The sequence below is a fragment of the Gambusia affinis genome, linkage group LG11 (genome assembly GCF_019740435.1).
Source record: "Gambusia affinis linkage group LG11, SWU_Gaff_1.0, whole genome shotgun sequence".
In the NCBI taxonomy this organism is placed as follows: domain Eukaryota; kingdom Metazoa; phylum Chordata; class Actinopteri; order Cyprinodontiformes; family Poeciliidae; genus Gambusia; species Gambusia affinis.
Window position 1 is genome coordinate 22,222,366 of NC_057878.1, and position 68,414 is coordinate 22,290,779.

At 36.3% G+C, this 68,414-nt stretch overlaps 1 protein-coding gene across 1 annotated transcript; it reads left to right on the forward strand.

Moving 5' to 3' along the window:
* The first annotated feature begins 10,082 nt into the window (after window positions 1–10,082).
* Window positions 10,083–52,166, forward strand: LOC122840344 (syntaxin-binding protein 5-like). Its single transcript, XM_044132658.1, has 5 exons — window positions 10,083–10,186; window positions 15,644–16,193; window positions 43,052–43,136; window positions 49,783–49,883; window positions 52,155–52,166. Exons 2-5 carry the CDS (start codon window positions 16,026–16,028, stop codon window positions 52,164–52,166), a joined length of 366 nt encoding a protein of 121 aa, XP_043988593.1. The 5' UTR covers window positions 10,083–10,186; window positions 15,644–16,025.
* The last annotated feature ends 16,248 nt before the right edge of the window (window positions 52,167–68,414 follow it).

Sequence of the window (68,414 nt, forward strand, 5' to 3'; positions counted from 1 at the left end):
ATAACTAAAATGAAACAAAATGTTCCAATCTATTGAACTGACAGGCGCTGAGACAGAATTTCACTGCAAATTCAATTCATTGTGTTCTAACACGTAAAATGGATCCTGACAACAGGCTGAACAAAAATAAAAATCATAGGCAACATTCTGAAAACAGGAGCTGCCTGATTAGTGTGTACATGTATTCATGATAATGAAATCTCACAAGTGTTTACAGCCTGATGAATGCAAGGGCACATAATCAATCAACATGTGCTGATGAGACAGCTTCATGTAAAACCATCCGCATGTCTCTGCTTGTCCCTGTGTATTACAGCTCTGTGAAATGATAATTGACACAGTTTTTTTAATCATAACTTTCTTCATGAGGAACCTGAGGTATCTTGTGACAACGTTCTTGTGATCCACCATTTTTTATTTTCAATATCTCGAATTGTCTTAATTAAAAGAAAAATACAGTAGATGACATCAACAGGAAAACGATAACATAAGAGGAAAGGGTAGCACAGGATTTTGTCAAAGCAGCTGGTGGGCAGTGTTTTTAATAGGCTCTACAGTCAAACATTGGCGTCATTTGTGTTGACACGTCACCCCTTCCCCTCTATTCAGCCTCCAACTGTCTCTACACATCAGCCCTTTAATGACCGTGGAAAGCTGCAGACCTTGTCATCCTGTGCGTCCCCACTAGTTGCCCTCCCTGAGCTTTGCGCTGCATCCAGTCATGTGATCCAATCATCCACTTCTGCTGTCCCTTATCAACCTCCCAGTATGTGGTATATGGAGGACAGGTTTCAGTATGTGTTTGCCAGATTGTCTGTGGTGCCACAGCCTGTTATCTGTCTGACTCCTGCCTGTCGCCGGCGTCTTTCCCATCCTGTCTGCCCTGCTTTTTCACCTTCCCGTTACGCCAGATGAGTCTTGGTTTAGCAAACTGCTTCCATCCTGACTGTCAGGCCTCAGCCTTTACTTTTGTTCACACTTCACAGAATGAACATGTTGCAGTATCTGCATTCAGTGCCTTTGTTGTGTGAAATTGAAATATCCAGACAGGAGTGTTTTATGTTTAAATATGTAGTAGTAGAGCTGCAGAGGTAATTTATGTCATCTTTGGTTGACTCGAAAGATGACATAAATCTTTCGATTTAAGTATTGAAGAGGAAGTCAATATTATCCATCCATACACACATGATTGCTGTGCCACTCTATTTTAAGTAAAGATTGTGATAAAATGTCTCCACATGTATCTAAGTTACTATGAAACAGGAAAATTAAGAAAATAAATTCTCATTTTAAATAGTGAACTCCACAGTCTTGCAGTTGAAATCACTGTTGCCTTGCAGCAACAAGGTTCTGGGTTCGAATCCCAGTGTCAGGTCTTTCTGAATGGAGTTTGCTAAGTTGGCTAAGAGTTTACCTTCTCACTTTATATGCGATTTACTAAGTTGCACAAAAAGTGTGAGGCTTTAATAATTGATATTTGTAAACTATATTGGCTTTTTGTATGTTTGCTATATTATTTAAAATGTAAAAAGAAGTACCCTTCCTTTAATTTATGGTATTTTAAGTATTACAAATATCTTAGGGATAGATGTTTTCTGTGTTTCCTACATGGCTTGTTGTAAACTGCTTCTACTAACTTCTACTTTCTTTCAGCAATGGCTTTCTTCTCTTTCTTCCATGATGACAAGCCTAAGAGATTATCAGTTTAATTAACATAATGTTACAAAATGTTGAAAGCCTGAGGTTTTATTTTTTAACCAATCCAACCCATGTTTACTTAATATGGTCTCCAAAAAAACCAAAATACAAACAAAAAAGTGTACTATTGAATATTTGCACTCAATTTACTATATTCTCATGGCTGCTTGTTACACTGGATTTATCTATGGGTATTAAGATAAAGAGGACTGAAATCAAATGCAGATTCCACTTTTGGGATTTAATTTGCAAAAGCTTTAAGAACTAACCAGCTTTGTTTTCTCACTTATCAATTATGTAACAAATGGGATCTATCATATAACATCTCAGAAGAATAAAGTACAGTTTGTGATTGCAACCAGAAAAAATGTAAATGACTTCAATGTGAATCAGTGATTTTGTATGACACTGTATCCCGAACAGTTATTATACATTGAATATCAAATGCAGAAATGATTTCCTTTGCAATGCATTTGGATCGTCCTTCCTATGCATCCTTATTCCAGCTTAATTGTTTTTTGCCACTCCTGGTTTCACACTTCCTTCTCCACCCACCTCTTTGTCCTGTGGGAAAAGTCCCAGGAGATCGCAGTGTTGACGTCACCTTTCATTAGTTGACCAACATTAGAACTTGTTGCTATGCCAGCAAACAAAAGCCTTGCTTCTGTCTCCTGGCAAAACGCAACTTTCAGGCCCCGCAGGAAAACAATTATCCACTAATGTGTGACTCAGTCATATCTGTAACATGCTCTCATTAACCCAGAGATTCATTCTGGTTTCCTCAGCCTGTTAGGAAACAAGCAGTCACTCAAGTTATTATTGATATGATTTATATATCCATCCATGCATCCATCCATTTTCTTTTCACCCTTGTCCCTAATGGGGTCGGGAGGGTTGCTGGTGCCTATCTCCAGCTACGTTCCAGCGAGAGGCGGGGTACACCCTGGACAGGTCACCAGTCTGTTGCAGGGCAATGATTTATATATTTCAAACATTATTTTACCTGTATCACCCCTCAAAGTCACTGGGCACAGCTACCACTGGGTTTCTCAAGGTTTCTAAGAGGATTGCTCAGTATTTACATCCATACTTCTTATCTTTATGAGTGAAACCACCTTTCCTGTCCTGCTGAAATAAGTATGATACTGCCTCTACCATGATTCCCTTTAGTGATGGTATATTCAGCGACAACATAGTGTTGTACGATAAATCGATGACAAATGCTTTGCTGGGTTGAAACTGGTTGTAATGCAGTGCCAGTCTGACTCGAGGCCATTCTGCCATGTGTCTTCACCAGCAGATCTGCTGATGACAACATTCACAGCTGTTCATCCAGTCATCAGCATTCAGCATACAAGAAACACACATCACTCCAACAAAACATTAAAGATACATCCATCCATCCATTTTCTGTACACCGTTGTCCCTAGTGTACCGAGAGGAGTGCTGGTGCCTATCTCCAGCGAACGTTTTGGGCGAGAGGCGGAGTCACCCTGGACAGGTCACCAGACTGTCGCAGCATTAAAGATACAGTAGGATTTAAAATGGAGGAGCTCAACAAAAAGGCAGTCTATCCTTTAACTATATATATATATATATATATATATATATATATATATATATATATATATATATATACATATATATATGTTTAACAGCAATTCTATACTCGACATGATTATGTAGAATGAATTAATGTTTCCCTGGTGCTCCGACCATGTTGAGTTTAATCACTTGCTTATTATGTGAAATGAAAAGTGCCCTGGACCTCTTCATGCATTGTACATGAGGTTAATAGCTCAGCAGCCCAGCTCAGCTGAGTTATCAAATTATGACTCTTTCTGTGGAGGTTGCACTCCTGCTCAAATTTACATCTCTGTCCCTCAGAAAAGCCTAAAATTAAACAAGTCAGTCATTTCCGACACATCCAGCCAGTGATTGAAACTGCTGAAAAAACAACACAAAAAATACTTTTTCCATGACATTCCTCAGAACAATGACTCATACTGGTGGACCACAACATGAAATCTACCCCCTATAGTTATGCAGGTTCCCCTGCAAGAGTAGTTCTCATCTGTTACATATGAAAAGGCCTCTGCTTTAAACTGGCTTGTTGACTCAACATCTTTGAGTCCTGAGGATGGATAAACGAGTAGATCCCCAGCTTGATTTATTATAGTTAAAAATGGTAAAATGAAAAATGTTTATTTTCCGCCTGCAATATTTGATTTTTGCAACATCAGAGACTTATTTGTTGTTATTTACTCATGTAATAGCATCACTCATGGTTTTCTATCCTGAGTGAGCAAGACTTTTTGACAACAGAGCATATCCATGCAGATGCTTTGTGAAGTGGACTGACGACATGTAAGCTGTAGTCCTTTTTGTATCTAATATTTGAGAGACAGACCAGCAGTAGCTAATCAAGAGAATTGCAACAATTCTCAATGGACTGGTGGATTTCATGTGCTATAAAGATTGGTGTAAAGCCAAGTCACTGACTGGATTAAATTAAAACAAGCAGGCCATTTTTCTTCACCTTGTACTGCACTACTCTACTGTGAAGGTAAGAATAAAAAAACAAACGAATGAAAAATGTATTGTCCAACTGTGACAAATATTGTGAAATAAAAGACCTAGTTGTGAGAGTTAAATGGCAAACAGTGTATGTTGTCTCATTTTAAGTGCAATCAAACAACGGTTGGCATACTGTATGTCTGCTTGACACTTAAAGCTACCTTTGTGCCAGCATTAGCACATAATGATAGGAGATAGCAATGTTGAACTAACTACAACATCATTGTTGCTGTTCAATTTTATAAATATAATTGGTTACTTGCCCCAAATGGCATGTACCGGTAATCTCTCTGTATGATACCAACAACTACTTTCTTTAGCATGTTGTGGCGATAACTTGATGAGACACCTCTCTGTTTTTTTCTTATGACCAAAATTTTAAACAGACAGAAAACAGCTGACTTCCAAAAAGGAAATTGATAGCAGAATATAAAGTAAAGCAGGAGTGCTGACACACATCATTTCCTGTGTTGTCACACCACTTAACCATTTTTGAACAGATAGCTGTTTTTACTATTAATAGACAATAGTGATTAACATAGAAATTATTCCACAATTGCACATGTGGCAGGGTTGACCATGCAGTGACATTGCAGTTCCTTTGTGGGCTGACAGTCTAAAACAATAAATATAATTTTAGGTAAAAATAAATCACACAGCTGACAAACAGGGGAGCCAAGTCATAAGTGATACACCCAAAAAAGATTTTACTCAAGGTAAGTTATTATGTTTAGCTATAATTTATAATGGTGAATGTAACTATTTTTTCCAGTATTTTTTTAATCTTGCCTGCAAATTCTTTCCAACCTGATGGCCATTGCAGATTACTAATCATTTGACCCCTAGGTTAATTTGCCGTTCTAGAGAGTACATGGAGTATTTTGAAATCAGTATGAAATATGTAGAAAAGTAGAATAAGATACTGTTTATTTTCATTGGTATTCAATTAGTCAGTTTATTTGTTAATTCTGCAGTGGTAGCTATTTATTCTATTATTTTCTGGAAATGCCTTTTTAACCCTGTTTGCTATGGTCAGTAACATTTTATTTATGTAACAGGACAAGACAAAGTTCTTAGAAAAAGTAGAACCTGTGTTTGGATTTTGTTTTAAATATTGACGTACGTATATTCCATGACGTATCTCTAATCTTTTTATGCCAGGTATTGGCAACATGGTGTAAAGCACTGAGCATTTCAAGTTATTTTTACTTCATTCCAAATTACCTTCCAGTCTTTTGCTTCCTGGTGGTGACTGTATTTTATATTTTGATTAGCGAGCAGCAGGGTGCAGTTCAGCTGCTCCGGTTGGCAGTGACACCTGTGCTGAGTAATCAGCTGATCATTTCCATTTTTTGTTACACAGGAACCCAAATTAAAGAGGAAAAAGTATTAAATAAAGTGAATATTAAGAAACAGGAAGAATAGGGCCTAATGACATCTGCTGCTTTTAACCTTTTAACAGAAAATAAATCTGAGCTAACACTTTACTTTTGCTGTACTGAGACAGACGGTTTAAGATTGTGGGATTGAAGGAGCAAGGAGACATCAATGGACTGAAGTTACTCCATGTGACAAGAACAATGACGAGAAATAAAATACATTTGGCTAAGCTCACTTTAATTTAGAAATCAATGACCCTGAAGGATTTAGTCTTTTTCAAACTGGAAGCAGAAGTGAGGGAGGAAGAAGTTAGAGAGCTCTCCTGTTGTGTTTGATTGGCTGCACTCAAACACAGAACTTTAGAGGCAATTGGAAGCAACAGAAAAGGGGATTCTTGCCATAGCAACCAAAAAAGAACTGAACTGTTGTCATTTTGTCAAAAATATTCCTTTTTTAAAATTATTCCTGTACATATACTAAAATAAATACACAATTGAAAGGTGTGGTTGTTACCTTTGTTGGCTGTCACCTAAAAATATTTATAAAGTGCATCAATAAAATACTGAAAGAGAAGAAATATGACTTTTAAAATACAAATAAAAAACATTGTGAATTTTTTTTCTGTGTATTCAATTATGGGGGTTTTGTAAATCAGAGAACAATGACAGACATCAACATTGAAGCAAATATTTGGCAAGTATTCTGTATTGTAGATGTGAGATTTCATGACGTGATGATCATTGATTATCAAACCTACTGATGTTCTCAGTAGGATTGTGGCTGCTGCTGTTTTCCATAAAGGTTTTTATTTGCCTAAGGGTGAATGTCCAGTCCATACTTGTGTGTTTGCTTGTCAGAAACTAACCATCTACACTCTGCACAAGAAAAGCACATCAAGCATGGTTTCAGCAAGTCTGGAATAAAATAAGTTCTAAGTGAAAATGGGAAGCAGTCATTATCGTTGTCTTTTGGCCAATAATGAATCTTGAAAATCAGGTGTGCATTTATCAGCTCATTTATATGGAAATTAATATTCCCTACAGGATCTTCTGTACCTCATGGGCTTTAGCTCCCTCTACTTTAACTCAATTACAAGTAGTCTTACTGATAAGGAAGCATTCTTAATTGGAAATTGATTTAAAGGGAAACTTCACATGGCTTCACTTTGCTTCTGAACTGTGTTCTTCTGCTCCTTTATCAAATAACCCGGTGGGCATTTGAAAGGCAGTGGTAGCTTAAATAAGAGGTAGTTTTAGCAGGAAAGTAGGAAAGTAGTAGACAAGCAGACATAAATAGATTCAGCAACAGAGGAGGAGCTTAGCAGTAATTGAAAAAGACAAAGCTGGACATTAATGTTAGGTCAAAAAATGTGATAACATTGAGCTTAAGATGGATTTAAGGTGAGAATTATTAGCCCTTAATGAAATCCCACAAACTCTTACTATTACCATGAAAATGACAATAGTAAAAACTGTTCATACTTGTAGTGCTTTAAAAAAATACAAAGGCATAATCTTAATAAAGTCTGATAAGTATATTTTAGTGATGTACTGAATTGTGAGAAAATTGAAACGGCCAAAATTATTAGTTTTCCTGTGTTTTCTATATCTCCAAGACAAATCTGACCATAGCTGACCATAGCTCAGCATTTAATCCTTTCACAGTACACCTGAGTAATCACTCAGCATTGAACCTTACATAAGGAAGTCTGGTTAGCAGGGTCTGTGATACCTGAACACGTAGACTACTCTGACACTTTTGATAAGAAGCAACTTCATCACGGCAAAAATAAATTAGTATAAAACCTTTCCCAAATGTTTTGTGATATCTAGAACAGCTGTATGATGCTTCATTGCTTATTTTTATTTGTGCAGAAAGATAATCAGATGTCAAGAAAGAGTCCCATGTGGTTGTTAATCAGCTTTCCTCTTCTGGAGTTCATGTGTAAAGGAAGACAGGTGTGTGAACTCTTCACCATGGAGGACTTTAAAGTCACGCCATTGCTGAAACAATAGCACATCAATGCCCAACAATTGCCCATGAACATTTGAAACATGGTGATGTGCTTTGGAAGTTGGTTATTTGTTGAGACTAAACTCAAGCTCCTTTTTTGGACAGGCAAGCGAGAGTCTTTCAACTCCTTGTATTTAGACCAATGTGTAAGCCTTTTTCTCCAGATTAAAATAATAATGAGGAAAATGTACATGTTAGCAAACAAGATGTGAAGCAAAGCAAATGAAACAAATATCTCAGATTTAACATATAGTATTTTTTTAAATTAAATGAAACAAAGACGAAAATTCAGAACAATCACGTTCACAAATGACCAAGAACAACAAGAATAGGATACAAAGAAAAGTCCCAATGGAGCAGGTTTAAAAACATTACCCGATTTAATAATGCCTTAGAAAAACACAAATAAATCTGAATGTGTGAAAATTATGAATATTTGTAACAAATATAGTTGAAGGTGAGTGAACCACCATAATTATATTTGCATGATTTATGGTTGCATTGTGTTTTTCTTTCAGGGCATTTGAGGATTATTACACAGCGGTTGTTTTTTTCTTGTTTCTTTTTGATAAATCAAATAGCTGTTTCAGATTTTGCTGTGAGAGCAGTCTAAAATTTTTAAAATGCTATTACTATTTCCCCCACTAAGTCCTATTCAAAGTTTCTCCATAAAGCAAGCTTTCACATCCATTGGCAAAGTTTTGTGTTTTTTCGGTAAGATTTCAATATGACACAGGATGTTCAGAATTACGTACCATAGACTTCCAATGTACTCAGTATTTCTGACATGATAGCTTCCACAAAACCTTGTTTGCAAAAGAACCCATGAGGTGAGTCATGGTGAGTCAAAGAGCAATAGCCTCCTAATACAAACATGAGTGTGCAGCATATGGAAGGTTGCGTCAACAGTGAGGCAATCAGAAAACATCCTGTCAGTGGAGGAAGAGATGTATTACTGTTCAGTTCCATACTGATGAGAATGGTTTTCTAGCAGGGCTTTTGATCCCAAAGGCCTGACTTTTAGAATCATCACTATGGTATTCTAAAAAAATCAGACCTTGGTAAAAGATTTTCCAAACAGATATACATAATGTAACATTGCGAAAACAATACAAAAACTCTGTATAACTAATTCACCAACACTTTATGTGGTAGTCTTGCTTCAGCATCCATGCAACATTTAAATGCTGCATACTGGCTAAGACATAAATAATTGAAAAGCCAAATCTGTGATCTAAATGTAAACCAAAGGTCAGAACTGCCTACCTTTTAAAAATTTAAATGGCATTGAAAAAGGCTGTTTCCAACAAAAATATTTTTTTTAATCCATCAATAATATTCTCAATGGTCATCAGATTTATTAATTATCTCAGTTTTAGAAAAACGTTTGACAGATATGTGCCTTAAGCAAATATCTGAGCAGCAGTAATATTAATGCCCCATCCCATTTATTTACTCAATAAAGAGGCTTATTTGATCTGGAGAGCTTGCAGCAGTGGGACATTCACAATAGGTTGAGTAAACAAATCTGTGAAGAGGATAAATAAGCATACCCAGATAAATAAATAAACATCCTTTGACCTTTTCTTTTGAGGCTGCATTGCTCGCTATTAAAATTCTCACATGAATTGTTAGCCCCACCCTGACTGATAGCATTGGTCCTACCAGCTGTTCCTAGGTTCCAGTGTGGGACACAGTGATGCCAACCTTCTTCCTTTGAAACACCAATTTATCTGATTATCTGCTGACTGACATAAGATGAATTACTAAATTAAAAATCCACTGTAAGAGGGTTTTCTTTGTAAAACAAGTTGGCAGGGCTGCATGATATCAGATAATAACAGGATTCTGATGGTAATGTCAATCCAATATATATCTTGGTCAATCATCTCTTTCTCTTTTGTCATTGATTTGAACACTTGCTGTGACCTCTAGCACAGCAGGTGAGAGAGATTCTATCAACTTTGAGAAATATATTTGAATTATTTAGTGTTAATTTAATCAGTTTGAAATATAAAACTCAAAGTATGACTATTGCATTCCAAAAAAAACAAAAATAAACTTATTGCAAGTTTTAGATGTATTTTACTTTTTTTGCTGTATATTTCTTGACTTTTTTGCACTTGCCATATTAGTTACAAATGGAATTTTACTGGAAAAAAATGTCCAGATTCTTCTGGTGAATTTTATTGTCTAGCATTTTTAGTTTCTGACATCCATCTCAAGTATCTGAAATCTTACTGGTCTTATACCAAACTGGCAACACATCTGAATGTGATTTAACCAAACGACAAGGAATACGATTATTAATCTAATTCACAAATTCATGTAAATGGCCTGCAAAATAAAACATGTAATACAGGGCAACTCAAAAAATTACGTAAAAAAAAAACAAAACACCTCCATTTGGTAGAATCCAGTGATGTAATCAGTGATATCAATCAGCCGTTTAAGCAGGAAATGCTGGGCCGGCCCCTCCCATACACCTACTCAGGCTGTCTAAAAGAGACAAACAATGGTAAGTAAAATGAAAAAACTGATACTTTACCAGAAATGTACCTTGAAACAAACAAAATATTTATGTTCATCTAATTTAGAAGTTTAGAAGGGTTAGCTTTAACTGAAACAAATGCAGAGATGTAGACTGCAATTTACTGCTACCACAAATAAACTCAGGGTAGTGAGTAAAGCAAAGTTTCAGCAGCACTTTTTAAAGAATTATGACCAACTAAAAAAACAATTCAATAAATCAGAAATGTATTTAAGGGACAAGTGGTAAAAACAAACTAAACCTTTTGGTTTTAATGATTATGCTTTTTGGTCATTATTGTCGTAGTTTGTAAAATTATGTAGTCTTGAACTTCACATTTTATGTCACAAACTATTTCAAATGTTTTAGTGAAGTCACAAACAGTTTCATCTGTTCAGATTTACTTCTAGCAGAAATCTCACTCGAAGACTGCCTAAAACTGAGAATACTTTGTGGCAGAATAGAAAATGATGCCAGAATGATTTATTCCTAGATACTGTGATACTTAACCCCAGTCAAGTGTCCTTATTCTATCCTTGGCCTTGCAGCATTTGTGCACTTGCTTGTTTTTGAGAATTTCTGTTTAAGATGACATTTCTTGGACAGACTTTTAATTACACCAGCTTCTCAAAATTAATCAACCTTGACAAATCATCTCTGAGGTGAAGCTGACTGAACACAGGGGCAATATTCCCTGTAATGGAGAAGTCAAGCATATAATCATTGTTCGGAGTTTCTCCTTTTTCCCCTCAATGGATGGTGAGCTATAATTATCCTAAAGGGTTTCAAGACATCCTTTGATGGGTCTTGATAGCAGCCAAACATCAAGCTGAAAATGGAAAGCACGGTGTAATGAGTCTGTTTGTGACTGCCATTTTAAACAGAGATCACATCAGCACAGCAAGCTTCAGTTGCAGACATGTGATTTAGTACACAAAATATCCCCACCCAAAAAAATTACAAAATTGTTTTGTGTTTTTAAATCTTGACGAAGGCTGTTTCTGACCTGCGATTAGCAAGCAGCCTGATTACCATGCAACTCCCAAAACAAATCCGTATGTGGGTGCTTGTTCGTGTACTAATCGTCTTTGAACCGAACACACATAATGACATTGTTGTGATGTCCTGAACATTATGCACTTGTGCTGCAAACAGACACAGTGAGAACATCTTTAAGCAACATGATAATCAGAATTCTAGTGTCTGGATCTCAATTGGACATGTTTCAAACTATCACAATATAGTAATACTTATACTTTCTGCAACATTTGGTTTATTTTCCAACTCATCCTACTGATGGTAATACATAATACTTAAGCAATAAAATAATTACCATTTAATGATCCAAGAGCAAGGGTTTGTGGGTTTGAGACATCTTACACTATCAAACCTATGTCTTCTTAAATGCCATGCTTTATTATATTACTCTGTTGCATACAATTTGAGTAAGACTCAACCTCGTAATGGATGTAATAGCAAATCTCCAACAATGAAGGACCATAGACAGAAAAAGGGGAAATTAAATAATATACAGTAGCAATGACTTAAAATAGAATGTGAAAAGCAAAGACAGGTTAGTTCTTATGTTTTTAAAAACCAAAGTCCATGATAGTATAATAAATAAATCAAGCTAAGTATACACTCCTATTCTAAAAGCAGTATCAATGCAGTTACAGCCTTTCTTCAAACCACCACAGACACACAGCCCTTCCACCAACAAGACCCAACACTGAGCCAGAACTGGTTTTTAAGGTCCAGAAATCACTCTCAGAATCATGCTGTCAGTAAGGTGGTTTCTCTCTCATGTTCTTAACCTGCAGATTCATCAGCTACAAAACAAATAACACAAACTGAGCATATACTCCTTCATGTAGCATCTCATCTTTTCAGAATTTTCTTATTTTAATAATCAGATCTTTTTTCACATACTGAGCATATGTGAAAATATGCCAGATATGACATATGAATTATTTTATTATAATTAAATCATAAAGTTTAACTATGATATATATATATATATTTTTTGCAAAATACTTTAAGTTGTAAAACTTCTCAAAACCGATATTTAATGTGCTGATGGTACCTGTAATATGGTTCAAGAAATAAATTATTTTTCCAACATCACCTATCAGTTTCATAAGGTATGAAGAGCAGAGACTGAAATGTTTTTGTGGCTATAGTGACATGCAGAGTCTGCAAAAAATGCTACTTTAGTTTTTTTTCTGTTTTTCTATTTAATTAGAGAAGGAAAAATAGCAACCACGTGTGTTGGATATTATTAAGGAGGGCCAGGAGGCAGAGGCTGGTGATGTAAGTGATTATGCAACATCACTGGTCTTCATCATCTAAGTGAGGTGAAGATGCTTTATATTTTGTTTATCCTTCAATGCATATTAGGATGGCCCTAAATCTGCAAGGGGTATTAATAATTGTGGGTTTAAATTTACATTCAAAAATGAGATGTTGTTTTTTTTTAAATCTAATTCTATTATCGTTCTAATTTATACTGTTCTATGAAATATTTATAATTCAATGTCAGACCTAAGTCACAGTATTTAATTATACTGCGCAGAGTATACAGAATCAGGTAATACATCTTTTTATATATAATCAGCTGTGGAATAACGTGTTGTAATTTCACATTCTGTGAGAAGGAAATGTGAGGGAAACAGATATGAGGAGGCTTAAAGAAGTAATTCCTGCTCAACACAATCAAAAAGAATCTACAGCCTGCTTGATATTTCCATTCTACAGCTTTATTAAAATACTATATTCTCAGCAGTGCTGATTTTAATAGTCATGACATTTTTGCGAGGCGTGAAACAAATGTGGTTCAGACTCTGATGTTGCGGAGAAGAGAAATCTTTCAAAATTGGGGACACCAGCCATCCAAGTGACCTCTAATGTGAAGCTGCATTTATTTTCCGGCAGTACGCCTGCCGGGTTTAAAACAAGGTGGCCAGATAGCTGCTGGAAAAAGTCAATATCCATAATTGGATCCGAGTGTAAAAATTCCTTAAAATGAGACATTCATGACTTTTTGAAGAACTGTGAATAAATTAATAAAATCTGTAAATGTGAGAAACAGAGCAAAGTGAGTGCTGTAACACACACAAATGATCCTTTTATTGATAATATGTATGCCTCTTTCTTTGTTTTAGACTTAATATTATCTCAGCAGTCCAGCTCTAACCATCAAAACTCAGATTAATCTGAATTGTGTTTAATCCAGAATTTTATTGTTGCTGTGCAGGAGCCTGCTGCAGGCAAGAAGTCACTGAGTTCAGCTGTGGGTTTGCAGGTACAGCAGAGGCTAACAGAGGAATAAACCGACATGTATCCTGTCACACAGCTTCTCTGCTTTACTTTTCAGTCAATCAATCAATCAAACTTTATTTGTATAGCACATTTCAGCAGCAAGGCATTTCAAAGTGCTTTACATCAAATCAAACACAAAAATACAATGCAACATAGAATCAACAATAAAAACACAACATAGTCAGATTCCGTCAATAAATTTGCAATTGATTACGTTTCAAATAAAACTCTAAACAAGTGGGTTTTTAGTTGAGATTTAAAGGAAGTCAGTGTTTCAGCTGTTTTACAGTTTTCTGGAAGTTTGTTCCAGATTTTTGGTGCATAGATGCTAAATGCCGCTTCTCCTCGTTTGGTTCTGGTTCTGGGGATGCAGAGCAGACCAGAACCAGAAGACCTGAGAAGTCTGGAAGGTTGATACAACAGCAGCAAATCCTTAATGTATTGTGGTGCTAAACCATTCAGTGATTTATAAACTTTTGAATGGAGCTAAAGAGCTAAATCTATATGAATTTAAATATCTTAAGCACTTCAGCTTTTGTGGCTTTATAGGGAAGTATGGGTCATATCCCAACACAGAGGCTTTCTTTGTTGTACAAATAAGATGATTTTTGTGCTGACTTGTTTAAATAGATAAGCACAGATTTACTTTAAAAGTTTGAAAAATTAAAATGCATGTTATTTTAGCAAGTATGAAGGTATTTGTACATTAGACAGGTTCCTTCACTTTCACTCATTGGCCTTGAATCGATTTTCCTCTATTATTAGTGGTATTGATTATATCTCTTTTACTCCCTTGTTCCATTATATTTTGCATTGAGCTTAGAATTTCTTTAAATTGCCGTGTGTTTAGTGTTTATCATGTATTCTTTTATTATTTTTATCTGTTCAGCACCATTTCAGCTGTGGCTGGAGCTATGGCTCTTCATAAGATAAGAATAAAAAAAGTTGATGAAAAAATAAATAGATTTCTTATTTTTTGTGACCTGAACCTAAAATGGATTCTTGTGAAATGTGAAACCAAGTGCTTTAAAGTAGAAATATAACTTCTCCGAATGTGATTAGTGCTAATGGTTAACTGTCTTATGCAATTTTATGCAGTTCGGAAGGACTCAATATTAAAACCCCGAATATTAGTTAATATTAACATGAGCTTTGTTTGATCAGTAATGCTTCATCACTTCAAAATAAAATGCCACACCAGGAGAATCGACATGAATTAGCACGACTGAAAATGATTTTTGTAACTGTTTTTGCTTTCGTAATGCAGACAAATTATAAATATTGTTAATATTTGCATAAGTTAACGTAGTGTAAAATGTGATAAATGAAGCAATCCTTAGGAGAAATTTACTCGAAGAGAACTGCAGTCCTCGGTTTTCCAAACCAGCCACACGAAGTAGTTTCTGATCTTCTCGTATCTTTATGGAAAGAGTGTCAAGTTAATCTTTGTTTTCTGTAATATGTTGAAGTGGATTACTCCATTATTGTGGTTTGCTTGTGTGTCCTGGTCATGCCGTTTCTCTGATTTAGAGCTTTGTAACCAATCGTTGAGGAGAAGGCGGAGGAGAAACAGAGAGGTGGGGCGGGGCGCAGGGCTGGCTGGTTATTTTAGTTTTATGCCCCCCACCCCCCAGCACCACGACAGCTCCCCGCCACTTGTGTGTGGGCTGCAGCGAAGCGACGCTCAAAACGCGGCAGGATCAGGTTAAAAACCCCGACTCATATCGATCTGCAGATGAACCACGAGTTCACAGCGCGAACGTAAAGCTTCCTCATCTCCCCTCCTTCTGCTTGATGCCTGAGTTGTCTCGTTTTGTGGCCTGACTGAGAAGACCAACCTCCTTTAACTGCATTGCCTCTGCGTCTGCTGGCTTTTGGCTCCTCATTCTCCTCCTGTTACTGGCGGCTACCGTGTTGTGAAAGTGTGTGTGTGTTTGTTGTTGTTGTTGCTGTTTGCAAAAAACAGAGGGAAGAGAGTGGACTGACCTGTTCGAAGTTGTCTTTCTTTCTTTCTTTCTTTTTGGATTTTTTCCCTCCCTTATGTTAAAGCTTCTTTCTTATGAAAGGATCTCTGCTCTGTTCTGCAATTAATGAAATCAAGGAACTGAGGTGCGGTTTTTGTTTCAGGAGTGGATCTTACTAGAGGATGCAGGGAGAAGATGAAGTTGAGTAGTTTAAGTGGCTTTTGGTGCATAATCTGAGATGAGATAGACGACCTGCATCTGCAACGTTGGCTGAAATCATCCCATCAGAGTGGACCATTTTATATGGGCAACACATTAAGCTCAGGATGAGGTGCATTTGTGACTTTTTGAACTGCACCTAAGAAAAAGAGGGGGGTCCCTCTATACATCCTGCTTTCACAGGAAGATACGCTTTTTCCCCCCTTTTGCTGTCAAACGAATTAGGGTTGTTGCATCAAAGTGAACACTGGGAAAACTAAGGAAGCAGATTTCCTTTTGTATCCTCCGTTTCACTCACTTTAAAGCATTCGACAGATCGAGTGAAAATGAAGAAGTTTCGGAAGGTGCTGGACGGTTTGACCACCTCCTCTCCGGGGGGGACGATAGGGTCCCCATCGTGCGGCAGCGCGGCTGGGACTCCCACCGCGGCGCCAACTCCCAAGGAAATCGACGTCCAGGAGACGCTGGTGTCGGAAAACTTTCAGCTGTGTAAGGTAGGTAAATTGATTTAGCTCGAGGTCTGCAACATCGGGGACAATGCAGAGTCGATAAACGCATCGACCTATTAGACTTAAGCTCAATCCATTTATTGTTGATGTTTCTTGCCAATGTTTGGGGTAGTTTACTGGCATTTAAGGATCAAGCCCCTGAAAAGTTAGTTTCTAGGTCTGCAGCTGTTCGTGCCGCGGGGATCTCTAGTCCGCGGTATAAACGCTTCAGGACCAGGGACAGCGATTCTGAACACAATATTAAGCATTCAAATTCTCTCTGCTCTTCTATCAGACTTCACGCTTTTCCAAATGAGATTAGTTGTTGCGCTTAGTTGACATGTTAGGCGCTTTTGTTGCAGAAATGCTGCTGAAACTGCCGATTGTGGAAGTGTTACAGTACACAGTTCATCTGTATGTGCAGCACGGCTCCCGACATGAGCATGCTGTGTAGCCGCAGTAGCTCACACACATGTGCTACAAACAGTGCAAAGGGAGTCAATGAATAGCAACCAGCCCGCGTTGCATCAGCAAGCGAGCACGAATGTTGTGGCAGCGATGACATAACTGGTGTCCCTCCCTTTGCATAAAAAAGTGCACATCAAGCCAGCGAAGGGGCCCTGCAGTGCTGTCCTAGCTGATGCGCTTTTCACTGGGAAGGAGGGAGAGAATGAGGGAGGGGGTGAAGCCTGAATGCATGGGTGGGGGTATTTATAGCAGCGACTGCCGTGCATAGCAGCCAGTTTTCTGAATGCATTTTGATGCGTTTATTTATTTTATTTCTGTAAAAAAAAAATTCTGGGGTGCATTGTGGGCATGGCTGTTAATAATTCATTGAGAAGCCTGAAAAAAAAAACAACAAAAAAAAAAACAAAACAAAACAAAACAAAAAAAAAACAGGGTGTTTTGCAGAGCTGGATTATTACTGGGCAAAGTGAAACTGGTTGGGGAGGGAGTGGGTCGGAGAAGACCGAGGAGGGAGGTTGATTCACAAGCTGAGAAAGATGCTGCAGAGCACCGTATAGCAAGTAAGAGAATTTGCTAGAAGAGAGCAGAGCAATATAGACTGGTCCCATGCAGAAGGCTGCTTCCCCTCACTTAATGGCTCAATACATTGACTTAACTTCTCTTGAGAAAGCTGTAAATGCAGAAATATTACCTTCCAATCTACTATCACCAATAATTTGCAGCTTATTTTCCTGTTGTATGAGTAGATTTGGTTTCTTTTTCTCCCAGCAACAGAGAAAATGGGGAGAGATGGGGATCTGGATGTGTCCCCATCTTTTTCTACATTATAAGAAATATGAAATGAAAAGGTTGTATGTAAGACTGACGTTGTGTTCTATGATAATAGCTGCATTTTGTATCTCCATGGTGAGGATGTGCAGATATTTCTGCTCTCCTTTGTCAAGCAGAAGCAGAGCATGATGTTGTGCAGAATACAATAAATAAACTGGTTAATCTTTAACTTAGATTTTTGTCATGAACAGAGAATAAACCGGTTTTACACAAAGGAACCCATCTTTCTAAATTTAAGTGTATTGGGAAATTTAGATTCTATGAAGAAAATTGATACGAGCCATTGTTTAGATCAAAATGAGCAAGCAGAGACACTGAAACCTGTCTGTGGAATGTTCTAGCTAGAGATTTTTACATTTTTATATTTATTGTCAAATAAACAGTAGGAGAAACAAGGACGATATCTAATTTTACCCTTCCATTCATTATCCCAAATATATTTAGACAGGATCTAGACTTTCTGGAGTGGATGTAAATCTGTCAGCTGGTGCAGTACGACGTGTGGGAGGGTTTGGCAAACTTCTCAAAGTAGTCATGACTCCTATCCTTACTGTGGAGTGTAGGAAGATGCATTAACTCATTTTTTATGTAATACAGTTTTTTTGTTTACATTTGTTACAAAAAGTTCTGGTTGAGTGATTATAGCTGAGATGCTGAAACAAGCTTTCAAATGAAATCACTCTAAAGGTTGAAGGTAATGAAGGAAAGGGAGGTGGGGAGGAGTTTCAGTGGCTCTGCATATTATTTTTTCTAAATGAGGGAAATATGTTAATTTTGTGATAGAGGTAGCAAGATAAAACACCAAACTAAACTCCATGGCACTAAGTGGTAGCTGAGATGTCAAATATTTAACCTTTTTTAAATATTTTTTTATCACACTGCTTTATTTACTACTTGGTAACACACAACAAAGAAAACACCAAAAGTATGTTGTTGTTTTTCTAACAAGAGCAAAATCTTGATGGCAGTTAGTCATATGTATGCCTGTGATTCAGAGACTAAAGGTTATCTCACTTCTTCAAGAAAATGTTACTCACAAACATTTATGCGACTCTCGGAACACAGAGAAGGTCACACTAGTACGTACTGGAGACATCAGTCTTAACAGAGGGCAAAACAGTTGTCAAAATACTAACAATCGTGTGATATTGTTGCTTAGATAACCAAGAACTGTGCATTTTTTTGAGCTTTTTTCAGACCTAAACCCTTGATTGACTAGAAAATACTTTACAGAGTGCTACATTTCTCAATTTATTACCAGAAATATCAGAAAAAGAATTCAACTCCGATTAAAATTATATTTTTATGTTTTTAACACATTTGTTTTTAAAATATAACTTGCAATCCTTTAATTTCACCTGGACTTATTCACATTTTGTCATGCTAAAGCTCTCAATGTCAATGCCTTTTTTTTGGATTTAAGTCAATAGACTACACAAGTACCACACAATTGTGCAGTTGTAGGACAATGGTACTTGGTTTTTATTTCATTTTACATATCAAATTGTGAAAAACATGTTCATTTGCAGACCTGGAAAAAAATAAGACTCCACTGCAAAATTATCGGTTCTCTGATTTTACTCAAGCATACAGATATGTTTGAGTAAAATGAATGTTCTTTTATTCTAAGAACTACTGACAACTTGCCTCTGAAATTTCAAGCAAAAATGTAGTATTTATTTGCAGAAAATTAAAAATAGTCAAAATAATGAAAAACATGGTGCTTTCAGACCTCAAATAATGCAAAGAGAACAAGTTTATATTCATTTAGCAACAATAATACTAATGTTTTAACTCGGGAAGAGTTCAGAAATCAATGTTTGATAGAATAATCATGAGGTTGTCAATGGGGTTCAGTGCAGTGGACTCTTAATTTTTTCCAGAGCTGTATATTGATCCCCATTTACTCTGATAACCCAAGACAAAACCCATTGTAACAACTGGCTTCAAATGTCACCTAATTAGTAGGTTCTGTCAGTTTAGACCTAAATCCAATTTAGTTTGTGACAACACATTGAAAATCACCAAATGCCTTCCACCCAGTCTAATTAATTATTTTGCAAAGTATAGTGACCAAAATGCTTTATTTTGTTCTAGGAAATTACATAAAATCATTAAAATACATCAAAATTTGTGACTGTTTTGTGATGTCTTAAATTCCATGTATGGTCCAACAAAACAGTAGAATGTATAACTTTCACAGTTCATGGGATGTTTAATCTGTTGTGCCATATTTTGTGACAGAACTTTGATCAGGCATGACCAAGTTGCCAAAATTGCAATTATATGCTTTAAAGTGGAGTGCAGCCTGCAGTTTCAATCACAATCACCAATGACACTGCCACTGAATAATGCTTCTTCTACATCTGAAAATGAACGAATTACTTTGATCATCAAGTTGGTACAATTTGATTTTAATGACTGTCATTTAAATTTTTTGAAGTCTTTTCATCCAAATGACTTCATTCATATTGCATGTGTGACTCCCATTTACTCCATAACCTCTCTGACGTGAAGTCCTGTCTGTAGAATTCAAAAAAAGGTTCCCATATTCATACTGATTATTCATGGGATTTCTGAATAATAAATTTAAGGATACTGAATAGAAAAATCTAACCTATTATGATGCATAAGCCATATTTTGATGACAGATGACAAACACACCATTGCACGTGTAGATAAAAACAATCTACACTTCTTTTATTCTAAGAACTACTGACAACATGCTTCTGAAATTCCCAAGCAAAAATTTTGTATTTTGTTCAGTTTATATATATATATATATATGTTTTTACCTACACGTGCAATGGTTTGTTTTCAGACATGCCTATCTGTGACAAAGCTACCCTGTCCTGCATCCAATCAGAAAGCAGCCCAGCAATGGGCTTATTAGAGTGCAGCTTTTCTAAAGTGATTTGGGTTGGGTGGCTGAAAATGTTTGAGGTGCATGATGTGCAAAGGTGTGCACAGGTATTAATTCCCTCAAAATGAGGCTTTATAATTACAGTCCTGTGTGTGATTAGACTGAGGCAAGAAGTAGAGGGTAGGTGAGGTTAAGGACTGTAGAAATTGGAAAACCTGACCATAATCATTCTCTGATGTGTCAAACTGTTTCTTATCTTGCCTTGTAAGTTGGTGCATCTGCAAATGCAAACACAAAGAGCATTCTTTTTATGTGCTTGTGTAGAAGAAAACTGGACTTCTAATTTACTTGGTTTAAGTTGTGCACATTTTATACAGGGAAAACAGGTTATTTGAACAAGGAGTGAGTGAAAGAAACCATTAGTGTTAAAAAAAATACTCTAAAATAGAAGGTGGCTTCAGGTTTAATCTTTCTAACACATACAGGGAAGCCCTGAGTCATCCCAGGCAGATTGACAGCATTCACACCTTGGGACCTGCGACTAAAACAATTCACGCAGCATCGTTAGAGACACATTTCAGATGTCAGGCAACAACAACCCAAACATTGAATTGAATAGAAGTTACAGCCAGTGACTGACCTGTCCTAGTTACTCCTTTAGTGACCTTCAATACCCATCAGTGTCGATTTTTTTTTCCGATTACAAAGACTGTTGCTTTCAAACATATTCAAAACTATGTCTTTTTGATGAGCGGGGTAACTTCTTCAGGAAATGAGAAGAGCAGTTACCTTTTACCTAAGCATTTAGAATTGTGATGTCTGAAAATGTAAATAAGCAGAAAGGGATGGATGGATGGATGGGTGAATGGATGGATGGATGTCTTAAAAGTATGTATCACTTAAGATGCATCTCTGCTTTATGTTGTGTATGCGTATTAGGCCAGGGGTGCATAACTAGAGTCTTTATGTTACCATGTAAATTTGTTTTATCAATATTGATCAAATTGAACACTCTACAAACTGCACAATGGGACTTTATAATTACAGCTTTTAAATAATCTGACAATTATTAGCTGAACTAACCAGAAAGGAAGTGACATGATATGTAGGATTTTGTTTTTTTCTTGGTTTATTTGGATTTCTTGTTAACTTCAGTTTTTTATGTCATTCGTATTTATTTTAAGCTCAGTCAGAGTATTTTAGTTATAGTTCTATGTCTTATTTTTTGTTTTATTTTGAGAACCTTATTTTTCTGCATTCTTTATTCTTATTGCTTCTGTGTTCTCTTGTCACCTTTTTTGGTTTGAATTTTAATAACTTTTTTCTGTCTTGGGTTGTGTTTCTGATTTGTTTGGGTTTCTGATTTCTATCGGCCATTTCTCCTATTTTCTCAGTTCATCTTCAGTTATTTGCCCTCCCTCTCAGCTGCACCCAGTTTCTAATCAACCACCTGCTCTTTGTTCAGTAATCAACAGTAGAGCTTAAATATGTCTCAGGTAGTCAGCTCCTTTTGCATCGTCCTGTTATTGTCATCAGCTTGGTTCCTTCTGTTCTACTTGAATGTTACGTTGATTCTTCCCTAGACTTTAGTTTTCTAAGATTTTCTTTTTTTGTAACAAGACAAACTGTTTTATTTGTACCTGCCTGCCTCCTCACTGCATTTGGGTGCTGTTTTTCACTATTCTATGAGAATAAAGGCAAAATATTTGCCACGTCAGCGACTCCAAACATTTAGCTGGCTGGTGTAGGTCAGTTTTCATCAGAATAGATGGAGCATCTGCGTAATAACATCAGATATTAGGGAGACTTATTAGTGTGACATTTGAGTTTATGTATATACCTCAGCAATGCGGTAAATATATTGAAGCCTCTTATTTGCAGTACTAATGGCAGGAAATAGTTTTGCCTGGATTTTGTAATGATAAAATTATGCTTTTACATTACGCTAGTGAAACACCAGACAAATATTTAGTAGTGTGGCAGTAGTGCTGAAGATGTGAAGATACAGCTATGTTACTCAAAGGTATGTTGATTATTTTATTAATTTTATTTTTATTAGTTTTATATCTATTTTATATATACATGTTTATATCACTGCTTGTAGCTCACAGGAATCTCTTCATGACTTGAAGCAAGTACTGCAGTCTGCTGAAGAAAAAAAGAAAGCTTAGTTGTGTTTGCTGCAGTATTGCAATAATTGCATTTTTGTCCCCTTAGCCATAAAAAGTTTCTGTTAAATAAAGGAAAACGTAATGTATACTGGCTTTCTCTTATCAACTCCACATCTGCATATAAATATTCATTTCTAACCTTTGATACGTAATTCTTTGTGTGGAATTTTTAATATTTAAAACGGTGTGCTGCCAGGTCATCTTGACCTCAATGCATTTTTTAATCTGCTTTAATAAGTGGTTAATCTCAGAAAGAGATGTACAATTAGCCAGAACAGCAGCACAGTTTCATTTTGAATTAGACTCTCTTTTTATATAGTTATCATTTTTGTCCTTGTTACGATGCAAAGATGAAATTCATTTAATGAAAAATGTTTTGCTTGTTATAAAAATAAATCTGCTTTATTTAAAATGTGTTTGTTTACATTGCTTAAATTTAAATACAAAAATTCTAAATGAAATCCTATAATTATACTAATCTTCTATTTTCATTGTCTGTCTCATCTAGAAAGTATCCGTGCTACATTATGCTGTTTTTAGGATTACACAGCTATTTACTCAACCCTTCCACAACCCCAACCATCTGCTTGTAATATATGTTTTTGATTCTGTCTCTCTGTGAACAATAGTGCAGTGATGCAAGACAAACTTCAGATTTGTTTTCTCAATAAAGGGATATTCCATCATATCATACACAGAAGCATCTGAGATGCCTTAACCTTTACAAATATAGCATTAAGGCTGAAATAAGAATGAGATGTAATGGATCGGCTTAAAGAAAGTGTTCCTTATGTATTTTGTATTAGAGGGAAATTACATATTTTATGCTTTGTGTATGTACTTTGCAGAAACCTTTCAGAAAATGATGCTAGTTGAAAAACTACAACTTTCTTATTCTTCTGAAGGAATTTTAGATGAGTGCATATTCTTAACCTTATGTTCTAAGTTTAGTATTTTGCTGATAACCTCCGCTTTTTTCTATATCTCCTTCCTCCGTCAGCGCAATATATTTGCTTGTAAGGATGACATCACCCTCACTCCCTCAGCAGCGACCCCACAAGATCTCCATGGGTGTGATGACTCAGTGGGTTGACTTCCAGCTAGTCTCACATTACCATGTGTCGGCTGCCTGTCAGAAGCCACAGTGTGGGATCAATTAAGGAGTAGCTGATGTCAGGCTAGGAGGATAGTATAGAGAAAAAAAACAACATATAGGATACGTTTTCTGTAATCCATATTCAGGTAGAGCATAAAATTCTGTTTTCCTCTGCATCTTAAGAAAACACTGAACCGTTTAAAACACAATATTCACAAATTTCTGTAACACCTTCCAAATGCTATGTAAAACCTCTTGCTGTTGTGTCATACTCTACATTTTGTTGGTGTCTGTGACAGCATGTGTCTGAGAGAGTGAACGAGAAATAGACGCCTCTTGATTTTTGTGTGGGCTTTCAAACACTTTGTCCATTCAGTGACAGCAGACTGCCTGCCTCACCTCACGCTGTGCAAATATAATCTAGTGAGCTTTTCAAACAGATCACCGCTTCACTTAGTTTTCAGTGTTTGCACTCTCAAGTAGAATGAGCTCATGCAATGCTTTTTTTGTATGATGTGGTTCATTTAGAGGATAAAATTCAAGTTGCATTCATTTTTGAGAAATAAAACAACCTGTGGAAGGGATTATACCTCTGAATTTGTCACTAAAAAAATCCAACAATAGCTAGTGGCCCATCTTTCCTTTCTTGATGCAGTTGCTTAAAGTTTTTAAACCTGTATTATATTGTTTTCATAGAAACATCCCTACTCAGGAAATAGAGGTAATTAAAGTCAAACGAGACCCATGATGACACAAAATATGTCTGCACTGAGAATTCTCATACAGAACAACACACAGGTGTCTCAAGTGACTTGTTTCCATTGTTGTCATATAGTATTGGCTCAAGATAACGCATTGTTGCAAGTCTTGATTTGTTGGATGTTTTAACTTTTTAACTGTGTGATGCTTTACCTGAATTTGACTTACTGCATTTTAACAAGGATCAAATTGAGAATATGATTCTATTTTTCTGTGTGGCTCAAATATAAAATCATTTATATTGATTCAATTACATATTTCTGGACCCGAATCAGCCTCTTAAGTTGCCAGATATTTCAGTCCTTGTAAATGAGTTCAATGTAAACTGGAGTGAATTTAAATTTAATTATTAACCTCTAAAATGGAAACGGTTCTGTAATGGACTGGCGATTCCTGTGACTGCTTAAGGTAGGCACCTGCTCTCTGCAACTCTGCAAGGACAGTAAGATACAGAGACTGGATAGGTGGATGGTCAGTGTGTTACGAACATAATTCCCATCATGCAATTTATGTGCTTGATTGAGTCAATCATTAGACAAGTGCAAACCAATACTTTTGGAGTAAAATTGCAATCTAGGACGACAGGTGAAAATTCAGCGAAGCTTCAAATCAAACATGACGTTTGTTCTAGATTTATTTTAATGTGTAAAAGTTCTCTCTCATGCACATTTGTTTAAAATTTCACAAAAAATGTACTTTGTCTCTTAGTAGGAAATCATACCTCATCTTACTGTTACAATGCATTTTCAGCATATGATTTAGCGAGTGGTAAAAACACACTCTCATCCACGAGACTATTCAGGGAACTACCAATTGCATTAGCTTGAATGTATTATGAATGTTTAATAATTCATAAATGCGAGAAGCTCAGCTTTTAGGACCATCATATGGAGCAGAATACCAGGAAATACGTTTTAAAGCAACAGATTTTTTTCATTCCCATTTTAAAATATTTATTCTTTTAGTTAACACAAGACATTCAGGAAGACATACAGGTCTTGGTATTATTCGTCCATGTTGAATTTATATGTGATGGACAGCCTGGCTGTTTTGGTTTGTAAGGTTAAACCACATGTATTGTAGATCCCCGCATGATTGCTTTGTGACCTTAGGGATGCATGGAAGCACAACACAAAACCCCAGCCTACAGTCTTAACAATCACCCTTCCACCCTCGCACACATGTGTACACATTGCTATGCGATTACGTAAAATGAATTATGTATTTTTGGATATCAAGCCCACGCTCTCATCTAAAGTGATATGTGCTTCACATTAAAGGGTCAAATGCAAAAGAGTGATGTTAAATGCTGTCGCATAGAAAGAGGCCGAACGCTGCATGTGTCACAGCAACTTTTTATTGGGAGTAATCAAATGAAAAATTATTTACTTTCCAGAATAAGGTCAGGTATTAACAATAATGTGAAGACAGGAGAAGAGGTAAAACCTGAAGATGGAAGTAAAATGTTATAAAGTCAAACAAATTGGAAGGAATTTCTAATAAAACTTGGTGAAATATTAGCTCTGCTAAACAGTGATGCAAAAACATCAGCAACATTACATACCTTTTAGTGAAATATGGGTGTGTATTTATTTCTATAAGAGCAGATTAACGACTCATCCGGGAGTCACAAAAAACCCAGGACCCCTTATAAAGAACTACAGGCCTCACTTGCTTCAGTTAAAGTGATTATTTGTGTTTCAACAATAGGAAAGTGACTAGGCAAAAATATGAATGTTCCAAGGCCAAAACAAAAATGCCCCCAGCAAGTCTTGGTCATAAAAAAATTATTGTTTTGAAGGAGCCCATTCAAAATTTGATAGAAATGCTGTTGAATGATCTTGAGCAGGGAATTTGGGCTGAAAACAACCTCAGGGTGGCTGTGATGAACAATTCTTTAAAGAAGAGTGGGTCAACTTCCTCTGCAGAGATATAAAAGAGTCCTTACCTGTTTTCACAAATTCTTGAGGGCAGTGGTTGCTGCAACCAGTTTGATTGTCAAAGGCAATTATGTCTTCATATATTATAGGCCAGGGATGTTCGAGTAGTTATTCTCTATCGTCTTTGGCTGGCATAAAATTGAATTGTGATTAGATTGGAGATATAGAATAACACATTAATGGGCCAATCTTTGTGTTTACCAGTGCTACTGCTCATGGTCACATAGCTTGTAACCTGAACTGGTGATCATCATTGAGGTCACAAATCAAGCGTAAGAGCCAGAACTGTGACAATCCTTTTGAAGTTACAGATGGCATCTCAGTGGCTTTGATGATAGTGGCCAGAAACGGTTACACAGCAGGCCATGCTTTCATAATAAACTAAGAGGAAAAACCTGCAAAATGGAGTATGCTTATTTGAACATCCTTAAATTAGAGACTGCACTCAAGAAAACTCCCTGATGACTGGATGAGTGATTTCTTAAGTAATTTCTAAGCTCTCTTTAAGAATTTGGGAAGCACCATGAGTGAAAAAATGTCTTTGAGCTACTTTTTCTGGCAGTAGCACTAAGCACAGACATGCTAGAACTTGTAATATTATTGTAATTATTATTAATTAAATGTAATTATTAATAATCTCAATGGTCAGTTATTGGTGCATTTTTTCATCAAAAACTGTTCTTTATAGTTACGTTTAATACCTTCAGTATCGTTGGTCCCATTCTTATCTAAATCTGCCTGCAGTTCAAGGAGTGTGTTCAAAGAAAAGAAATGTTTCTAACATGTAACCCCAAAAACGGCCTTTGCCAAAATAGGTAGTAGCTATGAGTAAATAAAAAATAAAGGCAAAAAAAAGTTCAATATACATATTCAAAAAATAAATATTAAAAAAGAGACCAATCCTAAGTAAGATTTAAAATGACTATAAAAAGAGTAAAACAATAAAGATGCAAGATGCATCTGATTCTTGCACCAAACCATCAGGCTGCACATGTCATCTGTAGCTCTACAGTCTGCAGAGAAGGAATCTTTTATGGGTTCATTCATTCATTTTTAGACTTCTCACACACTGGGTTCTCACCCAGTGTGCATTTGATGGCTGTTCTGAATGTGTATGCGTGTGTGTGTGTGGATTTAAGTGCAACACAGTATTGTAGAGTTGCTAATTAGATGTGGTTTATTTTCAGTGATGAAAGGAAAGTCCCTTCATCATTTCACTTTCATAAATCATCAGGATGTGAAACTTCTGAACTACTTCATTCATGTAGAAGCTGAAAGAAGCATTTAGTATCATAAGCATGAATAGCTGAGGTTTCAGTCCGGATCTATGAACCAGCGGCCAATAATTCTCGTACTCATCAAAATCCATCAAAATCACCCAAAACTTCTGTTTAGACTTGTTAAATAATCTAACTGCCTGAAGCTTCTTCATAACTTTATTCCTTGTGTCATAGATACTCTGTCTACTAACTAAGGGGCTTCTGGAGGCAGTAGGTGGAGCTGGAACAGAGTAGAAGAGTGTGGATGCAAATGGATGCCACATTTTCAAAAGTGATGAAAAAGTGACCTGAATACTTTTGCAAGACATTTAGATTGTGATATGTGTACTTTTATTATGTAAAACAAAAACAGTTAAGGGTCAATCAAGGACAACTTAACTGTAACTTTTAAAAATAATTTAAAATATACTATTAAACTTTAACTTTCAGCTGAAAAATTAATGCACAGACGTTACTTACTTTTTATGGATAATTGGCACAAGGCCATGTTTTTTTTTAACCAACCAATTTTTTTCAATATTTGTTCCCACGCTCAGACATCCCTAATCTCTTCTTCCACTCCTCCTCCCAGAAATCTTCCTCTCCAATCCACGTTCTGTTATGCCTTCTCTTTATTTTAAGCAGCTCCTGACTAGATCAAAGGAATTTTAGAGCAACCTCAAAATATCTCCCTTCTTCAAACGATGGTAGGCGAAAGACACATGCGCCGTTGTTTGTTTGATGGGTGCTCTGACTCTGTAAAGTCATGTTGATTAGAATGGTTGGTTGTGACAGGAATAAGCAACTCTGATTCTCCCTCCACCACTGCCTCTCATCCTGACACGTAGCCTGGGGGGACAGGTGCTAAAACACCTGGGTGATGCATAAGAACAGTTTGGGTGCACAAAGGCAACACATTGCACAACACTAAAGCAGGCTATGTACACAAGGAGTTCATATGGTAATGCGAGACGGCGTGCAGAACCACTTTATATTGTCACACTTTTGCTCCAAAGTTTGTTTGTTTTTTAGTTCTCTTATTTGCCATATTTACCTGCCAGGTTTCTTTGGTAACTTTCTGAAACTTTTGATCTAATTTTTTTTCTAATATGGAATTTCTTTAAACTTAAACTAAACATGAGACCAACATATGGTCAATGTTAGTATTTGTTTGTCAGCCATCTCATTTATCAATGACTCAATCTGAAAAACAGATGCAGAATAGATTATTTTAAAAAGTTGTCTTTGTTATTTTTCTGTTTTGTTTTTTTTATCACATTGCGACTGTAATTAGTTAGATGACGGTTTCTATTTTGCCCACTGTTTTTGTGGGTTCATGTTCCTCATGAAATAACTCACAGCATTCCAGTGTCTTTTGTCAGTCTAGTCAGCGACTAACATCTGCAGTTGGATTGGTGATCAGTTCACACCACGTTTGTGTGACTGGGACTGAGGTCAGATAGGGTTGGTTTTCCTCACACACTTGCAGGCTCCAGTCTTCATCCCGTGTCACATTAACAGATTTTTGTTTCGACTCACCATTCTTACCAACTGCAACTATTGCAGACTGCAAACATTTTCCGACTTTGGGGTAAAATCAGGCAGAAAATTATGTAGTGTGTTCCCAGCTTAACTTGACAATAAGAGCATTAAACACAGATTCAATGTGTGAAATTTAAAACATTTACTTTTTTATCTGGGAAAGTTGGCACACACTTATTTCTCCAGTCAGAAGCAGATGATGATAGCTACTAAAGATAGCACTTTGCAAGAGACACTTTAATTTAAAATTTAATACTTTTAGAGCAAGATCTTATTTTACCTCCTTGTTGGCATTCATTAAACATTAACTGTTCAAAATATAGTTATAAACCAAACTAGTGACATTAACAGGACTGTTTGCTGAGTGGCAAAATGAGTTGTGCTCAGCATTATATCCATACAGTAAAGAAGGGTTTAATGACATGAAGCAGCATACTTGTTTTAATCATAATTATTTCAGAGCTTGCTCCAAAGGATCAACCAAATCAGAAGTAAATATATAGTTTAGTACATTCAGGATGACACTAAAATCCTCTTATTTCATTTGAAAACGCCAGTCACTTATTGGATCCAGGTATGTTCCCATTTAAATAAGCATCAAATATAAAGCAGTATAAACAAACCATATGATTTAAACATATAGAAAACTTAAAAGGATTACGCAGTTATATACTGTTTGATGTCAGACAAATAATAAACACCTGAAAGGTATTTCTCTGAAGCAAAATGCTTAATTTATTTAAAAGAACAATTTGGCATTCAAAATATGTAATAGTATCCAGTTATTCAAGGTAAATAAATCAATCTAAATGTCCCCCCCAAAAAAATCCTGTCATACCAAACAGCCTCACCAGGTTAAGAGGAACGAGAATAGTTTGGCACTGTTGCAGGAAGACCACATGTGCCCTATTTACTTACTGGAGTGATAAAATAAGAGCTAAAGATACTGTCAAGCGTTGGAGGGATTTACCTGTTTGTGCATTACTCTGTTAGTGTATTATGTATCAACACCTGCTTAGTCAGGACTCAACTAAATGAAAATAACACCATCATTCATCTTACATTTCTTAAATAGGCACAAGATAATTGAGATTTATGAAAAAGGGTGTTTAAAATTGCATAGCCTGATGATATAGTAAAAACCACTTGGTTGGATTTGATGCATGGATGAAGACCAGGAACCGGGAATCGCAGATTGCATTCCAAACATATCAATATATTATCTCCACATTATGAGCAAGAAAACTAGTTTACCTCAAAAAGCTTTGGTTTTAATTCACAGTGAGTAGTTAACAAAGTGTAGACTATGTGTGCACAAATATAAATTTGTGAAATAAGCAAATTATAAGTTGAACACACACATGTAGTGTGTGAATTTTAAAAAAGGCCATTCTGAAATGGTGCAAGGAAACTTTAACATATTTTGTTGCCGTGTCTTCCTTTAACCTGATGTCCAGCCTAAACACCGCATGTCCCTCCGTACTGCACTCATCTTTAGATCTATTGTGGCATATACACACGTCAGCCTTTCAATAACAAACTTAGCCTAGAAAAATTGTTCATAAATTATCTATTGGCCCACTTTTCCGTTCCAGTCAAAGGAAACGGAGCAACTTCTTTTGGCTTTGAAAAATAAGTGTCTTTCAATTTTTTATTAGTAAAAAATGCACCGGAAAGCTTTAGATGTGAAGGACCATGCACAAGCTCAGATAGGCTAAAAAGCTGGAGTTACTGCTGCTGTTAGTTTGAGACTAACAAATTCAGACAGAGTCCTGCTTTGAAATGAAAGGTAAGCTAACTCCTTTTTCAACATCCCTGATAAACACTCGCTTTTAGCAGTAAGGTAAGTTTTAGCCAGAAAACCAAACATGGTACATAATATAACATTTTATCAAATCAGGTTTACAGTACCTTTGCTATTTAAGATCATCAAACAAACGTCATTTACAGCACCATAACAAAACAATATTTCTGCCAAGTTTTGCTCCATGTTTGCAACACAAAAATTCTTTGTTGTGGAAATTTTACAAGCAAAAATGTACAGGATTCGCCATGACTTGCCATGCATAACACAAAGCTTTATAAATTCTGCTCCATTTGCATTCCACCATTGTCAGCATGCAGATGCACAAGTCTTACCAAGTGTTACCCTCCATTTCTCAGAACGCTTGCTCCAAACTGCAAATCACAAGTGGCCTCTTAAATTATTCTACAATTGTATCCTGGCCTGTGAACAAGGATTCTCCTGAGTTTTACTTTGTTGTATAAATAAATGTAGCAACACTAAAGTTAGGATGTGATGTGTACTGGCAACATTTTTAAAGAACCTGTGGAATGTAGATGAAGATGCAATGTGATGTTATGTGCAGAATAAATTAAGCAAAAACAAATCACTTGGGTCAATACTTAGAAAACTGAGCATCACTGAATCCATCTGATTGTAAAAGTTATTGTCAAGGATTCTCTTTGCTGCTCATAGTAAATATCTTCATTATTTTGTATAAAAAACAAAGCTTTTCAAGGATAGATGCAGCTCTGAGACTATTTTTAATACTGGTTTTGAATCAGTAAAATTCAAAAGTATTTCTCTCTTTGTTTTTTTTACAATGTGTACAAGTGCCTGTCTTGCATTTTCGTTTTATAGATCTACCCCTGTTTGAACACCATTTATACAGTATCTTGCAGAAAGATGGATGCTGAGGAGATAATTTATCTGCTTGAATAAGATGACTACAAGCCGGGCAGGGATACGTAAGGCTTGAAACTGCCTACCTTAGCAATACAACCACACACTCCTATGTAAGCGTCATTAAATATGAAAGACCAGAGTTGATCAGCATTAAAAGAAAGAAGAGACACACCTTCCAATATTTTTGGAATAAATATGGAAAAAATTGGCATGCATTTGTGTTTCTTAATGTCCCTCAGGAAAACCACTGTGAACAAATCGACTTCAAATGTCACCTGAACAATGAAAAGAATCATCTTATCTGTAAATTATTGTGTTCTTTGCAGCATATGTTCTGTAAAGACCATAGCATCGAGGCCCACAGTTGTGAAAATAATTGACGCTCAGTTACAGTACAAAGTACAACCACATGGTGGCAGTAATGCAACAGTCAGTTGTTTAACAAGCTCTGATAAGCAGAAGAAGAAGCCTGCCACTAGATTGTAACAGATGGTTAGAGAAAAGAGTTTAAAATTAAAAAATAAAAAAAGTAGACGATGGTAAGAACCACTCAGTATTAAAAAATATTTGTTAAAGTACAAACCTGACTTCCGTAAGCATAGTTTTGACAATGAAGGTAACGAGGCAGAGCCCAGACACACACTGTGTGGACTGTGGGCTAATGCTGTGGAACTAAGCGCTGAACCCTTCGAAACTAAGGTGCCATCCAGAAATTAAACTTCCAATGCTGGTTGATAAACTGGTTGATTTTATTTTTTATTTTTTCTAAGAGAAAGGAAGATGGGCTACAAATCCAAGAAAGGTCTGTCATATCACTAACTTGTAGCTCCAAGTCTGCTTTAAAAGCCAGTTAACTCGTATTCAGATTGGTGGCAAGGAATAAGAAAGCGTTCAATTCAGCAGAGTAGTTAATGTTTTTCCATGTTGGATATATTCTGTGTGATTATTGCTACCAAGAAGTTGTTGACCACCCCACTCTCAAATGACGGTGTGAGTGACCTTATTCCAAACATGGTTTCAGACATACAAGGCATACATTTGCTTTTGTAAAGGATAAGAAGCAGTCCATTTTTTTCTTTGGAGCTAGATAAGTCTACTGACATCACAAATTCTGCACTGTTGGTTTTTGCTCACTTTTGCGGGGACAGTAATTTGAATAAAGACATGCTGTTTTTGAAGAGCAACTAAACTGAGCTACAGCTCAGGAATGTTTCTGGTGCATTAGTAACTACTTAAGTGAAAATGGCCTGTCCTGAAAAAATTGCGTCAGGGTATACAGTGAAATTGCAGCATCAATGACTGGAAAGCATCACAGCGTCATTAAGCATATACTTGATTGTGCACCAGAAGCTAAATAGACCTACTGTTTGCTCCACCATGAAAATCTAGCTGCAAATAAAATGTCACCAGAGTTAATTTTGAAAAATGCCAACTTCATCAGAAATAATGCTGTGAACTGAAGAGGTTTTGTTAAGCTTTGTGGGGACAGAGAAGCAAACCATGCACAGCTGCTCTAACATAGAGAGGTGAGATGGGTTTCAAGAGGACAGATCCTTATGGATTTGTTTGAACTCAGGAATGAGGTCTGTTCTTTTCTCACCAAGAAAAAAAATCCCTCTTGAATACTCACACAATATTCACAGCTAAACTTGCTTACCAGTGTGACATCTTTCACTACTGAACCAGCTGAATAACAAGAAATAAGATTTTTTGCTGCAGACAAAATTCAAGCATTCAAGAAAAAGCTTGTTTTATGGACAAAAAAGACAAAAGAAAAGAGGATGGGCATGTTTCCACTTTTGTCTGACATTTTTGAAGGCTCTCTCTCATCAGGTGAAGATCAGTGAAACAGTCTCTCGGCACTCGTCACAACTGGCTGAGAAATTTGAAAATGGGTCAGAAAATGGATTTTGGACCCATTTTCTGTGGATCCTAGTAAATTTATGTTGCTTTGTCTTCACATCTGGAATCCCAGCTTCTAGAAGTTTCTCCTGTCACCAATTTAAAAGTTACAGTAGTGTAAACTGGACCTGGGGTCCTTGTGGATGTCTGTCTCAAAGGAGTATCTATCTATCTGAGTTTCAAAGCTCACTGCTTTGAAACAAAATGTCCTTTGCTGTGGTCAAATAAGACCAACCATTCACAACCACATACCTGCGTGAATCAGGATTTTCCAGTGTGGCTACAACAAAGACCGAAGCCCAATACAGACTCCTAGCTGATCTATAGACTACTCTAAGAGTGATTATTTCCCCCATTCAAACTGAACTGGATCTGATTGTGTGCAAGAGGCAGGCCCTAGTGTCTCGTTAAGAAGGGAACATAAAAAAAGTGTGGTAGTTTGCCAAAAGATAAACGGTTGTGATTGTAATTTGTTACAGATATGAAGAGCAGCTTCTGGTTCTGCCAAGTAAAAATTAAAGTTGTTGAAGCAATTTTCATATTAATTTGCAGATTATATGGTTATATTTTAATTTGCATTTTATTTCAATGTGTGTTTTTACAGTATGTTTAATTTGAAAATAACTTTTTCAATGTATGCTCCATCATTGTGAGCATTTTATTCCACATTTTCCCCGTATGTAAATATTTGAGTATTTTTAAAAGTTATTTTGGTGGTCATAAAGAATCAAGTAAAGAATTAAATAGCTCTTCTATAAGAATTGCTTTGTTCTTGTTGAAGTTTTTGTTCCATGAATTGCTGACTTGTTCAGATTCTTGTAAATGCAGGGTTGCATACAAAAATGGAAATGTTCTTGTGATTATCTCATTATGATATCATATTATTTGACATTTTTGCTTGTTAAGCTGTACATGTAGTCGATTTTAAAAAAGTGGGGACAGTTTGGTAAATGAATACGTTTGTAAAAATGGGCCTCAGGTCACGTTGAACTAGAAAAGTTGGGATATAAAGTACAAAATGGTTAAGAACCCCTTTGTTAGAGAATACTCATTATCATGAAGTCTAAGGAACACACCAGAGAGAAAAACAACATAGCTGTAAAAAAGATTTTAAGGTTACAAAACAATAACCTGAGCTTTGGACATCCAATGCATCACCATTTCAGATATCAATCAAAAATGAAAGCAAATAACCCAGCTGTGAAACTATCAAGATATGACTGTCCTTCTAAACTGACACACTGGTTGACAGGAGCATTAAGCAGTGAAGAATTAACCAAGCAATGCTGCAGACATCCGCAGCTCTAGTGGGAAATATTGTCAAGAGCACAACTATTAGTAATGCACTCTAAAGATCTAGCCTTCATAGAAACGCGACAATAAGAGTGTCATATGTCTTACAAAATGTCATTTGCTGTGGTCAAATAAGACCAATATGCAAAAATAAACTCAGTACTCTGAAGTTTGTTCTCCTAGATGACAAAATGTGAAAACATCCTCGGGTATGAATACTTTTGCATAATATAGCATGAGCTAGTAGTAGACAGTGGATTTTGGGGGGGTTGCAGCATTAGCATGACGTTTTGCAGTGGCTTGTAGTAACAGTGAGGAACAGACGGTTGTTATTTTACTATACAAAGGCAACTCTTAAACTTGAATTTCCTTGTGGTATGCAGTTGGCTACATACTCATTTCTATGTGAAGACTTTTTGCTTCTACTTAGACCAAAAACGAAACATAATTTCTGACCTCTTAGAAGCAGGGAAAAAGCATCCACTGGTAATTTCTGTGGCAGTTGCAATGCATAATTCATGGGGTGCCAACCTTCCTGAAAAGTGAGAAATATCAATAAAACAGGAAACATTGACTTTTACTAATAATGGCAATCACCATAGTATTTAGCTGAGGTATTCAGACAAGTTTGCTAAAATAAATATTTCACATTCTTTGCAAGACCAGGAAAGTTAATTTCTAAAGCACTATTCAGACACAAGAACATCCTGACATCTGTGCTCACATAACATCAATGGAAAAACATAGAAATTAATAAAGCAAAACATACTGGGAGAATAGAAAATGTTGTTCCATTCTTCTAAGTAACAAAACATCAATTTATGTTATATAATAATTATGCATAATTGTTGTTTTTGGACATTTGGGAGGGAAATTCTGATGTCATGTTGTGCTGATATGTGTTTGTAGATCCAGCTCCTCAGTGCACAATTGGCTGGCACTGGTAGACATGGATGCTGACTGCTATTTATAGAACCAGGGGTCTAGACCAGCTCTGCAGCTGAGCGCTGCATAAAGAGAGAGCGAGAGAGGCTGGTGGGTGGCATGTGGTGGTATCAGTCTGTAGGGGGTGGGGATATTTGTGAGGACTGTATCTGATAAAGCATAAGGCATGAGCATAAATGTGTATTTGTGTGGACAACAGCGTGAAGAGTAAAGGAGGTAAATGGAGAAAATTCGTATAAGATAGATAGATAGATAACACATTTCTCAATCCTTTAGCACTTTTGTGTAGGGGGCTGGTACTCCTGTATCCCAGCAACTGTGCAATGGAGTCAGGGAAGTCTAACTACAGAAAACATAGGGGACTAGTGGTAACACCTGGAGGAAGTAGGTGTGAATGTGTTTATCCAGGTTGGTCTTCAGAGATGCGTGTTTCTTCACCATGAGCATGAAGTGCATTAAATTGAAGTTTCTAGTGCCACAGTACTTTGTTAATCACATAATTTAATATTAATCTATTTTAGTGTAATATAAGCATAGGAATCTGGTTACTTAGCAAGGGAGTTTTCCATTTTAAAAACTTCTCTAATGTATCTATATTTATTTACTTTGATTATAGCCTGGTGAAAATAAATCAGCTCCTTTTTCTATGCTTTGCTTCATACAGAAGGTCTGAACCCTCAGCTTTTGAGAAACATTTGATTCCAAGAGGTGCAAACCCTAAGTTTTGAATGATTGGATCTTATTTTACCCAATTGCTAATATTTGGCCATTACACATGCAATACGCCAGCTCGGTCATGAAGGAAGAGACACTATGAAACTTATTGGAAATTGTGTATGCTATAAATCACAATCTCCCACTGCAAAAAGAGAAGTGCCAAGCCAAACGAGATGCTTGTTAATGAGAGGTGCAGGCTTGGAAACAAAATCTTTGCCAACAATAAAATGCCTTTAACATTCATCTTGCCCTGACTAATTGTTTAATATTTGGAAGCATGCCCAACACGGACTGAGTGACTTTAACTTTCTCAGCTGCCATTGCTAAAACTACAGGCAGGCTACAATTCAAAAACATTCCAGAAAATGAAGGTTGTCGTTCACAACTCCCTCCCCTCTGTTTGCTGATTGGCCAGGATGAAATGTATCCTGGGAAATCAGGCTCAGTGGCACAAATCCCAGTGTCACTGAAGGGAGGTTAGAAGTGAGCCAGGCTACAATGGCCAGGTTACGTTGATCACTAGAGTATGATAGTTAAGTTAAGGTTGCAGTAGAATTACATTTGATGTTGAAATTTGCATTTTATGCCTTGAATGTAGGTCATTTACGGTTTACGAATAAATTTTTAATGAAATGAGCACACCAAGTCTGTTTATCAGGAACCCTGCTATGTTTGCATTTGTTGACCATCAGGTATGGTGGCGTCTGAAGGTCAGGTAGTCTTAATTGGTCTGCTGCAGGAGTGCTTACTCTAATGCACGTTGACACACAGCATATAGATTTACAGCCAAGCTTATGTGAATTGTTTTTCTGAGTAGGAAACAGATTTGTAAACCTTACCCTCAGGGGGTGTAATATTTCTACCCATTTTTTTCAGAATGGCATATTACATTAAGGCTTAGCCTCATAAGCAGAAATATATTTTATTTATTTATAAGGTAGTTAATGAAATTCTCATTTATAACTGCAATGTATATGCCAAGATTTGGATTAAAATGCCACACATGTGGCGAGTGCTCAGGCTATTTTCAGTTAACCCTTATTTCTATGAGACAATGACACAGTCAGTGTTTTGCAGTGCAACTATTGTCCTAACTTTCTATGATAGGAAGAGACCCAAATGACAAGAGAAACAAAGAAACATTTTTGTCCTGAAGGAAAGAAATAATTTAAATCTAAATAGTGTTTAAGTTTAACTATGGATTACATTATGTTAATTTGATACTAATTTTTTGATATCTGAGGATTCAATGTGTTTAAAGAGTATTTATACCAGTCTACTTTTTTAGGTCATGATTTTTTTTTAATCTGCAGTTCATTGTGATGTCACTAGATTATGATTTTAATTGTAAATGGTGATATAATGGTACACAAATGTAGTTTCGCTACTTACTCATATTTGGAAGTTCTAGTTACGCTGTTTCTTTTAACTAATTTGGCCTTAACATTACAGCATGAAGTTCAGAATAGAACTGAATAACTTCATTAAGGCTTAGCCTCCGCAAGTGGAGTGTTTTTAATATTTTACCTGGTTGTTGGTTAACTTTGTGGGTAGTGTCATTTTTTCAGGGCCTAGTTTAACAGTTCATATATTGTCAGATGTATATTCACAAATAAATTTGACTCAGGTCACATTAACATATAATGTGCATTATGCTAACCGATAGGCCTGCTACATTTTGTATGCTACCCACGGCTATGGCTGTGTTACTAAAAGCCTCTGACAATTATAAAATGCAGATTTAAAGCAAACAGGTGAATTTTAAAGCTTTGGCACGCCACCATTACCAGCCATTCCTTTAGCGGTTAGGTGTGGAGGCTTTGTCTCCATTTTTTCTCCTGGATATAAAAGCACGTGTGTGTGTACCCTTCTGAATTAGAGCACTGATCACCTGAGGCTGACACATTCAACATCTGACTGCTTTTATCTGACAGTTCGGTACATCTAACATTATATTCCAACTGGTCAGTGATATAGTGATGCTTTCTACACTGACCGATTCAACATTCTCAAAATATAATCATTTCTACCTTTAAAATAACCCCAGTTTTGAACCAAAATTATTTCTGACAGAAACTAGTGATGTAAAAATTGCATTGGCCCCAAAAACAAACAAAGAAAGGCTGCAAATAGAGTGATTATTAAATGAGTCTATGTTTCGGAAACACTGTTTATCTAAGCAAAAGACTTAAACAAAACTTGCAAAAAGCTCTGCCAGATATCACATTAAAGAAAAGCCATTGCAATTGGAAGGGTTTATGTCTTTTTTCTATCTCTGCATGTACAAACCATGTGCACATACATATGCAGTGCAGTGGGAATGAGACTGCATCTGTCTTGTTTCTCGCACTGCTGTGTTTAGGTCGACCATCTCCTTCTCTGAGTGATTTTAAAGCAGGTTTATAAATGCATGCCTCTCCAGCATTAATGAGAGCAACAACATCAGACTCTGTACAATCAAGGTGGTCAAACAAATATGTTTTGTGCTGGTGATTGGTGCTTGGGAAGGCTGGATGTTTACAGAGTTATTCCAAATTGGCTTGGGATTTTAATGATGATGATTAGTTTAACATTTTACTAGCGGTTCAAAATTGTTGATTAAAAACAATCTGCAGGTTTTACTGCAGTTGCCATCATGTTTCCAGAACGGTTAATGACATGGGCTTCACTGGGGTATTTATATTTGATTTTTGGATTGTTTGCAATTTCTGTCTGAAAACCAAACTTCTGTCCATTAAAGGTGATCTTTGGCTTAGCAAGACTCTTTGGCTGTGTTTGGATTTTATTTTTGCCATATTGCATTTTCTGTTAGTATAAACATGATCTTTTCAGACTCTAGCAGAACTTGGCTTCATAATGTCCCTTAGATATTACTTTTCTTCTAGATCAAAATCTTGAATGGATGAAGTGCTACTAACGATACATATTCAAATTAACTGTAACAAGTAAATATTTTTTGTTTATTTTATTTAGCCTCAGAATGTTGTAGCAAGAACAAGCACCAGCACCCCTCCTAACCCCTCTAGGGACAAGGGTGTACAGAAAATAGATGGATGGATGGATGAATGGATGGATAACATCCAGAGGTGTTTATTGCAGCATTTTTGAATGATTGATGGTATTTTGGATGATGAGACATTATGTGCAAACCAAATAATGCAGTGGCACAAGCTCCTTGCTCCTCGTACAGTTTGACCCATGAACCCTCCATCTCTCTTGGCCCAGAGGTTATTAAAGGTATTTGGGAACATTTTGTTCCGAGTGAATATAATTTTTTTACAAGATATAAACTCAGCGGGGGAGTTACTCATGCTGCATAACTCAAACTGAAATGTCACATCTTGTCAAAAGAGACATTTTATTCCATCTTTTTCTTGTGTTGTAGACAAGTAATTTATTTACTTTTCAATTACACTGTATTTTCACATCCTCATGTACATTCTGGTTTGTATTTATATTTTAAACCAATTTAACAACAAGGGCCTTGCAGGACCAGCGTTTTAAAAGTAACTTGCGTATGCTTTGGTGCCCTCTTTGTGCAAATGCATAGGAATTTCTATAGTATGAAAATTATCTGTTACATGAGCTCTGCTTGAATTCATTAATAGAAATATTTGGTACTCTACACACTGAATGTGGAACTTATGACAGAAACTGCTTCCATTATTGACCCTGGCCAGTGAAAAGCAGTGAGGCATGTAAGAGCATGCTTTATGTGCCCCTGTCTGGGTAGTGGTGCTGCATTCACACGCCTACACAAGAAAAGCTTAATGAGACTCACAAGAGTGCAAGAAGTGACTGAGAGCAGCACTGAGTACCAAGGGAGTGAGAGCTCCTTGCTCATGACTCCTGAAGATGGAGTGGGATTCATAGTGAGGACACACCAGAGATGGAGGGACTGAGGTGGTGAATGGGTGAATAAATGGTAGCTGGCAAAGATAGACACAGATCTATAACAAAGATGAATTACACACTTCTACCTCGGTTACAGGATGTAGTACTGAGGAAAGGGACTATGCAGTGAACAATCAAATTGAATGATTTAAAAGAGAAGATACAGACTAAGTGACCTTTATGTTTTTCTGATTCCATATGTTTCAGTGTGTGAGCTTTGCCTGATAACAGTCCACAATGGGCATGAGATGACTACCATAATTTAGTTTTATAGAATTATGTTCTTAAGATACTTCACTTCATCCAAGCAGATAAATTTAAATGTTTTTCAATGTAACATAAACTCACTAGGCCCATTATTGTCTACACCCTACCAAATTCTTAACACAAATGGCAACAAAGCATCACATTTAAGCATTTTTGCCATCTTCTGGACTTTAGCTGAAGATTAAGCTGACCATCAGAATCAGATCGGTCACCTGATCTCAATCCAATAGCTCTCAATTGGGATTTGCAAACATAAAATCTTCTCAAAGTGTTTCTGATACCTTGCTGAATCTATGTCATGAAGTATTAAGGCAGTTATGAATGCAAACAAAGGGCCTAACAAGGTGCACCTAATATTGGGCACTGTAGTTTTTAATTTGATATGCTTGTCTAGGATCCATTTTCCTCCTGCTAATTATGCTAAGAGCTCTCTCTGTCAGATGTCCTGTGCAGCACTTTGGATCAAACAGACATTACATCGTACAAGAATAACAGTGAAGTCTTAAATGGTCAGTGAGAGACTTTAACTGAACTTCTGCTTGTAAGAAAAAAAAAGAGCACAGGGTGAATTTACAAATTAGAAAGCCATGAGTCATTAAGAAGACAGCAGAACAATGGGCCCTGCCATATTACCCTGGTATCGTGTGCCCCTGTATAGTGGTATTTACCACAAAGTCCAATTAAAATATTAAAATTATTCAGTGCATTGCATTTTTTTAATTGAGTTTGATTGTATAAAGCGGACTGGTCACTCCTTCAGTCGGTTGTTTGTGTCACATAATTGATTTACGAGCTCTGCATAGGATGTTGTTTTTTTATATGGCATCTTATTAGGACATTCCCTCATACTGCAGTGGGCTTTTATTCAGCAGCCATCATGTCCGTGTTTCTCATGTACATCCCCTCAGAGCAGGTTTATTGCAAGTGACAGTCCGCTGGGATATTTAACATGACTAATGGCAGACAGCTGCAGAGCATTCAGGGCCTTTCAAAGTGGGGCTTGAGAGACAACCTTGTTATGCATTGTCAGCCTCTGGAATGAGACGGCTAAAGCTAATTCAATTAACTTCACTTCAAAATCCAGCTGCATTATGAACAGAAAGTACAATTTAACAATAAATTCTCAAGAAATTATGCCCTTGCATCTCAGAACAATAATATACAATAATATAACTTAATGGAGATCAAAATATAAACCTTTTTATTTCTGCTTCAGTTAATCTAATTTTTTCCTCAAAGCTTGTTTTGTTTTGGCAAAAGAGAATAATAGAACATCAAGATTTCTGCCTTGTTTTTGTGGCTGATGTGGTTCTGTTAGCAACTTCAAATCATGACAGTAGGTGCACTGGAGTGGTTTTGGAGCTGAGTATGAAGTAATTTGGTTGTTGATTGGAAAAAGGTGACCTGTAAAATGTAAGTCTCTGACAAATGCTGTTTTTCTTTGTCTTAATGTCTCATTCATGAATAATAGAAAGAAGCCAGTCAAGGACAGATGTATTTGGGCAATTTTGACAGTGATGTGAATGCTGCTGTGGGGCATTGTGGTAAAGAAACAGCTGAAAAACCAAGCTTTCTCCTTTATGTCTATATTCAAGCGTAGATTAAATGTGCATCCACCGAAGATCAAAGCAGAGCTGCTGCTTCTCCACATGGAGAAGAGCATGGAGGCAGTTCAGGCATATGATTAGGATCTCTCAGGGTGCTTTAATTCAAGATCCAATTGATGGTTAAATGCTTAGACCAAAAACTTGTTTCAGGAACTATAAGTATGAAAGATGTTTGGTGTTCCCTCTTGGACTCATGATTCCTGCAACCTGATCTCAGATGAATCAAAGACAGTAAATCTTTAGATTAATGTTTTTCTCGACTGCAAGTTGCAGCTTTTCAATAAATGTTACTAAAGTAGCAGCCAGGTGCAATAGTAACAAAGCAAAATGTCAAAGGTAGAACATTTCTTATTTTTATATCTGCTACTATCAATTGTTTGAGACAATATGAAGTTAAAATTATGTGCTACATCTTGTGGGATTCTTCTCTCGTGTGTTGACGTAATCCCTACAGGAGCAATAAAGAAAGACATAATGAAGTCTTAAACTTTTGTATTTTTCTTGCAGTTTTTTAGATGCAAACAAAAATATTTTCTTCGCAAAATAACATTTGATTTAGTAAATATGTATTCATTTGTATATCATTTGTATTGATATTTTACATTACTGTTTTTCTTGCAGACGGTACGGCATGGATTCCCGTACCAACCCATGTCTTTGGCCTTTGACCCCGTGCAGAAGATTCTGGCCATTGGTTCAAGATCAGGTGGTGTACGAATGTATCCTTGAATTTATGTTGTCTTTCATTTATGGGTTTCTAGAGACTTGTTGAAAGTATTATGAAAACACTGCATCATTCTGTAATTCAAGGATGTGGGCTTTGACCCTGTACACTATTACATCTCTATAATTAAACCTTATCAATCACAGCAAAGATATGCTAACTTCTGCTAACAGGAACAAAAGCATAAGTAGATGTAATTGAAACAATGTCAAAAATAACATCTAATTATGAAATATTTCCAAATAGATATCCATTTAAATCTTTGCAGCTTATCTTTCCACAGAGATTGTATTTTGAAGCAGGGATCTCTACTCTTCAGGCTTTCCCTTCCTCCTCTCCCCTTTCTCTGTCTTGTCATATCATGTTGCTCAGTTGTCGTGTTGCAGTCTCAGAACCGTCCATCCAACAGCCCATCCATCCCCTGGGCCACCCTGTTACAGGGCTGGGAGAGGATTTGCGAGTGCAGCCCAGGTAGGATATTACATCCCCATAAATACCGAGGCTTCCAAGTATCTCTTCAGGGAGGCTGTGCCGAAGGTGGCAAGCTGTAGTCGAGGCTTTCGCTTGTGGTTATACATAAGTAGATTGAGTGCAGATCTGTCTGTTTGGAGAGAAACAGAATTAAGGCAGCAACAGAGGGAGACGTTGCTTTATATTTCTGAAATAATTAGTCAGAATGAGCTGAATCATAAGGTGATTTGGTGGATTATACTGATATATTCATCGTAGTGCAATGAAATGTAAACATCTGTTAAATTCCTCTCTACCTCAACCCCTCCTTTTTCTCTGCATTACACCTGACTTTGAAGCAAGGCTGAAATTTCAGCTGGATGAAAGCCCTTGAGAGATTTAGCATTTGTATTGACAGGCTGCACACACCCTCCCCAATTCCCATGTGGTTGTCACTGACTCTGTCTCTCTCTCTCCATAGTTTAGACTCATACGCACACTTCTCTTTTTTTTGACTTTTTCTCAGCCTCATCTCGTAATGCCGGCTGTCTGGAGGACCTTTTTCCCTCCTTTTTTCTTCCTGCATTTATCCTATTCACCCTTCCTCTGTCCTTCATAGTATTTCTCAGACCATTTCTCCTTCAAAGCATTTGAAAGTCTGCTATCATTTTCTGCAATGTTTCTCAATATTTTTTAATAAATTTAAGCTTTAACTTTATTTGACTTTTACATGAATCTTTTTATTTCAAAGCTCAAATGTAAGGAAAAGAGATGCCAATATTTATTGACTGTTGGGGACTGTGTGTAGTGATTTGTTTAAGGGTAACTTTTTCCATCATATACTCTATAGATTTACGGTAAGTGCCTGGAGGCACCAATAAGGCTTTTGTAGAAGAGTGGCTAGACAAAAGCTTCTTCTCAGTAAAAGTCAGATGATATATCCTGCTGAGGCATTGCTTTAAAGTAACCAGAATGGGTCACGCCACCTAAAGGAGAAACCCTCTGATCTGATGAGAGGACGATTGATTGAATTGGAAGCAATGTCCAGTGGTGAGAAGGGAGAGACATTTGATCCTACAGTTAAATATGGAATGTAGGAATGGAGAGTAACTTTTAGTTTACAAAAGGGAAAATAATCCTAAAACAAACACAACAACAAAACATGGTGCAATTCTGAAAATCTATAACATAACCATCTCTGAAGCAACCCTCAGTGATGAATGTGGCATCAACTTTGAACTTAATGCAAAAACCTGACCTCTACAGAGGCCATAAGCAACATAAAATGCTGTTCAAAATGCTAATTCAAAATGACCGATGTCAGCTTTTCAAAACCGTGCCTTCAAGGTTGGTAATTACAACCCAAACAGTTTTTTCTAACAAACCACTAGAAAGAACAAACTCCTCACAGAAATTTTTGATATTCTGCCTGTAGAGGTATTGCTTTGGGACAACCACCTAACTCACTAGGTGGTTGCACACTGCAGGATCTAACACATTGCAATTTGCTCAGTTGGAGTGCTAATCTGTATTCACTTCTTTTGCAAACTGTATGTAAGACATGTGCTTAAAAAATTTATTATTTCTAAAAGTGGGAATTGTTCTTTATTTTTCAATAATCTGTAATGTTCTTTTCAGCATAATATTTTCAATTATACTATTATTATTTCCACTTTAAATTTTATTTTTTCATTCAGCACAGTTGAGGTGACAATGCAAGACAATGTAGGGCTATTGGTATTTTTAATTTGGTTTAAAAGGCACCCAAACCTCAACATTCATTTGAAATAATAATGTGGTGAAAATGAAAAGATTTTCAAAAAAATTTACACTTATTTTCTTCCATAATAACTAAAGAAGCCAGGCATGTAAATGAGTGCTGCTTACTCATGAATTTGACAAGACAAAAATATCATTTATATGAGCAAATAGAAATGGACAAATTTAAATAGATGTAAATATGCAGTCAAATGCTATTCAATAACAAATCAACATGCTTACAGAAACATTATGTTATGATCTATTTTTATAAAGTCATGAACATTAATATCCCTTTTGTATATGAACAATTCATTAATGTTGAACTTGTACAATATAGAACAGCCCAAATAGAGTATACAGAATGGCTGTAGGTAAACTGTAAGAAAGTGTCGGCTTCCTTGACATGTAGACCTGGTTATTGGAAAATTTCTGAATGACCTAAGCTTAAGCTACACCTCTCAAGATACAGATACAGTAATTATACCTTAATTTTATGTCTTTGTCAACACTATCCCTCAGATGTCACTGAAACACTTCAATACCTTTCTGCATGACTAGGTGGCAAAAATTGTCAAAGTAATATACCAATTTAAAAACCAATATGAACATAGCTCAGCAGCTATAAGGTAAAGATTAAATCCATGTAATCCGTTATTCTTTTGACTCGATTTATCATTTCCTCTCTGTGATTAACTTTGAAAGTTCAAGTTTCAATGTGCACATTTTCAGGACAACTTGGAATAAAAGGTGCAAATTCTGCAGACCTTCTCAGATATCCAAAATACCAGGTGTGACCAAACTTCTAAGAAGATCCATCCATCCTTCCATCCATTATCTTCTACTGAGTGGATAGGAGGGGTAGCAGGCTAAGCGGAGAGGCCTACACTTCCCTCCACCCAGGGGGGCCAGTTGCTCCAGGGGAACTACATTTCCCTGGAGCAACGTAGGAAACGTAGCGATTATGTTTCTATTTGAGAAACGTAATCCCTACAGCATGTCCCAAAAAGGTGTTTGTGGAATTTTGGTTTCTCTTTACCCCTTAGATTAAATAAACTCCCAAATGAAAGACCTGGCAAGCTTGTGTGGTTGTCACAAAGTAAAATGAGTCTTTCTCTGTTTGTCTAAGGAATCACAAAGTGCCCCAGCTGTGTGAGGTTTTGTAAGACAAAAGCAGATTTATTAAGACCAGGTTTGAGGATGGGTATTGTTTTAGGGGTCTATTTATCTTGTAGATCTAGGATTTCTAAAGAAATGTGGTGTCTATTATCCACTTCAATTTCCTCAATGACAAATTGCCTTCTATACCCAATCATTTATTACATTCTACTGAAATAACTTCAGATAGTATGACCCATGCTTACCATGTTTTTGTGACATATTTAGCTTGAATAGCTGAGTCACTCACAGTAGGACCAGCCTTGCTCTTGTGAATAGTGCATAGCAACAATGTCATCAGGGTTGGCGCAGTGGGTTGGCAACTAGGCTCTCTGCAGTGGCGTCCCTAAGACACTCCTCCCTCTGCCTGGGGCGCGACTACCAACATATGCTGAGGTGTAGTTTATTGAGTACAAACAGAATACAGAAAGAGCTTGGCAGGAGTCTGCAATTGCATGTTTCTTTCTTTACTTCTCAGAGCAAACTGGCTTGCTGAGTGTGCAATCTTTGGCTGTCTACATGAGTCCACGTATGTGTATCTCTTTCCAAAGAAATATATTACAGGTCTGAGAGCACACATGTTTGCCCCCACCTGTGAATGGTTTTGTGTCAAAGCTGTGAAAGTAAATTCACTTTCAAAAGGCTTCTGGTAATAGAATTGCCAGAGCCTGATAGGCCGTCAGTTCTCATAACAGTCAATAAGATCCGGGAAGGAGAAAACAAAAAAGATCAGACAGGGCAAAAAAGTGAGTTTGATATGAGTATTGGAAAAAATGGTGGATTTGATATGAGTATTGGAAAAAATGGTGGAGGAGAGGAAGAAGACAGTACCTGAATGGAAAAAAACCAACTTATCTCATAACACAGAGGTCAGATAATATTAAGCTGTGTGACACTTTAGGACCAACTCTCCAAGCCAGATTCAGTCTGAAGTGCCACATCTGTTGGGCAGCAATTCAGGATTATTGTGGATCAACTGTCAGTAAAATGCTATCGTATTCTCATTATGCTACTTAAGATTTCTTCAGTTTTAGAGAAGAATGCATTTTTATTTTAGTTCTGTGCATGTGTTAACAAGACACAAAACTCAGGAATCATAGAGACCAAATTGAAAATCAGTTTCACTCTGAGCTTACAGCATTAATATTCTGAAGGCTCCAATATTTTATTGCTTGTTGCATTTTTTCCATATTCTTCCTGCTTACTGCAAATTTGTTGACAAGACTTCCCTTTAACGTAATCAATACATTTAAAAATGTAGTCTAAATAAAATCCCAACTTCACTTGGCCCACCAGCACCCCTTTTGTATGTACAATTGGAGGTGTGTGTGCTCCTATCCCTCATTGATAGTAATGCTGCACAAAAATATGGCCAATACTGATCTTCATTTGCAATTATTGTATCAGCTTATTTATGTTTTGAAATTGTTGTTTGTTTCAGCTGCTTGGCGGTGTCATTATGGTTAAAGCTAGAGGAGTGGCAGGAGGCTGCCTGGTCAAAACTATGAAAGATTTTCACAATGCATGGTGGATATCACACTGCTTTCTGGATGATCCCCTGAAAAACTCCATAAGACCCTGCAAAGACCACTGCCATACAGGCTCACTTATAATTTCATGGTATGGTCCTTGTCAGGTGTAAAGGGGGTGTTGATCATCATAAAATACTGAAAGTCAAAAATCTTTATGCTAATTTTAAAATAAAATAAATCATGGCATCTTCACCTAACTATCTTGATGTATACTCAGTATATTCTTCAAACTGTAAATAATGCAAAACCTTTTTAATTAGGACAGGTATTGCAGGGAATATTTATTACTTTTAGTAAAATTTAACTGATGTTGTGGTGTGCATTATGAAAATAAACAAGTTAGTTTAAATTGGTCTTTTGAAGTTGATAAGTATGGAAAAATTTGAGTGAAACTTGTATCGCATGACCTTCTATCAACCCCAGGCTCTGCAGAGACTTTGTGGAAATTTTGTTGACAGTGCTAAGTAATCAAGATAAGTTAAGCAGCCACCATCACTGAGTGAAAAGAGACTTGAGCTCTAGTTTTGAGGATGAAACTTAATTTGGCCAGTGGAGCGTGGGCAGGGAATGGGACAAGGTGGCTCTGAGTAAACACACAGCATCTGTTATAGTTTATTATTAATCAGACAGTCTTTACAATGTGTGTGAGAGAGAACGGGAGAGCCAGAGAGATACGATAGGTCGATAGTGCCAGATAGACAGGCACACACATCAGAGAGTCTATTATGTATTCATGAGTGTCACTGTGCTGGTGGCTATGTTTTATGTGCAGCATGATGAACATTTTGCTGTGTGTGCTGCAGTGACTGTATAAGGTAGATGATGGCCAGTGCTATGATCAGATACAGCTCACTTCAAGGGTATGGCCATATTTTACTTGCACAGTGTTCTATTTTCTGGTGTGTTCAGAAGCAACACAACTGTTGTCATGGCCTTGCACATGTGGAAGTGATGACATTATATGTAGAAACTGCTGTCCAGTATCTTGCTTTGGCTGAATTTCATTTCACTTAATCAGATCTCCAGTCTCCCACTTATAATCTAAGACACTATTAGTTTGTACTCACTTTAAGGAGTGAATAGAAACTCTTCAAAGTTTGAACTCACAGAATGCTGCTCGGGTAGTGTTCTGTTAGTCATTTCCATGTATTTGAGTACATTTTTATTTTGTATCTTATCATTAAAGGATGCATAAGATAGAATACCTGGGAGATTTCTTCAGTTGAATGGAAAGTGAGATGACAAACGTGTCAGTTTATTTAGACCTATAAAAATTTACAATTAGAAACAAACTTATAGATTTTTTTTAATTTTTAAAAAAGTAGAAGAAAAGCGCTATAAAAATTATAACTAATCAATAGTTAGTTCACTTTTTATTATAATGTCACAATGAATGTTAGATCTACAGTAATATCAAAAACCTTGTAACACCAAGAACAGATTTTCTAAAAAAATATGACACTTATTTTCTTCCATAATAACTAAAGAAGCCAGGCCTGTAAATGAGAGCTCCTTACTCATAAATTTGACAAGACAAAAATATACTTTATATGAGCAAATAGAAATGAACAAATTAAATAGATGCAAGTATAATTTTACCTCAATTTTTATGTCTTCGTCAAGAAACACCGATTTCTTCTTACTTCGCTTTCAACAAGCTTCACTTTGTCATGATCATTATTTCTTTTCTGCTTTTATTTCACCATGTACTATTTTTACCTCATCTTCAGAACAAAACCTTGTCAACTGGAGTTTCGCACTTTTGGAGCAACTTGACTGGCTTTTGTCTCGACGCATCGCAAAATGGTGGGCAACTGTAATGAAGACGAAAGTAAGATTGTTCATGATATTTAATCAATATTTTAATAAAAATATTCAACTTTAATATCAAAATTCTGTGTTCTCTTTCTGTATTTCTGCAAGTGCAGAAGCAGATTCCTAGTGTTTGTATTATCTCTGGTTCTTCTCCTCTTCTATTTTCACTTCCCTCTTTCCCTATTTCTTTTCCAAACAACTCTTCCATTTTTCTCTTTCCACCTTCTTTTCTATCTTTTTGTAACCTGCGATAGAAATGAGCCCAAAGCAAATTGTGACAGTTTTTTTATTTTCAAAACTATAAGTGAAATGAAGCGATGTAGCGAAAGCCATAATGCTCCATTTCTGCAAGTAAAACTGTTAGGCTTCTTTTTGGCAATCAGGCAATCAGGTAACCATTCTGATTGCTCTACAGCTGGACAAGACATGGTTAAAAAATATATTTTTTTCCTAATGTCATACAGCATCAGTTTGAAATGGTTCATTTACTGGTACAAAATGAAAGTGGGGTTGGGATGAAATAGCAATGGCTGGGTACAAACAGGCAATGGAGCAATTTGAACAAGATCCTAGGCCATTCTTTGACTTCTTAATGCTTGTAGTTCCATTACCTCTGGTAAACATATGTACCACTGTTATTTTCAACAATAGTAAATAAATCTTCAGAGGAAAGGAAGCCTAACAGCTAATCACGTAGATCACCACATTTTAGCAGCTGAAAAAAATTAAAATGTTATTTCCAGGACATCAATCCACAATGATTTTTTTTTTCCAAACTTACTGTTATGTAATATTTGTATACTGTAGTTATGATCATTTAGATGAACTATTTAGGTACTTTACTAACTCATATTACTACTGTAATCTTTAGTCTTTATTAACTTTATAGAAATAAAATTAAAAAAAATAAAAATATCACTTAGAAAAGGGCAGTAATGCACTGAAATTGATTCATAAAGACCTATTTGTTAAAAACTTGCAGAACAACACTCAATGTAGACTTGATCACATGGCAGTTCTCTCACAATTAGAAAGTTAATGAAGGCTTGCCATAATACACAGGCATTGACAGAATTGGAAATTTTCTTTGTACTGGACTCAACACTGAAGACTGAAGAAAGATTATAGTGTTATTATTCAGTAGTAGTTAAATTAGTCAACATAGGGGCAAGAAAGTATGCTGTTAACCAAGCAGAGTGGATGAGAATATGGAAACATAATGAGTATGTTTCCATATCAATAGTGATTGGGGCGCTAACTGACAAGAACGTTTAAAAATTCATGGACGTTCTATTGCTCAGTGCACGAGAGACTATGTTACGCAACAAAATTCTGATTAGATGGCGACTAATCACAAACTTCACAAACAACACAGGTTCTTTACTGCATCTAACGGCAGCAAGATGACATTATAAATATGTTTGCCAATCTTAACGACATGCAAGAAAATGTGTTTGTTCTGTGCTAAAGTGTGCCAAAACAAAAAATGCACAGATTTTTTTTTTTCAATTGACATTGCTTGTGTGGGGTGGTGTGAATTGTTTTACAAACCTATATCGTAGTAGATCTGGAAGCTGTTGACTCAAATTCATTCACTATTTTTACATTATTGTCATTAGTGTCAGAATTTCCTGAAGATACACCCAAGTAGTCAAAAATAGGATGCAAGACAGAACTGTCTTGCAGAAATGTTCTTTCTGGAAAGGCTGTTGTTTTCAGTTTGTTGAAATGTTATTATTGCTAGGTATGCACTGATTAAATAAAAAAATAAAATAATTTTCAATCTGTGCAAGGGGGAACACTGGACCTTTTTCCTTTGTCTGATTGCAATCAAGGTGTTCTTAATATAAACTTCTTTCCATTATGTACCTCTGACTTTTAAAAAAATATATTTTCTCAGTGGCATTTTTTCACTTTCCTTTCACTCTTGACGGAATGATAAGTCAGGGGATAAAAGTCAGATGTCTATTAGTACAATCACTTAGTGAAGTTCTGAAAAAAACGCTAATGGTACTGATTACTAACCTAAAGGTTAATTAGCCATGGAGCCAATTTGCTAAATTTTGTCCCCTTAAAAATGTAAAAGTGGAGTCTTTTTAAAAAGGTTGAAATCTTGCAATCATATAAAATTCTAGATCATACATAAAAATAAAATAATCACACAATAAATGCGTGATTATTAGCCTTTATTCAAATCTTCTCAAGGTATTTGCTGCTACATTGATCACAGCATTTTGAAGAGTTTGGCCCTTGTGTGGGTCTGTCTCTCTTTTTATTGTTATTCTAGACTCATATGTAGTGATCATACTACAAACAGTTATTGAAACATTTGCAGATGGAAATTTTAGATCAACTGTTTGACATTCACAAGGACTAAAAGTATAGAAACTAAGACAATTAATCTTGAAATTACTAAATCTATATGAAAGGTTCAGGTTTATTGTTAACTTTTGCTTTTTTCTGTGATTTTTAAAGCTTGCTTTTGTACCTTCATGGCAGAAAGGTCAGTAAAAACTTCAGTAGAACTTCACATTGTTTTTAGCATTTACAAAAATCACACAACTGAAAGGGTGAATGCTACGATCATTTAGCTGCTAGTGAATCAATGACAGGGCAACATTTTTGTCTTGTCAAAATTTTGCTTAGCTATCTGAATTTACATCTTAGGATGTGTGAACAGGTTTGTGTAGGTTCTGTTTGTAGATTTAACCAGTGGGAATGTAGATAAACAAGGCAAATAAACTGCATCATTGTACCAGACTTCTTTTATTCCAAATAAACAATCATGTCCAGTTACGCAAAATTGTGCGCATTCTATTAAAACATGAAAATAGAGAAATAATAATTGTGATTGTGATAAAAATTACTGGATGTACTTTTGACTCTTAATTTTGTGTGTCACAGTATTGATTTAATTTGTTTGTCAAATTGACACAAAATTTACAGTCTGTGTTGGAAACGTATTGCTGAATTTCATTTTTATAAATTGCTCCACCATACACGAATGCTGTTTGTAAAATCTGCTTTCCCCTGTCTCACTTGCAGGAGGTATTTATTGAGTCGGTCTCAGACAGACATCCAAGTAATAACCCCACAAATTAAAACAGAGCTCTTGTCAGACTAAATGGTACATCCAAACACTAGAATATTTTACATTTTAACCACATTTGTCTCACAAGTCCTTACAATATCTTATTGTTATTCCATTTCTGAGGCAAAAACCTTCAAAAGTGCCTGAATCGTAAGCCTACAATACACACCAGTCTCATAGACTGGCAGCCCATCCAAACTGTTCCCTGCATATCATCTGTACACTGTAAAGATGAGGGTCTCTATAGATGCAGAAAATTAACAAATAAAAGACAGCTAAACAAAATCTTTAATTGAGACACAATTTTTAACCTTATTGTATAGTATTCTGGCATGTTTAAATTTGAATAAAAATGAAAATGAGTTCTGCTCATTACCTTCAAACTTGTGCCCCCTTTGATACAGTTTGTGCTTTAGAAACACGAGTTCTGCAAGAAATTTAGAATTTTATCCTTGAATCGGTAACAGTGTATCCGACATCCCTTGTTATAATCGCCTGTGGCTATAAAATAATGTGGTTTTGACTACTTTCATTGATGAAAGTTGTCAGTTAATCGGTGAAAATGGGAGTAATGAGCTCACTGGATATTGTAGTGTTATTAAAACTAAAAGATTGGAGCTCTGGGACCCATTTTTTCTCCACTCCTTTTTCACAAAACTGTAAGCCCATAGAGTTAACTTCATCATGCTGCAGAGCAACACAAAACACAACACAACACAACACATAGCAAACAGATATAAAAGGATGCATTCATACCCAGAGAGAATATGCAAACTCCATGCAGAAAGATGCATAACAATTACTAAAAGCATTGTTGGTTCTCATAATGAGAAGAAATGGAAAAAAAAAATCAATCAATGGATGTAAACAGAAAAAAAATTCTTCTGTTCAACTATATTTATTCCTAACATAGTTTTGTTGCCTGTCAGTGCTATAATAATGAATAAACAAGAGGCGTGTCTTAGTCTATGCATAGTATACAGAAGACGTGTGGAGACTGTCATCAGTGTCATGAGGTGAAATAACACAGTGTAACACATTATATCCCATTAATTCATTTGGTCTATCAGCAAAACAACAGACCTTTGCCAAAGGGCTTTACCAATGCCAGCTGCTTCCCTTGTTAATTTGATTCCTCACCTCATTGCCTGGGCCTGGAGCTGTCGGCCCCTGAGCAGTCCAACCGTTTTGTCTAGACATCTGCTTTTGGAGACAAAGGGACTTTTTTGGCATTTGTACATCTTTCCATCCTCCAGAACAAACATGTGTTTGTTAAAGGGATTTGAACACATTGACTGCAGGTGTTTTAGGAGAAAACAGTTTCTCTTAATCACCTATGTGGCTTTGTCCATGGCAGTAATGGTTTTCATGAGAACACAATATATAGATCAGATCAGAAGATCAAGGTAAAGAGCTACAGCTGACAAGGTTGATGCAAGAAAATGAAAATGATACATTTGACAGGCTCCATGCACCATGTGAGGAGTGGATGGAGTCCATCACAAAGGGAAGGACATGGTGCAATATGTTTCAAAAATATTACTACCCCTTTTAGTAGATTTTACCAAATCTACTTAGCAAACCTTTTGCCAAATTTGTGAAGAGCATCTATGAACAGAAATGTTCAAAATTTTCCACGGATTCTTAGATACTGAAAGAAAAATAAAGGAAGACGCAGATAAACTGAAACAGCTATAGCTGAAAAAGTTATCAGGAGAGAATGGAAATGGTATATCTGAGATGTGTGAGCAGCCATCTCCCAAAATACTGGGGATTTGAGAAGACAGAGTAAACACATAAACACAAAAATACAGATTGATCCAGGAGCACTTTCTATTAAGAAAATTAAAAAGATTATGGCAGTGGTTGTAGCTATTTTTGTGTCTTCATCTGGGAGAGAAACACAACTAGAGAAATAAGCTCAGAGTCTGCGAGACAAAAGAGAGCACATGCAGTTAATTGCAGTAAAACTTAGCCAATAACTTGGTCAAGGTAAGAGACAGGATTAAACACTGAAATAATCCAGTGTATTTTTTCGTCTTAAAAATACACTGAACTCAGACTAAAACTGGGAGCTGGTTCCAGAAAAGTGGCCTGATCACTGAAATATCTACACTCTAGGAATCAGTAGTAAACATATGAAGGAAAGCTAAAAAAATTTATTTTTCTTTTCTTTTGTTTAACCAGAACTCTTTCTGCTGTGTTTTGGATAAGCTGAGTTTTGTTTAAGTGCTTCAACGTCAGTATTTTGAACAGCATGTTATGAAACTACTCAGACTTGAGCTACAGCAGTGAAATCCGTTTTAAAGGCATGTTCTTGACATTCATTTTCAGTGTACCAAGAGTGGTTATTTTCTCATTCTTCAGTGAGTATAATGTGACTACTTCAGTGTGAATTGGATTAGGCAGCTGTTATTAACTCCCTTAAGTGGGTATATATTTGCGAGCACAGAGCCTCTGGAAAACCACATGAGATGTGAACAGATACCACCCACAACATACTTGTACCAGATCACTGGTCTTTACCCACATGTCCTCACCTGTGCAGTTAGATAAGTAGGTACGTGATGTGGGAGAGGGGAATAATTCATAACAAACTCTTTTTAAAATGTAAAGAAGATCCCTTTGAAGACTTTTGTAGGCATGGATGCAGTGACCCCATTTTATTCCAATGGACTGTTTTCGCAAAGAAATATGTATTGATATATTTGTTGTAGTTACCATGATGATGGAGCGACAAATTGAGGATGACCTGCAGAAAAAAATTTAAATTAGCATGACAGATTTTTAGCTTCAAAAAGGTATAAATTAGGATTTTGTATAATCAAATGATTAACCTTAAATGATGTTAGTATGTGAACAAAGGAATTATACACAGGGCATCTGTGATTTGATAGTGACAACTTTTACACAAAGTTTAAGTTCTTTAAATATTAGCTTTTGTAGTATTTCATCTAAACGTATAATTTGGAGAGACACACAATCATCCACTGGGTCATTCTTACCTAATGACTGATTCCATTGGCATCCATTTGCTATTCCATTGCCATCTATAATATAATATCAACATGTACTGTCTTAATTCTTAGGGCCTCATGACTGAATATTTGCTGTTTTGGAAAAAGCACATCAAAATGTTCTGTAAAATGACAAACATGTCCTTTAGAGCAAAAGGAGTTGTTTAGTTATTTTAGTTATTTTACTACCTAGAATAAAGGTTTCCACTGCTGAAAACTCAGAACTGCATCAAAAATGATAATAGGCCACCCAGTTGAAAACTTTATGGATCTTCCTACTGTAATATTGTGGTGAGATTAGCTATTCAGTCAACATATGTTCTTACCTTGAACATACTTTGAATTATGAACACAGATTGTTACCATCAGTTCTAAGATCCAGGGTTCCACAGATTATTAAGGTTAAACTGAAAAAACTTTTGCAGACCAATCTATCCTCTGATGTTTACCTGATTGTTTACGTTTTGGGCTTTTTTAGCAATAGTGCTGTGAGACAAATTTTAGACTTTTTCTGACAATAAAGAAATATTGTATCATAGGACACCACAATACTCAAAGGAGAAAAACAAAAAAAGTCAAACAGTTATAAATATCACTATGATGTATCTGGAAGACCATCTTTATTATAAGCTTTGTGAGCTGCTATGCTCACTGTCAAAGCTGTCTAAGGAGGTACCCATCATCATTACCATCGAAGATGTTGCCATCTATCACCAACGTCATGATGTGTGATATTCTTTCTGTCTTAGTAATTAATCTTTGCGTTTCTTACTTTACTCTGCTTCCTCCAGTTTATGAGGATTCACTGTTTCTAGTTGTTCTAAACATTTGTAGTTTTGGGGGTGAATGAGTCATGCCTCAGCAAAACAGCACTCTAATCTCTTCTGTAATACCGCCTGCAGCTTTACTGAGACTGTAACATGCAAACGCTGTTACAAGCTCAGTGTTGAATCTGCATGTTTATGTGTAACTCTGCACGCATTCTCAGGATGCATTCCTTGACTCGTTTCTGCAAGTGAGAGAGGGAACAAAACAAAGGAGAGGTTGTGGGCTTTTAATAAAAGGATGCTTGCCTTCGATTGTAAGCAGGCGATTGGTGTAGGTGTAGATGTGTGAACACAAGGGTGAACGCAAAAACGCCTGCATGTTGTAGAGGAGGAGAGAAAAAGGTTGCAAAGACAGATAGGTTGTTGGCAACATTGGAGAGTCGGGCTGATTTATCTTCCCACATTGTGACTCACCATTCGCAAACCACACAGTTTAGATCCTAGAGCCGTTACTAAACAGAAGATATAAAGGAATAGAGCATTTGGTAGAAGAATAGATGAGATGTAAAAAGGTAAAACTGAAAAGAAGAAAAAGCGTACAGTTGAAATTTGAGAATTTGTGAAAGAGTTTTACCTTTCAGTTAGAACTAGTTACACTAAAATTTAGAATAAATTGAAATTGCTAAGAGAAATTCACAATTTGATGCATGTCCTATTTGAATGTTGTTGTTTTTTTGCACACATTTTAGATCACCCAGATAATTTAAACGTACACAACGAAAAGACCCGTAAAGAGAGAGCTTTACCTTCTTTGTACATAAAATGGACACTCAACTAGTCAATCAAGTCAGCTGAAAAACGTTCCAAGCATTCAACATCTATGACTAATTTATCCAGTGAAGACAAAGCATTTACATTGTATAGGATGAGACAGAACTTCTAGAAATAAAATATTTCTCCAATATTTGAATAATACACTTACCAACTTCTGCATGCTCCAGTATCAGAGATAGGTCAATGATGTTGGAGTGTTTTTCAACCCAAGGAAGCCTTTAAATCTTGTGGCAGGTATGCAACAGCATTCTGAGGCATTTCTTCCCATGTAATGGACCCATCTTTCATTGAGTCTTTAGACTCTGTCTTCTAAACAGCATTCATGATGGTTAGGCTGAGATGATTTTCAAAGCACACATTTCACCATATATTAGTTATATTTTACTTGAAAGACAGGCTTGGTTTCTTTTTCCAAGAGTTCCCAGAGATTATATAAAGTAAGTTGAAAACCTTCTTCATAGCCTTTCACAACCTAAGTTTTGCCTCTGTAGCTACAGAAAAAACAATCCTTTTGGCCACTCAATACCTGTTTACTGTCTCAGGAGTCTTTAGCATCAATCAAATTCCAAAAGCTTCTGTTTCAGCTTAATGGCTTCTATTATTGCTGACATCCACCACCAGATGCTTAGGTTGCCATTAACCCTCACCTATGTCCATGAAATATGGATCTTCTAAACATTTGATTCCAGATAACAGTAGCTGAAAATAAATCCTCGATTGTTCAGCGTTCACTGTAGTTACAGGCAGAAAAGGTCCATAATACTTTAGGGAGATTCGGCGTTGATCCTTCGCTCCTGCAAGAAAAGGAATAAGCTGAGGAAGAGCATGCAATGTGATTGGAATATCTCCTGGACACATTCTACCAGTAGGAAAGCTCTGGGCACATACAAATCTTGCTGGAGAGAATTATATTTCCCATTGTAGCCTTGAAAAACAATGGTGGAACCCAGGAAGGGCTAGAAAATGCAAGTAAGAAAAGAACGGCTGGGTTTTCCTCCTGGACCTGTTTTCTCTGCAATCCAATTTCCAAACAGCAAAAGATATTCAATAAAATATGTTGCATATTTTATATATATATATATATATATATATATATATATATATATATATATATATATATATATATATATATATAAAGAGCTTTAAGTAAAGGTTGTTGTATGTATGCTGTGTTTTCAATATAAGTAGGTAGAAGGTTTACAAAACCTCCAAACAGGACAGTTTTAGATATCCGAGGCTGAGTGTGCTGACTGCTCACACAGCATCGTACACCCTGCTTACACACTGTTGTTTTACAACATGTGCGAGTGGGAGGACTTCAGTGTTTGGGTGACTGCCTTAAGCAATCACCACCATGTGAGCCAAGTAAAACTGTTTTGCTCCAGAGCATGTGCACAGTTAACACCTGGCAAGGGTCTAGCATGTAAGAGCAAAATGGAAAAATATACTGTATATTATTACTTTTGTCTTTGTTTTTAAATTTGACAAGCTACAAGTGCAGTTGGCCTCAGAAGCCATGATCCCGAATAGTCAAGTCATGTTTTCCTATGAGGAGCTTCTGTGTATTGTATTCATTTATAATTCACAACCATAAACACTAACACAGCTGTGCCCTCTTAGTTACCTGATGATGTTTCCATTTCTTCCCACGTCTGAGTCTTAAATGCATTTGATAAGCACCACAGAACACTTAAATACACCAAATAGAAATGCATTATGGAGCATTATACAATGACAGGCACGCTGTTCCATTTAAATCTCATCTCACCGTATGATAAGACTGTAATTGTGGATCTGTGTACACACTGCATGATTTATATTTTCCTAATTTTTCTGAAAGACTTTCCAAATACTCATAGGTTTATTTAATAAATCTTAAATTTAAAAAATGGCATGCCATATTTTGGCCATATTTCTGAAGTCCAAAGATATTATTATACAAAATACAAAATGAAAACAAATTAATAATGTTATTATTGTATTATAAAAATATTAAAATAAGTATAATATTATTAGTGGGCCATCCCTAAAGTTCATCACTTGGTTTGGTATGTATGCAATATCATGAATCTCATAGCAGTGAAACTACATTCTTCTACATAGCTGACATAACAGATTGTGTTTTTCTACCATGAGGTTTTTAATCACAAAATAACACAATACTCACTTTTTAGGAACGGTACATGTGTAAACCTGATAGCCAGTCATTGACTTGTAGGCCGTGGTTATACTATTGTTGTATTTTACTATTAGTCATGTACACAAGTCGACTTACAGCTCCTACGCATTTGTAGGAGCTGTAAGACAACATTGTTGAAAGAAGTTTATGGGATGCTCTGTGTGGCGGTTTGCCTCTGGTCTTGTAGGGGCCACTGAAAACATCTGGAAGAATGTTGGCTTCTTCTATGCAGTACTTCGATGCACATATGCATCTACTTGTGGAGAAGATGACTTGCTGAAGTTCAAAATGGCCATGATAAAATGGGTTAAGATGCAATTTAAGTTACTCTGAATTTGGCAAGATTGATTAAGGCATATGGGTTGTTTTAGTAGCAGTGCACAGAAATTATTTCCTCAGACAACTATCTCTCAGATTTACAGAGAATCAAAAGAAAAAGAAAAAGGTTCAGTGGTTGCAGTATAAATGAAACAATAAATCTTACAAATGTTCTACCGTCACCACATTGCTTACAATGAAGTGAAGTGACAGGCTGCATTATGCCAAAATTATGCCAAAAAAGAAAAAAGAACTGGACAAACATGGTTAGTGGATGATTTTCTTTTAAATCAACTGATGAGTATTACCAAAGCCAAAAGCTGTACTGAGTGCTTTTAAAATGTTGTTTGTACTGAGATCAACTGAACAGTTAGCAGCCCTGACAAGTGCAAAGAATTTGTAGATTCTGTCTAATTCTCAGCATTGGAGGAAAACATAACCTCAGACACCTAAAGTGATTCTTAATATGATATATACTTTGTTCCTCACTTAGCCATTGGAAAATTGGATATCTGAAGTAACAGGCTGTTTGGATGAAATTACAAAAGTTCTTGTAATCATTGGAAATAACGGCTGTTAAAATGTCAGAAACGTGTCCACCAAAAGACTTAAATTCTGCTGCACCCACTACTACATCCCAGAGCTACTCACACGGATGTTCTTATTTTATTAATTTCACCAACATGCTTTGAAACACATATGTTACCTCTTCATGCTCTGTTTGCAATATCTCAAGATAATACTGTTAAACTGGGTCATTTTGGACAGAGTTGTTGCAAAGATGTAGAAAAAAATAGATATTGAATGAATAATAATGTGTTGTTCAGTAAAAAAGTATTCATTGCTTAATGCATGATTATTAAATATAAAAGTACCTATTACTAGTGCTCGTCCTGAACTTTCATTATGCAAGATTTATGAGTGCAAGTTGTTTATTGCTTAGCTGACAGATGTTTTGAACACCTGGTGGAGCGCCTATTGAGTGATAAAATCCAGAGAAAATATGATGAAAACTGCAGAGGAAAAACACAAACCCTTTAAAGATTAAGCCTTTGCCTCAAGCAGACACATTTTGAGAAGCATTCTTTTCAGTCAGAATTCACCTTCTTGTCATTCGGATAGGAGAGGACTCTGTTTTGAGTCAGCCGCTCATTAATGCATGCTATTCTCTGTCAACACAGAGAAAGTGTTAGCAAGTGTATGCACACCATCTTCAGTGTTTATTCCCAGACAGCTTGTTAGTCAAAGAGGCGATACCACAAGATACGGAAAGCTGAATATCAATGGAACTTGCTTTTTTTTTCTCATTTTTTACAAAGGTAAAGTAAAAATGGACATTTACAATAACTAATCTTACCAATGTGAACAAAATATCTGAAAGATCATATATTCCACTACAGATTTTTGTTCTTTTCTCAAATTTACTATATCTACAGACTCTAAATGTTACACAACAGCTACCTAGTCAAATTAAATGGAAAATCTGTCCCACAAATTCTCAAATTAATTTAGGTTGGAACATTAGCTATTGGGACACATACAGATAATGTGATATATCTAAAGCTGTATGGTTTGAAATGGTTAGAAGACAAAAGGGAGAATGTTTTGTGGTTGTTGAACAGGGCTGTACACAGCCGAAATCTATGGAACACGACTCAGTTTGAACAGTTTTGCAAGAAAGAATAAAAATTACATTGTTCAGATGTGCTTACCTGACTGACACTTATCCATTCAGACTCTGTGCTGTGATTGCAGCCAAAGGTACATGTACTGAAATCATGTAATCATTTACTTTAAGTTAAATATTTTTATTTAATTGTCATTGTTTTGTGGAAATTAGCTTTCACTTTGACATGAAAGATGTTTTCTTTCAAAATCTTTTTGTCAACAAAGTCAAATTTTGTTGATCATGACTGATTTGCAAAGGGTAAAACATCCAAGAGGATGAACACTTTTCATAGGCATTGTATATTTTTTGTTTTATTGTTCGCCTTGGCCTCCACCACTTCTCTCTCTTTCCAAGAAAACCCATCTGTCTTTCTCCCAATTACCCCTCATTTATCCAACTTTACAATAGCTATCATTATCTTCCGCTGCCCTGCTTCAACTGCACCCTAAGTTTCTCCATTTTCCACCAAATGTCTTAGCCTTGATACATCGAGGCAGGCAAAGAGGCAGGCTGGGACAGGCTGCAGGTCATAATGATGGTGCTGGTTTCTATAAAAAGACTGCAGGAAGCTGAATCGATAGCCGCAGTTGTCAAGTTGTACCTTACCCGCAGAGAGAGAAAGAGGATCTCAAATCTGTGCTGGTTGCTGAACTTTGTGAATGTGTGTTTTTTGAATTGGTGCGGCTGCAGCAGCTACTCTTGATTAGAAGGATTGCCCACAGCAGGACCCTGTATTAGCTGCACTTAATTCTGCAGAGCAGAAAACCTAATCTTAACAGTTTGGTACTTGATGAAAAGCTTAGTGCTGATTTTTACAGTTCTGAAACACATACTTCTTGTAAAAGGTAGTACAATATCAAAAATATGTATTTTGTAAGTTATAACTGTTTAACAAAAAAATCTTAGCATGTCTAATGAGCAGCAGAGTATTTTAAGTTTTTCTTGTTATGACTCCACTTTCTCACTGTTTCTTTTTGTTATTTATTTAGATTTTGATCTGAGAAGCAAATGGTTGCTTCTCAGATCAATTCAATTCAATTCAATCAGGAAATTGATTGCTGTGATTGAGAATACCGTACTTTATTAACCTCAAATAGGAATTTAATGTTGTTGTAAGTCACATGAAGCAAGTTTCTTCAAATAGCTGCTGTAAAAGCGGATTCTGGGTTGGACCAATTAGTCCAACCCAGATTACAGCAGGTCTGAAGAAGCCTCTGCCAATTGACACTCTGGTTTTGTGACAATCTCATAAAGAGGATACTAGGAGTTGTCCATAATGTTCTTCATTTTATGAAGACTCCTTCTTTGTGCAGTCATCTCTCCAGAGGTTTAAGAGCCGTCGGTTGTCTTTATCAGCTTGTTGAGCTTTTTTTAGGTCATTGGCTCTGACACTGTGACCCCCACAGATGATGGCAGAAGGGATTGTACTTTCAACAAAAAACTTGTGCAATATGTGCCAGACCTTGATACAACAGTGAAGGACCCAATATTCCTCACACAGTACAGTCTGTTCTGTCCCTTCTTCTACAGTTGCATCTTTAGTCCAGTCTCTTGTCCATGTGAACAGTGAGATATTTATGCTACTTCTACACCTACTTCTACAAAATGAATGGTGAATGGTGGCTGTGATGCAGCTAGTCTCAAAACTTCCCTTTAGGGCCTCTCTACCTACATGTGACAATATTTTCACAGTTTTCTTTATTACGGGTTGCTTCTTAGCAATGAATTTATATTCCTGCAGAGAAAACAATATTATTATATGATTTGCCAAGAGCAGGTCTTGCTTTGAATATGTTTGAATCGCCCCCTTCTTCTATATCTTAGCAATAGCTGAGCTATTGACATCAAATGTAATGTCAGCAATAGCTGTTGGTGCAGTGTACTGTCTTGGTAGATAATATTGATGAAATCTTGATTGATGGAAGAAATGGTTTGAAATTCTTCCTTCCTTGCCTCTGGTCCTACTCTGTATTCACAGTAAGTTATTTTCCAGTCATCTTTGAATTGGTACTATTCGAGCGCTCCCTACCTCGCAGTATTCGGTTCCAAAAAAGGGATGTTTTTTTGGACAAGTATATACATCAGAAGGAGAAGTAATGCCCAACAGTCAAATGTTTTTTTCTTGGTGGAAAATAATATATGTCAGAGAAATAACCCTCAAAATCAAACTACAACCATGTCTTTGCTCACATCTAAACTAGATATTGATAATCCATCCATCCATTATCTTCTACTTATCCGGGGTTGGGTCACAGAGACAGCAAGTAAGCAGAGAGGCTCATAATTCCCACATACTGATAAACGAGGCCAATTTTTTTGACCTTGTGAAATTCAACAGTACGGGCATAATGGCAACTCAATGTGTAGGTCACTTAAAACCAAGTGACCTACACCAAGTGACCTACACTTAATTCTGCTCTGCAGAATTAAGTGTAGGTCAGGGGTCCCCAAGTCCAATCTTCAAGGGCTACCGTCCTGCAACTTTTAGATGCATCTCTGTTGAAACACACCTGGATCAAATACAATGCTCATTACCAGCCTATTGCAGAGCTGATTGGATGCTGGTGGGGGAATTCAGACATTTTGGAGCAGAGATGCATCTAAAAGTTGCAGGATGGTAGCCCTTGAGGACTAGAGTTGGGTCCTATAATTGGTAGGTTGCCAGTCCGAATCCCCACACTATCAGTCATCACACCCCTGGCCTTGGGCTAGACATTGCATCCTCCCTTGCCTGCTTGTGGTGATCAGAGAGCCTAGTGGTGCCAACTGTGTCTTACCAACAACAGGGCGTGAGTGTGTGTGTGTGTGAATTATTGATTGCAAAGTAAAGCACTTTGGAGTCTTCTAAGTTGATAAATGACATATATACGCTGGTCATTTACTATTTACAGCAGACTTGTTTTTATTTCGGGCCACATTAAGATCATGGATGTCCTCAAAGGACCAGTTGTGGCAGGATGTATAGCTAAAACTACCTATTAAACTGTTAAAAAATTACAACTTTCTCTGCATTGGATTTGTACTTTTTAAGATGCATAATATTTAACTTTTTTTCACATTGAGTTAAGTTGACCCTATAATAATAAAAAAAAAATATTTAATTTGACAGATACAACAATATTTAAGCACACAATTGTTATCTTGAAATTTTATGTTTGTGGCTCTCTGAGGTCTAGGAGGCTACTTGTGGCCCGTGGGTCTCGAGTTTGACACCTGATTTCCAAAGTTCAGCTTGTGCTGGTTTTCTGCTTGTTGATCTTCTTTCTTTGAGCTTGCCTGCTGATGTAGACATCCAAATATACAATGCCAGGTGTAGTCAAATGACAAATTATAGCATTCAATGCTGTAATCTGATCAAGTATTTATGTACTGAGAATCTGCAGTCTTGCTTGAACAAAAAATATTTGACTCATTTTGTGCATTTCCTACTATAACAAGGATTCAGTAGTTGTCTTCTCAGTAGTTTTCTTCCTAAAGTAATGTTTTTTGTACAGTATCTTTACAGCTTCTCTGGGATGAACCTTATTGCCTTATTGAATTTGGTTATCTGAAGATTAGTTACTTGCTGAGCTGTTCCTCAAGTCACAGATTAATCAAAACAGTGCACATTGTTTCCTTTGCTTATATTTAAGTCATTTTTTATACCTTCACGACCTCAAAACTTGTGTTATTTGAATTAACTATTTTACTTCCAATTAAGAAACAAAATAGTGTTTCACAATATTTTCTCTAAAGCAGCACATGTATGTGCCATGTCTTAACATTACTATTGTAAAAACAGAAGAAACACTCAAGTGGACTTGACCTGGATTTTCTGACAGGAACAAATTGTACAGGTTTTGTGATTCATGGAGACTCAAAGCTGGAGGCAACATTTTGAAGGTAAACTGAAAATGTTGAATTGATTCACTTGGTTTTCAGCGTAGGTCAGCTGCCATTTTCTGTCCTTGTGTGCAGATCATGTGCTGAATGTTGTGCTAATCAGGAAGTGTGATTCACACAGCCTGTAGGAAATGTCGTATCTGTGTGTGTGTAGCTTTTGAAGCCTGTAAGGTTGCTGTCACAATGTTCTATATAATATTGGCAGTTTATTAATATCAAATTATATCATGTCCATGAAGTACAGGTATAGATTATGATGCCTCCCTACCTAATAAAGACAGAGTAAGGTATTGTGTTTTACTTACTTTTTCTAACTATTAAGGGATAAGAGTTAAATACTTTATACATCATAAGCTTATCAAAATTTTTAAAACAACATAAATCAGGTAGCATTTTTTTCAACTTTTTTTGCTCCGCAAAGTCTGACAGGATTTGGTCCACATTGTGATTAGTTTTCAAGAGCTGTGGGTCTGTTTTCTGTCAATCAAACTGCACCCATATGTATAGAAATTATTAGAGGAAATTAATCCTATTAATAATTTCTGTAATTGCCACCAAGCTGTTAGAGCCTATAGATTTGTTGCTAATCTTTGTTCTTAAGCAACTGGTTGGGCTCTGTAGGTTGACATTAAGTTAATCAAATGTATTGTGGTGCCTAACCGTCTTCCACTAACCTGAAATGAAAAGGTTTTCTGCAAACATTTGTGTTATAAGTTGGTTTCAGTTTCTAAAGCCCTACACCTAACTTGAGCTATGAAATTGCGTAAGTTAGTCATTTAGGATCAGAAATACAAGAAGGAACAAAAAGCACAAAGGATGATGTGATTATAAAACTCAAATCAAAATATTGTTAACTGCAGTAAATGCAATATTCCACAGAGAACATGACAAGCTCTTTGTCTCAGAACCAGGTAAACATTCAGGTCAAAGAACCTAAACTTTATAAAATAGATTTCAAATACTTTGATTTGCATTAAAATAAGTTTTACTTCTTTTAATGCAGGCTGGATCTGCATATATAAAAAAATATATCAAAGCGAAACATACAGTAGCTACAAGCATTTCCATTGATAAGACTCAGCTCTACTATGTAATCAGTAAATAATAAGCTCTGTCACTGATGATCAGCTGAACTTTTGTTCAGCACAGATTGTGGCCAGTCCTTGAATAAAGAAAATTACCCTGAGTCCAGATGTTCTTTAGTCTTTTAATCACTGTTATATAAAGAGTCAAACAACCAATTACTGAGCATGACAGATGCCTTCTTTCACTTCTCTTATTACATTAGAGCAAACCAGTGTAAGAAAAACTTGCATCCAGTAAGTGATATTTATTGTACTGAAAACATATTATTGTAACATATTACAAACTAAAATATGTTAGTTTAAATTGTTAAGTTAACTTGACTAGTTAAGAGTTAAAGTGTTGAGTCTCTCAGCTGGAAATTATTTATCTCGCCAAATGTATCTAAAAGTTTTAATGTTGCTCTGTACGGCAGGAAATTAAGTGGATTCTGGGGAACATCAAGTCCTGCCGGTGAGGTATTGGGATGCACTCTCACTCAGAGTACTTGGTTTAGTGTGTGAATTGGGATGATTGTAACACAGCAAAATAGGGAAAAGATTTAGGCTTTTCCATATTTTTTACCATAAAAGCAGTAACCTGTTTTTATAGTATAGTGATTTAACTTCTTGTCTGTTAATTCAGTTTAAACTAAACTTTAAATATGGGATGGGTTCCAAATGTTTTCCAAAAAGTTGTGTAGCAATATATAGCCTGAGTAGGAAAAGCTCATTCTCCAAATGGGTTGCACTCATGTTTTCCACTATAACTGAGCTCTCACAGTCATATTGACCCTACTGCACTCAAATTCAGGCCCCATTATGCACGTCCAGTAAAAATACAGGCAACATTAGGTCCAGTGTGTTGCCCAAGGATACTTCATCATGCACTTGGGGGAGGTCAGATTGACTGTACTTTCCCCACTGGGTCACAGCTTCCAAACTAAGGCAGAAACATACATACACCACCACTCTGCTTGTAGATATTTTTTCTCATTTTACTCTAAAGATGCTAAATGATGCTGAAAATAATTGCTTGTTTTTCTCCAAATCTATCAGGTGTCTAGACACAGAAATGTTTGTCATTAAAAAAAAATGTTTTTGTTTCTGACGCATGTTGCTTTTACTCTGTACAAAAAACTTGTTTGTCTTGGAAATAATAGAACATCCATATTTTCATTCAAGTATTCTAAAATAAATAGGTTTTGAAGAAAACAAAGAAATGGTTTGCAGCTGAATGACACCCCCAGGGAACTGCAATAGGTTCTGTCACAGTCTGAAAGTCAAGTTACTGGGATGACAGGAAACTAGGCGCAGCAGGTAACATGTGAGGGGTGATATAAGTCTAACCACTGAGGCAGAGCTCTTTTAATCTCCTACAAATTGTGCCCCGGTCTGCTCTGTGGTCACGGATTGGGGTAGACTAGGGAAGCAATAAACGAGGAGATAATTTCCTCATTGCCTGCATAGAAATCGTTTGCGGTGTAAATGTAAAGTAAACAACCTGAGAAAAAAGGGCACAGGATGGATTAACTGTGAATAAATAGGCTCTAAATTGGAACCTGCAACAACTGAAATGTATCGAGAAGGATTTGGGAGTTGAGCAAGTTAATTTTTCAAATGCATGAGAAGATTGAAAGGGATTAAAGCAGCCTCCAGAAGAAAATAGCAACAAACCTGTATTTCTGTGCACATTTAGCTCCAGCTTGTTTAAAATGTGGTGTAGTAT

Bases quoted from the DNA above. Each gene is read 5' to 3' on its own strand.
- LOC122840344 (XM_044132658.1), top strand. From the start codon at position 16,026: ATGAAGAAGTTTCGGAAGGTGCTGGACGGTTTGACCACCTCCTCTCCG. The intron at 16,194-43,051 runs GTAGGTAAATTG...TTTTTCTTGCAG, and splicing joins AAAACTTTCAGCTGTGTAAG to ACGGTACGGCATGGATTCCC. The intron at 43,137-49,782 runs GTGGTGTACGAA...CCTCATCTTCAG, and splicing joins GGCCATTGGTTCAAGATCAG to AACAAAACCTTGTCAACTGG.